We start from the raw sequence: 61,572 nt of genomic DNA, 5'->3' as shown, positions 1-61,572 counted from the left end.
TCGGACGGAAAGAGACTCTTACAAGCATTTTGCACAAAAATAGGGTGAAAAGTCATGTCATTATCATACATGGCCTTCACCAATCAATAAGGTCTAAAACTAGCACAGTTAGTAGTAAATGATTTGAGTTTATAGGTATTCAAACTTTTTTCTTAATTCGTAAGAATCGAACTCAATATCAAGAGATTATAACAATTCATATAACTCAATCAATTGAGTTAAACTCTTTAACGAGGGAATCTAGTATCTTATCCTAGTTATTTTACTTCATGTGTTTAAGAAAATCTTATTTCAGAATAAAGTAAGCATAATTTACTGGAAATTTATAATTTAGTTTAATGCGTCAGATATTTGTATCGACTAGATTATTTTATGCTAACTTGTGTCATTGATTTTCTTTCAATATACAAGTTGTTTTTAAACAATAATGATGCGTCCATGGCATTTGATATTAATATAATGTAGACATTAGCATTGGTTTCTGCTATGAAGCTACATACATGCACGAATATCTACAAAAATGGGTCATGTATTCTTGTACACAATCACATGCACCATTGTCAAGTGTTATTCACTGTGTACTTAAAAAATTAAATAATTAAGAATCTCGTAATGTTCCCATTTGGATCCAAATGAAAGGGGTTCCATATTCACATGATTCTGGATGGAAACGTGTCAGGTATGAAAACCAATAATACTTAAAAGTTGGAGATGCGATGTGCTGATCGTATACAGCAATCAATTCGATCAATCAGTATCCAAATTTTTTAAAAGTACGTTGAGCCATCAGAAAAGCATCATTCTCTAAACATTGAAGTTTTCACTGTTTTGGAAATTAGTTATAATGAGGTGACTTATTGCAGACAAATATACCTGCTTTTACTTCATGCTATTCTATTTGGAAAAAGATTCTTTCAGTTTTTAATTTAAAATAAATGACAGTATTCCGTATAAATTATCTTCATTTTTTTTCTTCTAGAATTATAATAATGGAAGGAGTTAAAAAAGAAAAATAATATATATTCTCGTGTTCAATTTCAGCGTCAACGACGATTATGTTATTGTAATTAAGCCATATTAGTCTGACACGATAAGTTGAAAAATATCCATGACGAAAAATAAAATAAAAGAAAAAGTATGCAGACATCCTTTTTATTTTCAGTCAATGGGTAGACCAATTCAAATTTGATACCGTGAAGGTAAGTTTGTTGACTAAAGTTTGTTGCTAAACTCAACTAGTGAGTAACATTCACGAAATTCATCGTCACAAGGAGATGTGTATTCTGTTCATGCTACGGGAAGTGAATCAAATTATTGATTTATTGGCCAAATCGATAATGCATTCATTTATTCACATTTTTATTTTATGTTGTACCGATTTTCATTCTCAATTCTCTAGTTTTGATTTTTCTTAGAGACACACAAAAAACGTAATGTGAGGTCTTATAATATTTTAGTATAACATATTCATGTCTTTATTTTATTGGTTTTGAGTTTATAATTTATAACTTGTTTATAACTTTATATTATTATACTTAAAATATATGCTAATAAATATGTATATAAATATTTAAAAATAGTTATAAATATTAACGCTTTTAAATAATTTTATATTCATGCATGTTTTATTATTTTTATCCACATATTTTAAATATTACATTTATAAATATATTTACACTTATATATTAATATCATTTTCTATAAAAATAAATATGTTTCCATCATAAAGGAAAAATGACTAACATTAACTATATAAAAGTAAGAAAGATTTGTTTGTTTTGAATTTATAGATTGTAATTAAAAATAATAATGATGAATATTAATAAACGACAATTCTTTTATAATAACTACCATTTTAGTCTGTGATGCATGTTTATTATATATAATTAAAATTTATAATAAATTATATATAAATAAATTATAATAAATAATTTGTATTGTAAATGAAAAATATTTTATTTATTAATAATTGCAAAATTAAATTTATGCATTCAAGAGAAAAATTAAAATCACTTTACATTGAGGACGACATGCGCATATATATCAGATCGAATATTTTTATATTAATCTTTTTTAAAAAGTGGAGACCCGCAAGCGATGCGTATCCACGTTAAATGTCTATACTATATATATAGAAACTAATTTTTCTGCTATCATTTTGTTTAAGAAAACCCTGTTAGGAATCCGAGAACATTGAGAAACATAAACATTAATAAGTCGAAGCCAGCCAAATCTCAACCGAAAACCAAACACGCCCTTACAGAAACATATTTGTGCAAGTGAGTCAAATCATCTGTTACCGTACCCTGCGTTCTCTCTGTGGACTAGGGCTTGCAGTGATGGATATGAGAGGGAGCAATAGTGCCACTCACAATCACAAATAATGAATGTGCTTGTTCAGTGGTTTGAGTCGATACCAGCTGATTATATCAGGGCACATAAGAGGGTTTATCGGATTCTTTCTATTTTCGTTATAGCAACCATGAAATTGACCAAGGGAAGGGAAGGAGGATTCTTCTCATTACTCATACTTGTTACAACAATAATAATGTGTTTGTTTGATTTATCATTTCAAAACTATTTTCAATAAATTTTCATATATTTCAATACATAAATGTTTTTTTTTTTGTCTAATTTGATAAAGACAAATTATTTTAAACATAACTGTTATGCAAACACAACAAAATTTAATTTAATTTTTAATTAATAAGAAACAGACTCATATTTTAAAAGAATGTGATGAGTTTTATTGATGTGAAAATTTTATTAATGAATAATTTATAAATATTTTCTATAAATGTTTATAGAATATTATTGAGACTTGTCCAAACTTTAGTAAATAAAATAAAGTAAACATGACTATAACAATGTATTTTCTTTTATTTAGTTGGAGAAGAAATAAAAAAGAAAATAAATAGATAAATTGACTATATTAAATAAAAAATTTAAATTATCTTTCTTCTCACTTTTCCTTTAATTTAAATTTTAAATCCTTTTCTCTTTCTTTACCTTTTTTCTCTTCGTTCAAAGCATATGACATGTTTAGAAGAGATGAAAACGGAGAAAAAAGAAGAAGAAAAAAATAAAAACAGAAGTAATGACATACATTTTTTTTCTTCTGTTTAATCAGATGAGAAAGTGAAACAAAAATTGACAAAACTGTTTTTCTTTTGACTTTCCTTCAATTTAATAAATTTCAATTTTTTCTTCTTCACTTTTCTTTTTGGACTAAACCGACGTAAAAATAATCTTGTCCTGAAAAATAATTATTAATATCAAAGATGCATTAGAGTCTGGTGACTCTAGTGATTGTAGTTAAAGTTAAAAAAGTATTGCCTTAATATTGAGGCAGAAAATTAAAAATGTGAAGAGAGAAGCATGCATTTGCAGTAATGGAGAAATTAAAAAAAAGAGGGAAAATGAAGGCATATTCTATTGTAGTCATGTCTGTCAGTATATCACATGACCTCTCTCAGTAATGGCTACGTACGGAGACACAAACAGGTTCATTGGTACTGCTGTTCGCAGGCATATTTCAAAACCTCAAAAGAAAACAATAAAAAAAAGTTACGTTTCTTTTCACCGACCTGTATCATGTGTGTCTAAATTTGATGAAGAATCACTGGAACATGTTGTTGGGGAACCAAAAAGTATCGTGTTGAGCGACGTTGACCCTCAACTGTTACATTTTCCTCACATTCATCTAAGCTCAGAGCCATGCATGATGCATCCTTCAACCTATAACATCAATCAATTGGTCCAAAGGTTTGGAGATAGCTCCAACCTCGTAGCAGACACCAGAACCAGATTAAATGAATTGTATTCATGAGAAACAATGATGTATCCATTAAACGCAGACCAGACCCACAACCTTTGCAATTATTATTATTGTAAGAAAAACAATAATAGAGTCATAGACCCACCACTAAAATCAGCGAGGGAAAAAAAACGAACCCGTAGGAGTAGGATGACTTGAGATGAAAATTCCAAAAGTAAAGGCAGGTAAAAGAGTACCTGCTTTGCCATGTTCTTGTCATGGCTAGCTTTTCAATATTTCAGATGTCAGATCAGATTTCAACGTAGGACTCGTCATTTTCTCTTCGTTTTGTTTTGTGCTGCAGGCCAAAGCTTGATTATCAACAACACTCAAAAGTTACTATCATTTCATATATCTGAGGTTAAAGAGAGAAATTATAGGCCACTACTTATCCATCACTACTGCTATTTACATAAGTATTATTATATTTTTTAAATTAAAAAAAACTTTATCTCATGCAATAATTAATGAAATTAACACTTCATAGTTTCCAACAATCTAGCTAGCAATTACCCGGTTAGAGGATTGCGGGCAAAAATGTACATCTAATTAATTAAATAATAATGATAATTAATGAAAATTACGCATGAGTTGTTTGATGATAATATATTATTTAAAGTTATCATGTGGTTTTAAGTTGTTTAAATTTAAAGAATATTACTTAACATATGTGTGTCCGAATAAAAAAGAGAATAAGAAATTGAAAGAATATATATTTGTGAACAAAACAACTTGTTGATAGAAATTTGCACTGGAATTAAAGAATTTGGATAATGTAGTCGTTGGAATGAGTCCACTAAACCGAACCAAGTCGAATCATCTATTTCTAGGTCCAATATTTTTTTTTTGTGAAAATAAAATAAAATAGGTCAATTTAGTCTGATCCAACATATTAGCAAATTGAACCAAAACTACAAAGCAAGTGACCTCTAAAAATATGGATCGTATCATACTAGTTCACATATATGTATAACTCATCCAACTGGGTCAGTTTCCCATCTTATCCTTAAAGGCTTAAAGCCCACAGGTTATATGCCTGTAAGCATGGGCTGTTCGTATGGCCCAACTAAATTTGGGCATGAAGCATTTATTATTTTATTTTTTCTGTTTTTGATGGTACATTTTTTAGGTGGATATTTTGTACAATGTTATTGATTGTAGTTAGTAAACTTATTTAAAAAATATTTTTTCATTAAATATTTTTATTTTTTATTCTGAAAGTACCGCTTTATATGAGACAAATACCCTTACTAATCCCATGCTTTATAAGATGCCGTTTAGAACTAGTTTTCACGTATTAAAAAGTAATTATTAATTTGGCTAAAAGTTTAATTTCTAACTATTTTGTGTGACCTTTTATCTTTACAAGTAAGGCTATGGTACCCACAAAATTGTGTGATGTGGAATGCAGACAGGCAGGCTGGTGAACACGAATATGGTTTTGTTCCCAAATTTTCGGCTAGTAAGATACAATCCAGTGGGTTGAAAATCCAGAACGAAAATTGAGGCCCATAATAAAAAGGGTGTGAAGGATAGAAGAAGTAATGGGAGCGCCAAATTTGGAGTGGGCCACAATTAAGTTTCACCTCACGTTTGATTTGGCAATAAAAGAAACAGGCTGTATCCGCGGAGGCACAGATCGAAGGGGACACGTGTCGCGAGGGAAAAGGAAATGGATGGTGGTGATGCGTTTAGAGGGTGAATGAAAAGCGGTACTTAAAAAAAGTCCTGAGAGGGCGTTGTTTTCCGTTCATCATAAGTTTTGAACCCAAAGAGCGGGCAGCTGAGATCGGAGAACTCTCTCTGTCTTTGAAACGCCATCTCCATCTCCTTCAGGTCACTCTCTCTTCTCTTCTCTTCTCTTCTCTTCTATTCGCCGTTAATTATCTCGCATTATGCTCTTGCCTGCTTCACTGCCTCTGATGATAGTTATTGTTCAATTCTGATTTTCATGTTCTTATTCACACGTGCGTTTATTGAATTCATGCAATCGGTGTTACGATTATGGAATTGGTTGCGTTTTTAATGTTATGCGCAAGTCTCTTTGATGAGATCGAAATCTGAAAGTGTATTTTCGTGTCTGGTTGTGTTTGTATATACGTCTTGTTAAAATCAGATGAACAAAGTGAGCTGCTGAAGCTTCCTGTTCGGTTCAACCGGTTCTATCTTTTTTCTTTTTTTTCCAATGAAATGAAAAATAATCATATAAACAGTTTTTATGAAGAATTTAATATCGATACGCGGTTAATGAAAATGGTTTTAGTGTTCGTAGGTTATGTATGACGTTTAATGCATTTATCATAAGAGTCAAATATCACAATTCAAGATTCTAAACTTTTACAGGATCATCGTATTCAAATTAAATTGAATTCATTTTGAATATTGAAAAAAAGAAGGTTTCTCACATGTATTGTCTGATATGAACAACAATGATTTTGATTTGTGTTTATAACGTTTCATATTATATTTTTTGCATCACGTGAAAATTGTGTTTATCTGTCTTTCAATAGATTTTTCCAAATTTTGACGGTGTTCTATCGGATTGATATATTCTTCACTTACATTTTCAACTTCACGAATCTAATCTTTCAAAAGTTTTTTTTATTAAGTTGAATTATGATTTTTTTTTTCGAAAACTAATCACCATCAGATGTGGAACTGCACTTTATGCAGTTCAATTATCGACTATAGGGGATCCAATTCCTGTTCTATCTATGTAAGGTGAATCTAGATTCTATATAGAGAGAGGACCAAGAATAAGTTTGCTTAGATTTGTTTCATTTAATAAATTAAAAGTTTTTAATGCATTGATTAAGTCTACAAATTTTTAAATAATTTGAAAACTATTTGATATTACATTTCATTAAATAATTTTTAATTTTTTTTTAAATTTGCAAACTTGATCTATGTATTCAGAACATTTAATTCAATGATTGAGTTATTGAGTGACATAAGTTTATGTAAACTTATTTTTAAAGTAGTTAATGAAATGAGGTATTAAATAATTTTTAAATTCTTTTGAAATTTGCAAACTTAGATCTATGTATTAAAAAAAAACATTTAATTCAACAGTTGGATAATTAATATTATTGAGTGAAATAAGTTTAGGTAAACTTATTTTTAGAGTAAGTAAATCCCTTCATATATATATATATATATATATATATATATATATATATATATATATATAAAGAGAGAGAGAGAGAGAGAGAGAGAGAGAGAGAGAGAGAGAGAGAGAGGATTCAAATGATATTGATGTAATCGCTCAATAACTTTCAATTAAATGTAAATTTTGTTGATCCAATTGCTGAATTATAACTTCATATCACCTTGTATCAAATTTTGTTAAAATTGAATAACAATTTGAAGGCAATTAAATTATTGATATTTTAGTATATTTTGAAATGTATATATTATGTCAATTTAATTTTATAAAAATAAGGTATCAAATCAAGGACGGAGCCAAGGGGGGACCTACGGGTGCCACGGCCCCCCCAACAATTTTAATTTTTTTTTATATACATATATATTACTATATGGCACCCCCTATTTTTAATATAAACTCATATGTATAATTAAATGAATAACCCAAATTTATTTTTTTATTCAACTTTTGGACTTCTGGTACGGCCTGCTATGTGGTATCACTTTGGAATTTATTCTCGGCCCCCCAGTATTGAAATCCTGGCTCCGTCCCTGTATCAAATCATCTTTGATTAATGTGAATTTTTGTATATATGATCTAAAAATAAGGAATTTTCAATCTAACGATAAGTTTTTAAAAATTCATATTTAATTAAAGGTTATTGAACCGTGTAATAATTGGTAAAAGTTATACTGATGTCATTTGAACCCTTTTCAAATTTTTTAAACATTTGCAAACTTAATTTATGAATTAAGAATTTTAATTTTAACAATTAGATTGTTGAAATTTAATATAGAACATGAATTATTAAATAGAATAAATTTAGGTAGGCTTATTTATGAAATAAATGGATCTATCCTCGTGTGTATATATATATATATATATATATATATATATATATATATATATATATATATATATATATATATATATATATATACACATATAAAATTGGATGACTGAGGCGAAGTGAAGTTATCAAGGAAAAGAATCATTCCCGTGATTTAGACCTCTTTATATCCTGAATTCTGTTAACATTATGTTGTAGCAGGGATCACTCTAACTGATGTTGCATGTGAAATGTCTTAGTTCTCATTGTGCTGAGAGATTTTTTTTTTATTTTTTATTTTAATTTTTCAGCTCTTTAAATAAAAAAAATGGCAGACGGTGAGGATATTCAACCACTCGTCTGCGATAATGGGACAGGAATGGTTAAGGTATGATATCTGGTTGGTTTTATTTCTAATATTGTTTTGTTTCATAAAGTGATTGACTAGTAATTTTTGCATAAATGTGAATGGTGCCTCTCAATTTCTATTGATTTACTGCGAGTCTACTTTGTTGCAATGTTTAGGCTGGATTCGCTGGGGATGATGCTCCAAGGGCTGTGTTTCCCAGCATTGTTGGTCGTCCCCGTCACACAGGAGTGATGGTTGGCATGGGCCAAAAAGATGCATATGTTGGGGATGAAGCTCAGTCCAAGAGAGGTATATTGACTCTTAAATATCCCATTGAGCATGGAATTGTGAGCAACTGGGATGACATGGAGAAGATCTGGCATCACACCTTCTACAATGAACTCCGTGTTGCACCCGAGGAGCACCCAGTTCTTCTCACTGAAGCACCTCTCAACCCAAAAGCTAATCGTGAGAAAATGACCCAAATTATGTTTGAGACCTTCAATACCCCCGCCATGTATGTTGCCATCCAGGCTGTTCTTTCCTTGTATGCTAGTGGCCGTACAACTGGTTAGTCATTACTTCTTCAAGAATTTTATTCTGTCTCATCTATGCTACATTCTAAAGATGTTGAGCTGGTTCCTAATCTGACTAAGTAGTAGAGCTGATTTCTCTGAGGTTGTCTAACTTTGCTCGTTTCCTTCACTCTTGTTGAATTAATTTGTGCAGGTATCGTTCTTGACTCCGGAGATGGTGTCAGCCATACTGTCCCCATTTATGAGGGTTATGCTCTCCCTCATGCCATCCTCCGTCTTGACTTAGCAGGACGCGATCTCACTGATGCCCTAATGAAAATCCTTACGGAGCGTGGTTATTCATTCACCACCACAGCCGAGCGTGAAATTGTAAGGGATGTAAAGGAAAAGCTGGCTTATATTGCCCTTGATTATGAGCAAGAGCTTGAAACATCGAAAACTAGCTCTTCTGTTGAGAAGAGCTATGAGTTGCCTGATGGACAGGTCATCACCATTGGTGCAGAGCGTTTCCGATGCCCTGAGGTTCTCTTCCAACCATCCATGATCGGAATGGAAGCTGCTGGCATTCACGAGACCACTTACAATTCAATTATGAAGTGTGATGTGGATATTAGGAAGGACTTGTATGGAAACATCGTTCTCAGCGGTGGTTCTACCATGTTCCCTGGTATTGCTGACAGAATGAGCAAGGAAATATCAGCTTTGGCCCCAAGTAGCATGAAGATTAAGGTGGTTGCTCCACCTGAGAGAAAGTACAGTGTCTGGATTGGTGGCTCTATCTTGGCTTCTCTCAGCACCTTCCAACAGGTAGACATTTTGTTGCTATATTCTAATACATCATCATAATGGATTTTAATTCTTGAAATTGAGCAAATGTGTAAAGAAAGTAAAATTAATTAAGATTAGGAGATATTTTAATTGAAATCAACGCGATATATATCCTTACTTTCTCACTTTACACTTTAAAAGAAATAAATATAGTGCGAGTTGCATCATGTGGGGATACTAATATTAGGACTTGGGTGTTTGAAATGCAGATGTGGATTGCAAAGGCCGAGTACGACGAGGCTGGTCCGTCAATTGTACACAGGAAATGCTTCTAAATGCTGCTGCAGGTGGCTTTTTTGAAAGAAAATACGGCGTCCTCGTTTTATATTATAAAATGTGTTGTTATATCAATTAACTGAGTTGATGGCTGAGTAAATTCATTCATTTTTGTTTTATTATTGGCAATCGTTGAACGGTTGATATTTAGTTTTAATTCTAAATCAACGCCTTTCAACTTATAATTGCGTCCCCATCTCTTATTGAATCGGGTCCTGAATACTTAATATCCCATACAGATTTGGGCATGACATTTTATAAGTGTTAAGCGAAATGATAAATATGAAGTTTTATATATATATTTTTTATAATAACGTATGAAATATATATTAATTTTATTGATGACTAATATTTATTTAAGAATTTGATTAGTTATTATGATAAGTTATTAGTACTATTCAAATTAATAATTTATTGGTATGAGTTTTCATAAATGAATATTTTAAAATATAAATATTTATAATATAAAATTAGATTATAATTTATTTAAAAATGACATGTTTAATTATATTAAACAAATAATATAATGTTATATAACAAATCTTAAATTTTTCCTTCAATTTCTATACTATAATTTGTTACAAAGTGTTATATAAGTAACTTTGAGGATTAAAAGTGATATATTTTCAAATTAGAGAAAGCAAAATAGGATAAAGTTTTTAAAGGACTAAATCTAAACTTGAAAAATTTTATAAAAATCAAAAACATATTTTACTCTTTTATGAATATAATACATAAAAAAAACTAATAATAAAAAGATTTTATAATCGTATCATGATTTTACAATCGTATCACAATTTTATATTTAAAAATGAAAAAATAGGTATATAAGTTATAATTTTTTACTAAAATATATTTTTAGTTCATGTATAGTGAGAAAATTTTGATTTTAGTACCTATAAATATATTTTTTGTTTTTTTTCATCCATAAAAATTTGAAATTATACTTTTAGTCCATATTATCATGTGATCATTTTTAACTACTTATGTATTCATTACAAGATTAAATGATCATCTTAAATGATATTATAATTGTATGTGATATTATGTTAGCATATCACATATGTAAAAAAATTATAATTTTTTAAAATAAATGTTATTTATCAACTTTAAAATAAAACATTAGGAACTAAAACAATAAATTTAGATTTTAGAAGATGAAAAATAAAGAAAAATATTTATAAAAACCAAAATCAAAATTTATTCATTTCAATCACAACTATAATTCATCTCTATATCATGTTAATTTTAGGCAATCTGTCATTTTTAAATGACTTACCTATTTTTATTTTTATACAATATATTATTCAACTTTGTATCATTTATAAAAAAAAATATATAACTTTATAAACAATACTTCACAAATCTTACTTCTACATGTAAAAACAAACAAATTTAATGTAAAAGATTAGTTTAGTAAAGCAAGATAGATCTCGCATATGATAGGTTGTAGGTTTGAGTGACTTGTCCTTTTCAAGATAAGCTAAATGTGTACATATTTTTCAATTTTGGAAGTTTTAACTATCATGAGTTGTGATATTATTTCCTTTACCTAATTTTTTATTATGTAGAAAAGACTTATTTGTAGTTCCTAAACTACAATACAATCTTTTATTTATAAAGAAGGACAAATCTCATTATATGATATTTGCCTAATTTTATTTATGATGTCTTATTATAATTAATAAAATTTTATTATAAACATAATTACAAATTTTTATAATGATATTTTCTTAATTATATATATATATATTTTACCATTAAGAAATTTTTGAAGTAATAATAGAGACTTTATTAATATTTATCATTTTTCTTTATCTCATTTGTTAATGAAGCATTTGATTTTGTGAATTTTGGAGTGGAAAGAATAGAAGATATTAAAATTTTAGATCCGTTTGGAGGAGAAAATAGTTTACATGGGATCCACACAAAAATAACAATTCTTCCAAGCATGGACGGTTTGGAGAGCAGAGAATGATTTTTTAAGTATATAAAGTTAAGTCGCCTTTATTTTCTCTCTCTTTTTTTTAAACCAAATAAAAACATAAGTCTACACAAGGTATTGGGTGTATATATTTCATTTTTAAACTTAGTCTGTTTCAATTAACTTTCAATTCTACCAAAATCAATTACAAAATATGGTTAACGCTAAAGTAATAAATAGTCTTAACTCTTCAAATTTCACCATAATTTTTTAAGTTAAAATTGATTCTAGGAGTTATCCAAACTATATTATATTGCAGAATAAATTACATTACTTTTTCATAAGAGAGTATTACACATTTCTTCCTTCCAGTATTAAAATATTTAATTTAATTTATTTAACTTAATGTGATTAAAATAATTACACTCATCTTTTAAATAAATACAAATATTATACTACTATTTATTCATATATTAAAAAGTAATTCAGATTACATTTTTATTTTAAGAGATACATATCTTTCATTTTCTTATTATGTTAAAAATATATAGTTTATATATTTAACTCAATGTAACTAAATTATGGAATATTGTAAGGTTACCTTAAAATGAACGAAAAAAAAAACATTGATGAATGAAAAGGCAAAGGCAAAAGCTAAGGTTGTTTCCTCTGGACCACACAACACAGACACAGAAGAGAAGACAGAAGAAGTGAGACACCACACGGCATTCTAGTCAGTGCAAAAGTCAAGCCTTCCCTTTTTGAGTGAAGAGAAAATGATCACTCAAAATTTTCCATTTCCCACTGCTTCTCACACTTTTCCTTCAACAATGGACGTTTCTCAACCTTCACAACATGCCTTCTAACACCCCACATCATGGCCATGGATGAATATCAATGTGATCAGAACGTCCACGTGGCAGTTGGGAAGTCTATCAAGAAAGCTTCAACTTTGCTTCAATGGTGTTTCACCCATTTCAGCAAAGCACAAATTCGCTTAATTCATGTTTACCAACCTTCTACTAAGATCCCCACACTATGTAAGTCCTGCTCCGGTCTTTCATATTCATCTGTGTACTGTGTGTACTTCTGAATTTGGATTTTTTTTTTTCCTTTAAATTTTGCTGTGCCAATTTAGCTCTATTTCTAGTTTGGTAGGCATAAGGTTGATAATTTATTCATTTAAATATAGTATATTGGTTATTGAGAAATTTTCATCTTATCCCATGAAATGATTCATTTAAAGTTGAAATGTTATGCAGTAGGAAAATTGCCAGCATCCCATGCTAGTCCCGAAGTTGTGTCTGCTTATAGAATAGAGGAAAGAGAAGAGATCAAGAGGCTTATGGAGAAGTACTTGAGCCTTTGCCGTAAAGCTAAGGTATGCATGTATCTCTTTGCGTGTTTATAGTCATGGCAAATAAGAATTTAGAGCTTATCATTTTAATGCTGATGTATGTTTTTTCGTTATGGTTGGTTTTTTCTTAATTTCATTTATGAAGGAAGGAAGAAGTATGTATTAGTCACATTTTTAAGACCCTGTTAGTTATCATTCTGTTTTCAATTTTTCATGTTTTCTTCCTTCAGAATATGTGAATAATTATAACTGAAATTTGTTTTTGTTGAAATTATCACATGATGTACTCTATATAAAGCAATTTGTGGGAACATGGCAATTGTTAATGGTCTTTGTTAAAGTAATTTCTTTTCAGGTTAAGGCATCCAGTGTCATAGGTGAAGCTGATCAAGTCCAGAAAGGGATTGTTGATTTGGTTACTGTGCACAATATCAGGAAGCTTGTTATTGGAGCAATACCAGAAAAGTAAGCAATGCATTGACTGCCTATACATTCTTTTAGTCACAGGGAATTTTTTTTTGATCCTAGGAATGACAATAACTAACAACAAGGTTAGATTTTAAGATCCTGTGCATACTTTCTAAACCTAAATAATTGTTCCCCGTGAAGCCTAGACAAGAGGACACCGCATGAGATGGTTTCACAGGAAACAATTATTTACGCCTTAATAAAGTTGTCTAGTTTGTATACATTCAACTTGGTTTATTCACTCATGTATTCCATTCTAGTTGACAGGTTCTTATGGATCAGAAAATTTGATGTTATTCTGTTATGTATATGTCTGTCTTTTCTATAGAGACAGACATATCAATGCCTTCCTCTGCTCTTATAACTTGAACCATACTATCTACTTCAGTCATTTCCTTTTTAGTTTTGTACCTTTATTTCATAAAAGGGGTGAATAAATCTTTCCTTTTATAAAAACAATGGAAAAATGCAGTTGCATGAAAGTCAAAAGGAATTCCAGCAAAGCAAACTATGCTGCTCAAAATGCTCCTCCATTCTGTGAAATATGGTTTGTCTGTAAAGGCAAGCACATTTGGACAAGAGAAGCTTCTGAAACTCCTCGTTCTTTGTCTTCATGTGCTCAACCTAAGACTACAACTGCAGAGGGTTTGAGCTGTAGATCTTTTCAATATGGCACAAATGAATTACTCCATTCAGAATGTCTTCAATCAAATTCCACAATTATTGCAAGAAATATGGTTCAGAGGGAGATCATTGAAACAGAAGCTACTTTTTCATCCAAATCGTCCGGTTGTAATAGTCATGGTTCTCCCCAACATTCTGCTGGTTGGTATTTAGATACTCATCCAGAGTTTGAGGAAGAAACAATTGATAGTCAACTTATTGAAGCCAAAAGAGAAGCTAATGCGGCAACAGACGAGGCTCTTGCAGAGCTGTTGAAGAGCAAAAGGTTGGAAGTCAAAGCCACTGAAGCCATAAGTAAGGTAAGCATAACATAGTCTAAAAGTTCTGGACTTTTGATAGCACAGAAGCTTATTCACCTTGTTCTTATAATAAGGAAAGCCGCCAGAAAAGTTCTTACTTTCCATGAGGGATCAAGTATACTTTTTACATATCTAAGAAGCATTGATAACTTATTCCATGAAGATTCAAGAGAGAAGCCATCTGCAAGATACTGGGATTCTGTAAATTAATTTTTCTGAAACTTAAATGTTTTCTAGTCAAAATTCAATTTAAAGTGCCAAAATTTTATTGTTGAGGAATTTCAGGGACAGAACGCAATGCGAATTCATTGCATATCTTGAACTTAATGACTAGTGATGATATGTAATGTATAGTCTTTTGCTAATTTTTCTCAAGACTTCTGTTCCAACACAAGTTACATATTCTTTCTTCAGGTCAACTTGTTTGAATATGCCCATGCACAAGAAGTAAAGCTCAGAAAAGAGGCCGAGGATGCACTAAGAGCAACAATACAGGAGCAACAGATGTTCTTGGATGAGAAAGAAGAAATTGATAGTGATCTGGAAAGGATCATGAGAAGTATTTCCCTTCTAGGAAGTTGTGCACATGAAACCAATCATAAGCGAGAAGAAGCTGCAAATGAACTATTACTAATTCAAGCATCCATCTCAAACCTGCGGCATGAAAAACAGCAAATCAGGCGACAGAAAATGGAAGCCCTACACTGGCTTGAGCGGTGGAAAAGTTGCGAACAAGTTGAAGCAGATCACTGCAATGGGGTCATTGGCTTTGCTGAAGAATTCCCTGAGCTTTCTGAATTTTCATTATCAGATCTTCAAAATGCCACATGCAATTTTTCTGAGAGTTTCAAAATTAAGGAGGGTGGATATGGTTCTATTTATAAGGGCGAAATGTTAGGTAGAACAGTTGCTATAAGGAAGCTCCATCCACACAACATGCAAGGATCAACAGAGTTTCATCAAGAGGTCGGTTCTCCCATAACAGTCTTTCTTCTTTTGAAGTAGATGTCTTAAATTCTTTAGAGCTTGAGAGGATCAGTGGCTGAAACATAATTTAGAGGCTTTTGGATTTTTAATTGGTTTCACAGCTAGGACATCCACAATTCATCTCCTATCAATCCTTTAAAGTTAATCAAACTATCTCCCATGCTAGCTTGTCTTACAAACACAAGTAGATCTAAGTCCAATCCTATGAATGTATATCCTTGACATAATTTGGCATGCTCTTGATTTTTATAGATTAAATACCGCCTAGTTAGGTATATCTACAAATACACTCATTGAGGAAGGTGTGCTTTTTCCGAAGCAATTTACACAACCATAAATTTTCTTCAAGATATAGTTAACAATTTGTTCTCGGTATTTTTCTCTTTTTACAATATTAAATGCTTTTATGGAGAAGGACATTAAGCTTTTCTAATGACTGGGTCCTGCAGAAACAGCAAGAAAAGCCTTATCCCACTCGGTGAGGTCGGTTAGATGGATCATAAGATGCTATTAGGCTCAGTTAAAGACTAAATCCTCAAAGATATTATTCATCATAAGATCCCTCTTAACAACTTCCTTTATGTCCCTCTTGGTTTCCTTCTCCCCTTTCTACAAGATTAAAAACCATGCAATCTACTCTCCTCATTGATACTTCTAGTAGCTTTCTATATATGTATTCAAACCACCTTAACCGAATTTCTATCATTTTTTGCTCAATTGATGCCACACCAATATCTCCTTGCATATAATCATATCATTTTTTGTGTAGCCACACATTATCTTAACATTCTCACTTATGCTACTTTCACCTCTTTTTTTTTTTTTTTTTTTTCTCTTTTTGTCCCTTAAAAGTCCAATATTCTCAAATAACTCTAGATATATATATATTTTTTTTCCATTTTATCCATTCTGCTTGTATGACATCCTCATTAATTTCCCATCATTTTTGTAAAATTTATCATAAGAACTCTTCCTATGGTAACATTGCCAATCCAAAGCCTGGGAAAAGGAGGGCTGTGTTAGGCCATGCCAAGAAATTTTGGCTTGCTGTCTGCCCTACTTATATTTTGTTCTATTAATATTACAAGTTTATTTTCAGCCCTTAGTTGATAATTAAGGCTGATTCATGATACAATTGTTAGAAAAGAATAATAACTGCTAATATTATTTATAATATTCAGCCCATATAATAGAAAACAGAATAAAGGCAGATTCCCTGTTTAACATGCCCTTGACAGTCAATGTAAAAGTGGTCAATATATCAAACATGGACTGGATCATGCACACTTCTGAAGCATCAATGAATTCCTCAAGGTTTTTTTTTTTTCAAACTGCAAGAAGCCAAGAATACATTAATAATTGGGAACAAAATACTGATGACTGTCAGAGGTTGCCTCAGCCTTTTCTTTACCTTTAATTTTGGCTACGAGATGTTTGTTTGTCATATATTGATGCTAAGTCTATCCAACAAAACCATCAAAATACTCTTCTTATTTATTTCACCATTTGGAATGGTTATATGAATGAGAACAAAACAAATCAATGGATTGTCCTTCTCTATCACCATTCACCATTATAACGAGTTAAACTGTCCTCATTTTTCACAAGTGGTTTTAGTTACAAAATTACATGAATTCTATGAACTGTGAATAATGCATTTTTGGCTTCACAAGTCATTCTATCCTCTAATTTCCCCCTAGCATACAAACTTTGAGTTTTATCTTTAAATATTTTCTCTTTTTCTTTCTTGGCTTGACTGTCCAGCATATAGACGTTTGTTTGATCCAACTAAAGTTTATGCTTGTGTGCCAGGTTCAAGTTCTTGGTAGTCTCCAGCACCCTCATCTATTAACTTTGCTAGGTGTTTGCCCTGAAGCCTGGTCACTTGTATATGAGTACTTGCCCAATGGAAATCTCCAAGACCACTTATACCAAAAAAGCAGTCTTCTCCCTTTGACTTGGAATATCCGAGCACGGTGGATTGTCGAAATTGCTAAAACTCTCTGCTTCTTACATTCTTCCAAACCACAAACTATTATCCATGGTGGTTTGACACTCGAAACCATCCTTCTTGACTCTTCATTTAGCTGCAAGATATGTGAATTTGGGTTCAGCAGGCTGGTGAAAGAGGAGTCACTTTACCTTCCTAGTTTCTGCTTCAGCACTGAGCCAAAGGGTTCTTTTTCATATACAGATCCCGAGTTTCACAGAACTGGTGTACTAACACCTAAATCTGACATATACTCTTTTGGAATCATCATATTGCAACTCCTCACTGGTAGGACTCCATTTGGATTAGCTGGTGAAGTACGCAGAGCAGTTTCAAGTGGAAAATTGTCCTCAATTTTGGATTCTTCAGCTGGAGAGTGGCATTCCACTGTGGCAACACGATTGGTTGAACTGGGATTGCAATGCTGCCAACTGAATAGTAGAGATAGACCAGAGTTAACACCTTCTCTAGTGAGAGAATTGGAGCAGTTGCATGTTTCAGAAGAGAGACCTGTGCCATCTTTTTTCTTGTGTCCAATCTTTCAGGTAACTGTTCCTTTTTATTGTTATTTATACAACTAGGTTTAGTAGTAATATTAATGTAATGACTTTGAAATAAATACATGATATAGCTGATGAAGTAACCAGTGCGAATAACTGAACTTTAATCATTATGTCAACCTGAAGAGAAGCCAATTTTGTTTTTACAAAATCTTCAGTTATTGTATTTATCTGGCTCATGTTTATTTTGTTGGTTCATTCTTCAGGAAATAATGCATGATCCTCAAGTTGCAGCAGATGGATTTACTTATGAAGGGAAGGCCATAAATGAATGGCTGGAAAATGGGCACGAAACATCTCCTATGACTAATTTAAAATTGAGTCACCTGCATCTCACTCACAATCATGCACTTCGACTTGCTATCCAAGGCTGGCTTTGCAAATCCTGAAGTTTCATTAATTCATTTTTCAATGTTGTAAATATCTACATATCTAATTTTGCATAATTGTATTGCTTTTCATTATTGCTTTCTAGCTCAAATCAATGATCGTTAAGGGTTTAATGGTACAGGGTTAGTTGGTTTCAATTGTTTGTGCATTGCTGAATCAGTCTGATAAGTTGGGATTGGCCTATTGTACATCTAGAATTGCAACCGTAGAGCTAATAGAATTTATGCGAAGATGGATTCAAATACCTTTTGAATTTTGTAGTACAGACTTTGAATTTTGTATCACATGATTTGATGAAATAGTAAAAATGTAAAATCTTAGGAAATTGCTTTAATCTATTGTCTAGAATTTAAACAAACCTTTAGGCTTTAGCAAATAAAATATAAGATACCCATTTCCCATATCAATCAATGATTGTCTATGCACAAACAGGTTATGTGATTGCCGTTAAAGTGGCTAGGGAAGGTTAAATCTCTTCTAGATTAAATATAGAGAAATACAAACCAAAATCTCTCTTCTTTGTTCAGTAACTAACCGTGTGATATTGAGGGGAATTTCTAACGGAAACATAAGGGTCACCCATATACACGAATGAAAAATGCAATATTAGCAAACAACTTGTTGGCTTCATATTTAAATCTTCAAATTATTTCAACACCCTTGTAGTATTCCGTCTCTAGCAGAAAGCAGAGAGGCAGTGGCATGAATTTCTGTTGAATTAAAGGGGTGATCATCTTCTGTTCTGACAAACTTGGAATCCTCTTCACCACAATCCAAAAGTGGTTTGGACTCCCCTTTCAAGTTCCACAGATGGAACTCCTCCTTGCTAGGTTCCATGTTTTCTTTAGAACTTGTTTCAGATTTCTGATGCATTTGATTGGTGCCAAGATCATCCTGGTATCCCTTGCTTTCCACACTACCCAAGGACTTGAAAGTCCCACCTTCAATGCTAGGAGATTTGACAGCTACTTTGTCCTCACCATTGTTTGAACAAAAGGACTGGTTTTCTTGATCTTCATGGTTGCTTAAGTCCGAGTCATATCTCCTAAGTGTGGTTGGCAATGATTTCTCACGTAGTGGTAGAATGGCTTGTGCCGGAGTTGACCGATGAGAGAAACTTCCAAAACCCTCAATCCCTCTAGATAACCTTCTAGCACTTTTTCTCTCTTCCTTGAGAAGAGTTCCTTCTTCCAGCAGTTTCATTATCCTCTCAGATTTCTTTCTGACAGTTAGGCCCCAATTAAACCTGCAAGCACTCAAATACACTCATTGATCAAGAGGAAGAAAATTAATAAGCATGGATTTTTAGGCAAGAGTTGCAAAAATAAGAACATACCCAGTGTCATCAATATACTGAAAACCTATCATCTGACTAATAACATCTTTGTCACTCTTGAATTCCTCAGCAACACTCTCTGGTCCATGAGTCAACAGGTGCTCAAGCACAATCAGGGAATTGTAGGAGACCCTCCAATTCTTCTTTTCAAATTTAAGAAACCTGTTTTAGAATTGTACAAGTCATTCATCCATGATTGGTTGATCCACGATTGGTTGATTAACAGTTTGGGTCCTGCTAACCAGTGCCGTGGTTAAAGAATCAACATGTAAAAAGTTTTTTTATTGAAAACTACAATAAAGTTTTCAATGATAATTTTTTACTTTTGATTCCTTAACCAATGCCCTCCTTAACATTTTCTAACAGTTTAACACAAAAGTGGGAAACATGCTGAGGTAAACAAAAGGGACCTGGAAACACCTTTTATGCAGAATCTCCACAATCCTCCAATAATCATCTAGCTCAAAAGCAGCCCTTGAAATTGATCTGAGGGTTCTGGAATCTGGGGCCCATGGATTTCCACTAGTTGCCTCTTCTGTCATCCTGCAAATAGTAAAACACATCCACACACAGGGCAAAAAATGTAAATATTAGAAACTCTAGGGCTGGTTTTGGTTATGAAACAAATTGAAGGGTGATCAAAACAACAATCAAAATCTCATCTTACAGTTCTGCAGGGGTGACATCTGTTAGAGCCAATCTGGCAGTCTTGATTTTCTCCTTGAGGAAGAAAGAAGCTTGCTTTTTGAATTCATGGAACAAGGGTGTGCTCATCTTGCTGCTGTTAATTTTATTCAACGCTATGGACATCTCTAGACTTATTCCATTTGGGACGGAACAGAAAGAAAAATTGAGAAGAGAAAGTGGTTTTGGTTTGGGTTGAGATAAGTAAATCAAGCTGAGGTCACAAATTACAACTAATCCTTTGATAAGCCAAAAAATCAACACATAAAAATTATCAAATGACGTGACACAGTGGCAATATTGATAGTCTATATGAGGAAAAAAAAATTAAATTTAGACAGTACGTTCGATTTATGAAAACAAAGTGTGGGTGAGTGACTTTAGTGCTTGGACTTTGGCATGGAGAATTTTAATTTGCACATGACGACTTTGTCAAGTTGCAATTACTTTAACTTTTGATTATTTACTCTAGTATTTGAAATTGCAAACGTGTATGTGAATAAGTCAACATCTTGAGGGTCATCACCAGGGAAGGGTGGTTGTATTTGAATTTTGAATTTGATTTTGATTGCTAATTCCAGAGTCAGAGTTTTTCCCTCCTTCCAGAAGGAGTAGGCATGGGGCAATAAGCCCGTGGGTGAAACAGGAATGTCAAAAAAAAAACTTGAAATCATGGACCACGATGCCATGTTATTGTTTATAAATTACAATACCAAAAAAATATCTCTTTTACACTCTCACGAAATAGTTTTATATATTCTATAGTGGACAATGTAAAATTTTTTACACTTTTTTTTGTTGACCAGATATTTTTTTTATTATAGACATTCCTGTTCTGAATAAAATGTAATAGGCAACAAAATTTTCATTTCCGAATATTTAACATAGCATTATCTCTTGCATGTTGACGTGGTTTAGTCATCTTTGATAACATGATATGAGTTTAAGCCCATTAACACGGTACCGTACTTTATGATAAAGGGATTGAAACAAAGTTATGTCCAAAGAAGCATCCTTCATGAGAGTTGAGTATTTTGGACATAGCAGTTGAATAGTGGAAGTCACAGTCAATCAAATATAGTATACTTTATGAGTCTCCGTCAAGCCATTGGAAATTTCGTCGAAATCGATTGAACAATGATTTCCTTAGTGGCAGCATTGTATGACACCTTCCTCTTAACTTTATAAGCCCCAAGTTGTCGAATTAACTAGTATTGGCAAACTAGAGAAATTTCTTGTGAAACCACAAAAACAGCAAACCGTATGTCAGAAGAAAATCTACATTTTGCACTGATAGTATTCAAATAAGATTTTTTTATTAATATAAAAATATTACAACAATAATGAAGAATCCAACTTCTCAATGCATGTAACTTAATTTTTACATCTTGAACAATCTTAATGATTTACATTAAATATAATTTTATTTCTCTAAAATAAGTTAATTTTGTTTTTATTCTTAAAAGTAAAATTATTTTTAGATTTCATATTCAAAATATGAAATTATTGTTTTTATTCATATTATGTGACATTCTAAATTACTTATGTATTTAAATTAAAGTTAAGTCACTATCTCAAATAACACAAATTAGTTTATCTTGCTTAAAATAATCATTGGGGATAAATATAGTTACTTCAAATTTTAGAAAGATAAAAGAAAAAAATAAAAATTTCATAAGAACCAAAATTAAAAATCACTCAAAAAAAGAAATAGTGATTTCAAATTTTAAAAGGATAAAATAATTAGGTTAAATTATACCTTTTATCTTTTTATTTTTATTAATTTATAATTTTGATCTCTTTATTTTAAAATAGAGATATTTTATCTCTTTAATTTTAAAAATATAAAACTTTAATGACATTAACTACCTATTAAATTTTACTATTTACTTATATCTAAGTGATGTAATATACAATAATATGACATTTGAAAATAAAACAAAATTATAAAAAGATATAAATAAGATTTATTAATAAAATATTATGTTACTTAAATAATGACAAATCATTGAACCACATCGAGGTTTAACGATTAATGAATATTAAATTGATGATAGGATCAAAATTTTGTATTTTTTTAAATATGGAGACTAATACCTTTATTATAAAATAAAAAGACTAAAATTGTGAACCGATAAAAATAGAGGGACTAAAATTGCAGCGTACCCAAATTTTTTTTTATAAAGATCAAAATCGAAACTAGTTCATTTTATTGGGGCTAAAAATATATATTAACTTTTATTATTTCTGTAATGTACATTTAAAAAAATATAAATTTCATAAATTACTATTAAAACGACTTTTTTAAAAGTGTGACTCTGTTAAAGGAATTACTATCATTTAATTGCGAATTTATTTAGGTATATAGGTAAAATTTCAATAATTGAGAATATTATAAGAAAAATATGATTAATGATTTTTGGTTTTTTAAGTGATAAATAAATTAAAATACTTAAAGAGACTTATAATATTGAGATGGAAAAGTAGACCAGTGGTTGATGAATTCGAAAATCAGCTCAAAGTACTTAAAGGGTGAATATTTGGGCTGGAAAACAATGCTCTAATTGGGCACACACAACCTATGTGACATGGAACTTTATATTTTCTCTTTTTGGCCACATATGGAACTTTATTGGATAAAAACAAAAGCAAAAAGGACTTTAGTGAATTAATAGCATGACTATCTTCTATGCTTTGGAAACACAACATTTAATGCATATGAGAAGGAATTGGTTGAGATAGTAGGTTTAAATCAAAATAGGAGAGTATGAGTGAATATGAATATCTGACTTGGAATTTAATGATACTTGCAAAGTCACATATTCATTTGATCCTGTTGCTGTGCATTTAATTCTCACTTAAATGGTAGCTAGCAGTTACAAATTTTAATTAATTTCATAGCAGCTACGTGTCATTGCAACGATTACCAATTTTGCTTGCAAATTACAACGACCTATATTAATTTCTTCATAATAAATTTTTTTACATAATAAAGATAGAGAGAAAAATTAATAATGTTTTAAAAAATTAACATCTCTAAGATTACAGATGCTTACGACTTGCAGATTCTTCAGAAGATCCGATAGTTGAAGATCTTCCACTGCGAGTAATATACATTAATTTATATAATAAAATATTATAAAAATTTGTTATAATCTTTGTTAAACTTATATATTTATTTTAAATAAAATTTGATCTAGTTAAAAAAAAAATTATTTTGTATCACGAAAAAATATTTTGCAAACTAGTAAAATAAAATAAAAAAACTCTTAATTTATAATTTAATTTAAAAAATTAAGTTAATACATAAATTATTGATGATAAGTAAAAATGTAAGATTTTTTTGGGACCCATTTAAAATAGAAAGAGAGATATTGGAGACAAGACGTTTAGATTAAAAGGAGTATAAATAAATTATTAATATTTATAAAAATACTTAAATTAAAAAGAGTAAAGTTGAATTATATGTACATGTGGATTTATTTAAGAACTTAAATAAGAGATATTCATTGAAAATGATCTAAATTAAATAGTTGTGTCGATGACAAATTGTTAACAAACTTAGAGAGGTTTTAATTTCTATTATGATCCGGTTAAAAGAATGCACTGACCCTAAAGTCACATTTAATACATTTTTAATTAATAAGTGTATTAATCAAGAAACCCAAAATTCATTTTTAAAATAAATAGAAAATAACTTATATTCTTAAAAATAAATATTTTTAATAAAAAATTAGTAGCTTCAAACTTTTAATCAATCCCCTTGAGTTGTTTATTTATTTATTTATGTGATTGCAGGGGTGAGACGAAGTTTCTGGTCAAAGATAGTTATTCAATAGACTCACGTATGGTGTGAATTGCATAAAATGGACTGATGCTTAAATTAGATGACATAGCTTACTTTCACTTCTATGTTCATTGAACCCTTTCGTATGCCAGATTGCTACTTGTAAGTGTCGTCAACGACTTAACCCATAAAAGCTGGAAAAATTAAATAAGGTCAAAACCTAAAATTCAAAGTTGATTGTGATCAACAGCGTGCTTGATACGAAATTCCACCCATATATAATAAGAGAACAAAAGCATCTGGTTTAATTGGACACACGTAAGAGATGGGGAAAAAAGACCATTTTCCCTCAAGGAATATAAATGCGATATTGCAAATAGTGCTTGATCCACATCAAAATGAACCTAAAGCCATGTTGTTGGCACTTTGGAATATGTAACATTTTTTTATTTTTAATGAAAAAAAAAAAAAAGAAGAAAAAAGATGCTGATGCACAGATGACTAGCCCTGCCATTTGCCAACCAGAGTTGCACAAAGTGATGGAGGGTACTAGTGCTTTCTGCACGACCAATATTTTTTTTAAGGAATGACTTTTTATTACAAAAATTACAATTTTATGTGAGTTATAATCAACAAAATCCAGGTTTTACAACTTTACAATCCTCACCACCCACTTAATTGCACAACTAAACACTCAGAGCTTAGTTGCTATTTTACAAAAGGTGAATAGGGAGGGGGGAAAACAGCAAAAAGGATGCCTCACCCTTCGCCACTATATATATTATATATCTCATATCCTCTTCCTCTTTTTTGTAATATATGGTTTTCAGTATACTTATTTATACACATGATCTCCATATCCTTCCCTCCAAAGATATAACAATGATGGAAACATCATCATGGTAACGGCGCCTATCCCCCTGCGGAATTTCGAGCAATTCGTGAAAGTCCAAACCTGAAAAGGCAAAAACATCAGTTAAAAGGAAGAAGAAGAAAAAAAAAAAGGCACACTAGTTTGTAAAAAGCAATTGTTGGTTGTTAGTATTATTATGAGTACCAGCTTTCTTAGCAGCACGAAACAAGACTTCTTCAACCAAATGCTGAGCAGGGTCTCCCTCAGGTTGCAATGTGATGAAAAGCTCAACTTCAGCCACTGCTTCCTCGTTTGACAAGTACTGATAGAGCCCATCGGAGCATAGAATTAAAAATTTGTCCTTTGGACCTAATCTGTGGTGTTTTAGATATGGTAGACAGCTTATGTAAGGAGAGTTTCCTACGTAGTCTATTCTAAACATCTCCAGAAGCGCGTTGTTCCACTTGGGCTGCAAAACATAATAACCACCACCAATAAGAATTTGCAAAATAGTTTCCATTTAGAGCTTAGAAGATGCTTTGATGATTCATAATTAAGTAATATGGCAATAGTCCAATTTCAATGAAAAGGAAAGAAGTAACTAATCTGTGATTAATTTTTGCACCCTAACCTAACTTGTTACTTCAGTATCACAGCTAATACTAGCAGTAACAAATTTTTCTGCTTCCATATTCCAAGGATTAGGCTAGTTATTGGATTTATTGAAACCCGCGAGAGAGTGTATATATCCTGTTATAGCAAATTTAATAAACCATTCAATTATCCCATACTTTGTTGAATCCCTTGCCAATTGCAATTCATGTTAAAAGCATATAACTAGTGTAAAGTAGAATGGATAAATTTGGATATATCTGTAAACAATAGACACCAACCTGTTTGAGAAATCCAGCACCAAATGCTCGAGTAACCTTGAGAGAACCCTTTACACGGTCATTTACTACAGCACAAGGATCATCCGGATGCTCCTTTTTGATTCTCTGGACTTCCTGAAATAGAAACCAAACATTTCTCAATCAAGACATGCAACAAGACACAAACCTGATGAAAACAGCAATCAAGCTGTGACACAAACAACTTACTTCCTCAACACTGGTACTATGATCCTTAGTGAGCTGAATCGCACTCAAACTCGGAACCAAGTTGGAGGTGTCGACATCCCAAGATTCAAGATCATTCATTGTCTCCTCATTGATCCTCTCCAAGTCCTGTCTGATTTTCCCAAGCCAGTAATCAGGCTCAGCCTTCTGAGCCAACACGGCGCGACTATCCCCCACATTCATCACATAAACATCCTCCCCCTTCATCAACATCACAAGAACACACGAACCCATCAAAGCAAGTTCCGGATTCTCCATCACCATCTTATCAGCAACATCGAGATAAGACTCCTCAGTCTTCCTCAGAGCCCGAGACAGAGCCTCCAACACATCCCCATGATTAATAGAACTCGTTCCACCAGACCCAGATCGACTCAAACTCAATTGCTCCTTCAACCTCCGATCAAGCTCTAACCTTTCCCTATCCCATTCACACTTCCACCTCCGTTGATTCTCCTCCCATTTCTTCGCAGCACCTTTGAACTTGCTCCTCGAATTCCTACCCTTCTTAGTCCTATTGCTATTCTCTTGCTCAACACAGTGAGAACAAGCATCCACATCTGTAACATTAACATCTCCGAACGTGTCCTCTTTTGCCACGGAATTCTCCGGGGCAGAGCCGTCATCCCACAACAACCCTTTGAGCTCCTTGTGCACGGAGTTGTAGAGATTTGAGAGAAGGTAATCAGGTGCATCAGGTCCACTGAAACCATCATAGATCCCCACGAAAACCCAACCGTGTTCCTCAGACACAACAACATGAACACGATCCTCCCCTGCTTTCCCCTGAGCCCATTGAAGATTCTGACTCTCCATGGAATCATCATCCTCCAAACTCCCTTCACTGCTCAAATTGACACTGAGATTCTCATTGTGGTGCTTCTCCGTGGCCGCCGCCGCCGCCGCCGCCACCATCCAGTCGGGCTCCTTGACGACCACCCCCTTGATCGGAGCTACAATCGAGCTCTGCCCCCGAGACAGAGTCTTGGAAATCGCCCTCTGCAGAACGCGAATCCAGCGTCCCTTCCTAGTCCTCACTCTCAACCCTAATCCCAAACCACCGTGTGAGAAGCTTCTCTGAAACTGATCCGATCCGTTTCCATTCGCTTCCCTCTCCATGGGACCCGAAAACAGGGCGCGATCGATGGGCCCGGACATGAACCCGCGCTCGATTGGGCCCGACATGAACCCTCTCTCCAGCGGGCCCGAGCCCGGAAAGGCCGTTCCCAAGTTCCCCGAGAAGGGCCCAGAGTTGGCGTGGTTCCGCGGAATCGGTTGCAGAGGGAGCGAGGCGAACGAGGTTGAACTCTCGAACGCCGCGGCCCTGTCGATGCATCCGTACGAGTAAAGGTCAACGAACGCCGTTGACAACGGCGTCGACGTGTTCGCGCTCACCGACGCCCCCGAGATTGTTCGAAACGTCGTCGTTTCCTCCGAGTGGACCTTGGACGACGAGACCCGTGTCGGGTCGGGTCTCACGTAGCAGAACGAGTGCCCCAAACCCTCGTCTAGAGGCTCCGTTATCAGAATCGATATGTCCTGCTTCCGCCTCCCCCCGCCGTTGTTCCCGGTGAAGCACACCGTTAGCTTCCCTATGCCGTTTCCCATCGGAACACCAAAATAAAAAATAATTAAAAAATTGACGAGGTTTAGGGTTTCTCTTGCTTCTTGCTATTGCTATTGCTATTGCTATTGCTGTTGCTACAACAGGTTGTTATTATTCATGGTGGAGAAGATGAGGAAGCAGAGAGATTTTGAGAGAGAAAGAGAAGTAGCTATGTGAAGAAAGAGAAGTTGAAGTTGAAGTTGAAGTTGAAGTTGAAGTTGAGATGAGAAGAAGAGAGAGAGAGAGCGTTGACTTTGGAATATAGGTTTTTTATTTTTTAAAATAAGAAAACGCAGTTGGTTTTTTTTACTTAATTGTTTAAATGAAAATAATAAAAAAAAGAGTGGGGGGGATTTTTTGGAGTGGGGCGTTGACTATGCGTGAGATAAAGTAAAAGTTTAGGGTTTGGGTGTGGAGCGTGGGGTGCACGCGGTGTGGCAAGTGGATGAGATTCGCGTGGGGATGAATGATTGTGATGTTGAGAGCGTTGTTGTCGTGTTTGTTTGTTGTGTTGTGTTGTGTTGTGTTGCGGGAGAAAAAGGAGGGTGAAATTTAAATGACCCTCATAAATTCTGCTTAAATATCCAAAAGTCAACACGCCCCTAAATTATTTCTTTTTCAGATCTTGGAAAGCGTGCCACCACCGCCGTTCGATTCCATCTCTACAACACATTAAGGTCCACGGACACGTGTCACCCTTTCATTCATTTCCTCCTATTATTTGTCAACTTCAGCCTTCCCGATACTGTTTTATTTCGAAAGTAAATTAATAAAAAAATGTCAAGAATTTCGGCTTTTTGTTTACACTGAAATGAAGAGAGAGAAAAATTGAATGTGTTGGTGGGGTGGTTCGATATTAGTAATACTGCCATCACTGCACAGCCTGAATATTTAGGTAATTTGACTAATGTGGATTTAAATGTAGCCCATTTCTCCATTGACTTTCTTTTCTTATTACACCTTCAATTCAATCTTCACACATTTCGAATGTGTTTCATCACCCATACTTTTTTTTTTTTTTTTTTTTTCTTTATTATATTAATCATGCTTTTATTAATATATCTAAAGTTGCATATTGCAAATAATAATAAATATTATTATTTGCTACAATTTAATTAAAATAGATTAGTAGTATAAACTTTTTTCACATATTAATTAATTATCAATTGACATGTCATTTATGCTCATTTATTTTTGTATATAATAATTATTATTTCATAATTAAACCTCATCATATCTGATAGTGTACTAAATTAAAAGAAAAAACTAAAAAAACAACCTTGCAATGTATATAGCTATGTACATGATCAAGAAAATAAATGTCTGTATGGTTGTTTTACCAGCTAGGTGCTTCCCATCAAGAAATAATTTTATTAACGAAATCTATTAAGTTTTGTGGGGAGAAACAAATACTTTACACTTGACTTTTGTAGTATGCGACAATACAATTGTTGTCACATAATTTATCCTTCTAAGTTACAATCGATTCCTTCATGAGGCGGGTTTTGGAGACATCTTGCACTCCTTTATTTTCCGCGTCTCAATCAAATATTACGCCAATTTTTTTTATATTTTGTTTTATTAAGGACACCATTAATAAATATTTTAAAGATATTGGTTATAAATTATTATAAATTAAAATATTAAAAATTATATAAAAGTATTATCTTAATATTTTTTTAATAAAATTTGATCTCTTTTCATTCTTTAATACTGGTTAACATTTATTTCTTTTATTTAACATCGTTTTTTAATTATTCATGCGAGCAAGACTTGTTCTCGTTTTTCATTATGAAAAGAAAAAAGGTGAAGGGTCTCGAATCGATTATTAGAAGGATATAGTTTTGTTTTGATATTATATCAAAAACCGCGTGTCATGATGACATTTTTCTTTCACATTGCAATATTAACTGTATCAAATTTGAACCTGTGTCCTACTGTAGAAACAAAAACAAATATAATAAAATTATACAATCCCAAACACATATAAGACGAAAATAAAATTATAAAATAAGATTATATATATATAATTCATAACCAAATGGTAGTCACGGGTGCTTCTTTTGAACCTCGATTTTTTTTACGTAATTGGTATTTTCGAGTCAAAAAAATTAAAAATATTATTAAGGTTATTTTTTTTTTAATTCATGGAGTAAAAATTGAATCTTGAACCACATAGTTAAGCAATAAAATAATCTCTAATAGTAAAATTTGTAAGAATGAGGTTTTATATTAAATTTGTTAGATCTGGAACCAAAATAAGAATGAAAAATTGTGCTCCATGTATCTAAACAATGGTGCTTAGCTGTTTAGTTTTGGTATGAATCTATGTTTGAAAAGCATGATGATGAACATGAAAGATGAAGAAAGATTTTATGAAGAATAATTAAATTTAGTGTTGGTTTTAGAATCGGATAATAGATGGGGAAGTGAGAAGAAGGAGTCTGATATGGGTGGTGGAAATCTTCGGAAAATATACGAATTGGGGTGTGGGTGGAACACATGGAACTTATAAAATTCGGACACTTGTCAACTCATTAAAACCACTGTGTCTCATTACCAGACAAACACAAATACATAAATAGTTTTAGGTATGTGATTGCTTCCTAACTCCAAACCCTAATATTTTTTAAATCTACGCTCACAAATTATCGCACGTAACTTATAAGCAACAAACTTATATTCTCTCTCCAGATCAAGACAAAAAATATATATTCTCAGATAATCAATTTTTTTTTTTTTTTAAAAATCCGACTGTTATTAATAAACAGTGGAGAAAGGGATCTAAAAATAATTATATTATCATTTTATTTATTTATATAAAAATAACACGTTGTTTAGGTAATATTTAAAATATAATATAAAGTATAATCAAATTTACATAGTCATATAATTTGCTATTGTTCGTAACACAGAGAGAGAGAGAGAGAGAATTCAATGCCATCATCATTCATTATTTGCAAGTGGAAAGACCTTTCCATGCCACCTTCTCCACAATCCTCCATCTGCATGACCCACCTACCCTTTCTCACTTTTGTCATTTTATTAACAGTTGCACAAACATTGTCCACCCAAGAAAAAAAAAACAAAAACAGCTGCACAAATCCGTCATAATATAGATAATTAATTAGGTGAATGTTAACATTGTGCCTTTGTAGATTGAAAATAAAATTAAAATATGTCTCCCATTTTTTTACATCAAAAATATGTCTTAACAATAGTAAACAACACTATATCTAACATAATTATATAAAATCAACTTATAAAAAAAATTATTCTAAGATTTGATCATATTATAATTAGTTGATGTGAGATTTTTATAACACATATTTTAAATATAATATCGATTTTATCAACGTGAATCTCTAAGCATATGTATGTTTAAGTTAGTATAATATTTAGTATTATTAATAAATTTTATGGTAATTTTATTATAAAACTATTTATCAATTTTTAATTGTATTTTTGAGGTATTGGTTATGCATCCCTACTAGGCGAGTTTAAAAGTTTAGAATTCACTAACTGGTGAAATGGTAGTTCATACTCATTTTGATAATGATATCACAATCCCTATACATGACTATTTAATGTAAATGCCAGATATTATATGCCAAAGAAGAACTCATCAAGTTGCGCATGCAAACTATGTTTGATTGGAAGCACAATAGCAATTGGGTTTTTTTAAAACTTCTCCAGAAGAAACATTATGGGCTAAGACATCGAGTCATCTTGCTTGGTGAAAGGAATGTTAATAATTATAATAATCTAGCTTTGGATCCTTAAACTTGACTTTCATTTAATATTATTATGTACAATTAAAAATGCTTCCACTTGAGAGAATTTCAGACTTCAACCATTGCTGTCATTCTACTTTTTTTTTATTCTTTTTTTTATAGAAAAATAAATAATTAATTAAGCTTAGTGCGATGTCTCTTATTACATCGTGGACCTTTTTGGTTATCTGCCCAAAACAATTTGGTTTGCATCCTAATGCTCTCCACTTCAACCATTATGTCTAATATGGATTGATGCTTAATTATTTTTTACATTACCCTCTTTTTTATTTTTATTTTATTTTATTGCAATGCAAGTCAAGGTTGGCTTTCCTTGCAGCACTAGAATTTGATTTGTCCTTGGTAAAACTCTCAAGTAAATTGAATAATGAATAAGGAAGATCTGGTCAGAACTCACAAGAGATATTTTTAATTTTTCTTACAAATTAAAATGCAATTGATTAATGCGTTGAACTTAATTCGATAATAATAACTTTTTTTTTTAGCAGCTTATCCACTTTTCATTAGTCAATTTATCTTCATTATCACAGCTCCCGTATACTATTGAATTCCTCTCACCATCGATCCATCCATGAATTGGTCAACAGAAGGAATTCTGTTTAGAAGCCTCCAAAAATTATCAATCATGGACATAAATTAGCTATCAAACAATTTTAACATTTTTATTACACACACATATATACGTTTAAAAAAAAATACACTAAAATAAAAAGAAACAACTTTTATAAAGCTGTCCCATTTTTATGGTTTACAATTTTGTTTTCCTCAATTTTAAAGGGCATGAAAACAAATGCCAGAGTTGAATGTCTAAAAATATGAATATCAATGTCTCAAATTGATAGTTAGCTGACTTTTCCCCTTTCCATAACTTAGTCAACAAAATTATTTTAAAAACAAAACATTTTATATCTTTTATTTTACTTCAATTTATATTTATGTACTTCACTTTTGCTTGCCTTTTCAGGTATTTTCAAATTTTTCCCCTCAACGAGTTAAAATCTATAGGCGAGGAGAGCTAATCAAGAGTAAATTAATTAATTTTTTTTTTATCTTTGTTCAAAATCATATATTTTTTTTAATCATGTATCAGTTGGAAATATCCACTATTAAAGACGTACGTGAGCACACCTCTTAAAAATCATATAGTCTGCCATCTGATAATGTAATGTGGTTCACATAATCACATCCAATAAAAGTGTATCTGTAATCATAAGTTTTATTTTATCATTAGTTCATTCCAAAATTTATAAATTACAAAATCGCCATTGGGTTGTCATATTTCATACAATCATAAGTTACAAATAACATTGACGAATCAAAATGAAATTCTATTTTCTCTAATTAAATCTGGCTATTGATCAAGAGGATGCGCATCATTCAGGAAAATTGTCTTTATTTTTTCTTAATGGATTGTTGAATTTCATGTTGTGAACACAGTAGCAAATGGTGTAGAATGGGCAAAGAGAATGTTTGAGTGTAAAGTCAAAAAACCTGTGTGATGTGTGAAAGAAAATGCAAAGGGTAGAAGGAAGGTTAAAAAGAATTGGTAGAAGTGATAATGAGAGATATTTTATAATTAGAATGGGAAGCATTGAGCATACACAGAATCCATGAGATTTGACTATATTAAGAGAATTGATAGGCACTAGCCACCTTAAGCATGAAGGTGCACCACCCTCCCAGCTTTTCACTTGCGCGTTTTCTCTCTATGCCATCAAAAACTTTGACAATTGTGTTCATTGTTTCGCCCATCCTTTCTCATTTTGTCCCATTTTAAAGGTCAAGAAAATAACTACTTTTGGGGGCTACACTAGATAATTCCTCTATTTTTCTCATTCAATGGACCAGATCATTTTTAGATCATATACACTAAAAAATACCATTATCAATGGATTTTACATGAATTGCATAAAATAAATTATATGACCTCACACTTTTTTTTTCCAAGGTATTGCTCAATATACAAGCACGAAAGTCATAATTTTTTACATTGTTAAATTTTAATGCCATGGAATGGTATCCAATATTTTTTTAACATAAATTTATAAAAAAATTTGATAACTTTATGAATTACTTATACAGTTTTCTTCTCGATAATAAAACACTAAAATGAAATTATTCGAAATTCAAATATAATATCTCCCCTAACAAAGAATTGGGATTTTCTAATGGTATGGATTGATCTCTCATGTCTTTTGAGTTTTCCATCTATCTTCTAATCACATATACTCAAAATTTAAATTAAGACCTTACTTAAAAAAAAAAAATGAGTTCCATTTTACCGGAAGCAACAACGTGTTGGTAATCAAAAACTAAATTTGTTTTAACAACTGATGATTTTCACGTAAAATATAAAAATGAACAAAAATATTTGTTGTCAGAAGTATGTAGCTCGGTTGCTATTAGCTGCATTTAACGTTTTCAGATGAACATGATTTATCGAATAAGAGTAAGAATATAATAAATATCTGTTTTATGTATTTTTATATGTATAGTAATGAAATGATGCCTTTATTTGATTTTTTTTCTATGTTTAATTGATTAATAAAAGTAAGTGTATTTAAATCTATATAACTTTATTTTTTTTAATTTAGTCCAGTTTGACGACCCAATCAATTTTTGGATCAGGACGATCTTTTTGTTCAAGATTTAACTTCTTGGGCTTAAAAATAAGGTTGGCCCAACATAGATTTTGGACTTGAATACGTGGATTCGAGTTCGATGGACATGTCGTACGATATTGTCCTTGTTTATTTTGTTTCAAAAATAATATATATATATATATATATATATATATATAACTTACATAAATAAAAATAAATTTACCAAAAAGTCTTTAGTTTTAATAGAATTGGATTTGAATCTCTTAAGTATCATCTCTGTTCAAATCCTGTGAATAAAAAGAATTTAATTAGGAGAGGAAACCTACTAAAAATAATTAGTTAAACTCTTTTGACAAAAATTAATAACAAATAAAATAAAATTGTGAATATACTAAAATAAAAATAACCATTAACGACAGTTTTATGAATTTTAGTTTTCGGGATCTACTTGTAAGAGATTAAAGAAGGAGTTACATTTTAACCTAATTTTATGATAATTTTTAGGGTTATTTTTAAAAGACAGAAAAGGGCCTAAAGCAAAACGCAAACATAGTACCGGTGCAATGATGCGTTTAGTGGGAAGTGGTGTGAGGTATATATACGATCATCTTCTTCAAACCACTGTTGAGTTTAGGGTTTACTTCCAAACGCTGAACAAAATCGCAGTTCCTTCCGTACATTCTCGGAAAACCCTCGACGCCCACTAATCCGCGGATCAAGTATGGACAAGAGCATGTTAGCGGATTTGGACTCGCTTCCCGAGGCAGATAAGCAACGAATGTCTGCCATGATCGATCAGCTCCAAATCCGTGACAGGTGAAATCTTTTTCCTTTAAAGTTCCCACATTTATTACTTTTCCGCTTTGCAAAACTCGCAATTTCGTGTTTACTGTTATGAGCGTGCATGTGTTCACTATTGAGTTTCACCCCCTTTTAGATTTGGGGGCTAGGGCTTCGTGTTAATTTAAGTCATGGGCAGCACTATTGCTTCGAAAATTTTTGTGTGTGTGCTCTTTCTATGAAGCCCATAGTGAAGTTCTCCTTAAAACCAGCGCAACTTGTGGATGTTGTTTCTGGACGTTTTGGGAACAACATTGTTAAATGAGGTTTCTTATCCTGTATTTAGTTGTTGCCTACACTGACTAGGTTTTGCAATAAGTCAGATTAATTTTAGATTGTGGCATTTTCTATGTGAAATGTAGATGTTTGAAGCTTGAACATATAAATGCCTTTGTGTTTTAGTTTAGACCTTGACATGGTACGATGATTAATCACTGTTTGTGCTTGATGAGAGATAATGTATGAAGTCTGAGGGGTTATTTTATTTTGGTGTTGTGTAGTTTTCCTTTTGGTTTGGTATAAGATGGGGATCATGATTAAGATTTATGTTTTGTTGCAGTTTGAGAATGTATAATTCACTGGTTGAGAGGTGCTTTAATGATTGTGTGGACACGTTTAAGCATAAATCTCTGCAAAAGCAAGAGGAAACCTGTGTTCGAAGATGTGCAGAGAAGTTTCTGAAGCACTCTATGCGGGTTGGCATGAGGTTTGCGGAGCTCAACCAAGGAGCTGCAACACAAGATTGATGTTTGTTAGCATGTTCCATTGGAAAACTGTTAATTCAGTATTATTACTTTGATTGCTGTTCGATTACTCACATTTTTGGTCTTGAAAAATGAGATCTTGGAAAGAATACTAATTTGCTATTTTAATACACAATAATCCTTGCTAAATAAATTACTGCTGCTGCAATCACTGTGCTAATCCTGTTGCTTGATTGATTGGGTTTATTTGCTACCTAAAATTGTTTATCCTTTATGGAGATCATCACCGTTGCGAACTACCCCTCTCCTTGTATTAGGTCCATTCCACTCCCAGATATTGCTTCATTCTGTTTTGTGAAAGGAGGCAAATTGAAGCAGAAAGCTTTGATCATCAGCTGATTTGGATTAGTGGTATTCAAATATGGTAGAGTTGTTATACCTTGTAAAATGTGTCCGTTGATCTCCATTTAAAAAGTAATTGGTTTGCAAATCAAACAGATTAATTTGAGCCATAGCATGATTACTGGATGATATGCATTTTTTTTTCTGCATCATTATTTATTATCCGAATACAAATCTGCCAGAGCATATGACAGTTTGTATTTCTTTATCTGGTGAGTTAGCAAATTGGTGGTTGTTGCTTGCTGCAAATATTATTTTCCTTTCCTGTTTAACTTAATCAGCATAATGTTTATATTATTTGTCAAAAGCCTTGTGCTATTTAGGCTAACAACCACTATTCTTGAGCAGGACTCCCATGGTTGTTTTCCGGATATTTATTTGGGCCTATGAAAATATGACGTGCCCAAGGGAATTTTAGAGATTAACAGAGGGTTTAGATTTTTTAAGCCGTTTTATAGCTTAGGGAAGTAAATTTGAGATTTATTTTTAAAAAAAGGTTCTTTCAATTTTATGATGGAATACCTGTTGTAATTTTATGAATAATGTTCCATTCTATTCACCTGGAAAAGGCTTAATTTGGATTTCTTTTTTCATTCCATTACTTAAAAAGTTAAATATGCACCGGTAATTTTTTGTTCACTTCATCCGTCGACCAACGTGCTCTCAGATTAGATTCACTTTTTCTTTTTGCAATGAATCAAATTTGTGCATGTAGAAGCCTTGAACAAACGCTTAACATCTTTTGTTTAAGGTTCATTAGAATGACATCGTTGCAAATTGAACGGTAACATAATTACGGTTTTGGTCAAATTTAGGATGTTGGCTTATTAAATAAAGTCATTTTTAATTGAGAAAAAAAATTAAAATAAGTTGTTATTAAACAATAGAGAGATGCTTTTGCTTCTAAAGAGATTCAGCTTTGAAATTTTGGTGGTTGTTTTTTTTCTAATATACTCTTTTTCATTGTATATTGCAGAAAAAGTATGCTTTGTTATTAAAAATAATTAAATGACATGGTAGTAATAGTTTGATTTATAATGTTTAGCATTAGTCATAATCGTTCATATTACTGGCTTGCTGTATGGTAATAGGTGACAAAAGCATGGTGCTATGTTAAGTACTGAAATAAGAATGCAACTTTGGAAAAGATATTTGTAATTTATTTTTTAAAAAAATCTGATATACATATAATCAGTTTGGTGTTTAATTTTATATTATTTAGTTTATCTATAAACGGCTTACTTTTACCAAGTCAGAAAAATGATGATTCATTGGGTAATTCCTATGTGACTTGTTACTCTAATATGCTTGCCCACGTGGGCATTTCACATTTGTGTCTCTGAACTTTTACAATTAAAAAACTTTTGCTACTTTCCTGGTTTAATTTCCTGTCATAAGATAAGAGAAAGATTAGAGACTAAAATAAATCAATAGATATTTGTATTTTTATCTTATAAAAACTCCCAAATAAGTACCAACCATATTGTTGAGCTGAATTGTTAAGAAAATATAATGGCCAGTTGATTCATCTACTAGGAAAAAAAAAATGCTATCCTGCATTTCCATCCAATTTTGCCGTCTTACAGAGATCCTAAAAAATTTAACAATATTTCAATTGGTAAAATTAAAACAAAAAACTAGTTATCCTGATTACTGGCGATATAAGAATTCGTGAGATCACTTTCAATGTGGTTGATTTAGCGTGAGAAATCCTTAAACAGCCGTTAAACATGTCTCATTTTCTGCTTTGGAAAGAGAGAATTTTCGTTTATATGATTTTGAATGATAATCCAAACAAGCACTATATCTCCACTATCTAAAATGGGAACTAGAAAAAAAAAATATGTAGCTTATCAAACAAATGTTTTTTAGCCTATATATTGGACAAGCTAGATGTTTTTTTTTTCTTCATATAAATAACATTTATACTAAATAAATATTTTTATATTTTAATTTTATAAAAAAAATTAAAACGTGATATAATATCATTTTTAACTATTGCTAACTTAAAACGTGATATAATAAAATTTTTAACTATTGATATATTTTAAATGTTTATTATGCAAGGCTAAAATTGTAAATAAATTATGTATATATATTTAAATATTATATTTGAATATATAGATTAAATTTAAAATTTGAATAAATAGATAATTTTTTATATAAATTATATTTTAGATTTATGGTAAATAATTTATATTGTAGTACAAAATTATTTTTATTTATTGATAATTTATTTTAAAATATTAAAATTTAATTCATAAATAATTATGATAAATAAAAATCAAAATAAATATAAAATTAAAAAAATTAAGAATATTTTCGTCAAATTTTTTTAAAAAGATGCTATCATGTAAGATAATATTTGTGTTTTATATATAATAATTGATTTTAATTTAAAAATAGACATAATAGAGTGTAAATTAGAAGGAGTAGACAGTTGGGAAATAAAATATATAGACAGATAAAATGAAAGTATTTTTTTGATAACAAAAAATGAGAGTAGTTTGAAATGATTGAAAGTTTATTTTTTCAATATGTTGCAAGAGTAATTTGTGAAATACACATCAAATGGAGAAAACAAAAATGATATTATATATATATATATATATATATATATATATTTATCTATAATATTCTAAAATTCTAATTAAGCAATTGGGAAGGGATCAAACTTTATTTAAGAGTGCATGACCTTCAAGCGTTATGAGAAAGATCTTGCTCCTGGCCGCATCATATTAGGTATAGAGGTGCATTTTGGTTTTGTAAGTGTTCATTGGGTCAAGTTGAGAAATTGTATGCTTTCATGATGAGGTGCTTCCAACCTCTGGGAAGTGGTTTGTCGACTATGACGTTAGTAAAGGGATGATTACAAAGTTCATCACTGAGTCGTCTTAGTGGGATTCAAGGAGGGGAATGGCTCTCCTCGCCAAGCTAGGATTCTTGCACAATGTGTGTGTCTTGGGATGATCTAGAAGGAGTGTATTCCTTTATTGTTGAGATGTTAGTTCCTTAGAGAGTGTTGTTATTCTCATGATATAGGGCCTATAGTTCCTACTCATAACTTGTGCGATCGACTTTATAGCACATGTAATTAATCTCATGTTGTTGGTAAAGGGTAACTAGAGTTTTTTTTTATAAACATTTTTACATGACCTTCGTATGTTGTAGTAATTCAGCGTTGGATGGTGAAATATGTGGGTTTATGGTGGTGGTGGTAACCACAAGTTCGACGAGCGGGGTTGTGGTGGCTACCGAGTTAAGAGGCTATTGTTCGGGGATGGAGCCTACATTGTTGTTTGCCATTTTGTTTTTCATCGTTTGATTTTGGATGAAAATCATGTGTGACCGAAAAATAGTTTTACTTCAGTCCCACAATGGGTGCCAAATATTCTTACCATAATTTGCAAGTGTTCTAAGATTGAGATGATGTCTTCATTGCTCTAATATTCGAGGTGATAGGGGCACCTACAAAAACACTCAAACGCTTAAGTAAAAAGAAATTTATATTAAGAATGAGATTACTGTAAAATGATACTCAAACTCCATATATAGGTGTTTAATAATGTTGCATATTTTAGGAGATAATCTAACATGATATTTGCAGTTATGCTCTTATCTTTATGCATGATGCTTAATGAAAGAGATACTACCTCTGAAGTGTTATTCTTTAATGTGTCCTGAAATTCTTGGAGATATGATACAAGGATTATTTTCTAACTAATACCTAGGTGACATTCAAGGTTTATTAAGTCAAGCTTAATTTAGTAGGGTCATGCTCACGTGGAGTTCAACTCGACTCATACGCAATTTGAATTTGTATAAGAACAAATACAAGTATTAATATATTGTATAATTTTATATTTGTAAAAAAAATAGTCGAATTTTAGATATATGTAAATATATTATACTAATATTGTCTCAAAAATATTTTTTTATTTGATTAAATATTAAATACTTATTTTGAATGTTTCTTTCCTTGTTCTTTAAACTAAAAAAAATAAAGAGCCCATGTCTTTTGAAACAAATATAGTTGAGTAGAAAATTAGAAATCACTAGGGTAAGGACAAAGAAGACCTAGCTAGCTGTATCGGCATAGATTTGTGTCTGTTAATCTATATTCTTTGACAACTACTTTTTTCTTTCTTTCTTGAAAATAACCTACTTGTACTGCATTATAATTTGGTTTCTGATTCTTTATTGGAAATAAATAAAGACTCTCTCGGTTGGGACAGCCCATCATGGTTGTAATATTGATGTGATGCATTAGGTGAGTATGGTAAGTATATTATGAGATAAAAACAACAACTTATTTTTAAACAGAGTTGATATATTATTTAAAGGAAGAGGCTTTATCAACAAGTTCATATTTTAATATTTAATTGCGGTGGAAGTTGAATTGAGTCAAATATCTAACATCAACAAAATTGCAAATAGTATATTTGATATTTTACGTGTACGGTAGTTTATCAATAGTAGTGATTAAGAATTAAGCTTTCATTATAGTTGACTTTATTCACTACTTTAAAATATCTTACGAAATGCGTGATAGATTATATATATTTTAGGTTGAATATATTTTTTTTTAATTTACGTATTTTCACTTATTTTAATTTTTAATATCTATAATTTAAAATAAATCTTTTAAATTTTTATTCATTTTTTTTCATTTTTTTAATCTTCATGGTTAGATATATTTTGTTAGGTTCTATATTTAAAGTTTTTTAATTCTTTTCATTTTTATTATTAATTATTTCTTGTAATGTAATTTGTGTTGACATGATAGAAGTTTTTAATTTTGTGAGAATAAAAAAATATATTTCAACAATGAATTTCGCAAGAGTACAAAAATGACATAAAATATCGAGAGGTCTAATTTAGAATAATTATAACAAAAACAAATTTAATATAAGATACAAAGTTATATTAATACTTCTATCATGTCAATATAAAAGAGACAATATTAAAAAATTTAATGATATGGTTTAAAATGATTTAAAAATTATAAGAAAAAGACTTAAGAGATTTATCTTAAATTATAGGGACTAAAGATATTGAAAAATATAAGTGTAGAAACTAAAAATGTCTATTTTAAACTATAGGGATTAAAAAATGAAGTAAATGAAGTTAAAAAAACTAAAAAATTACTTTAAATGCTGACAAAACACTTTCTATCACATCCTTTTAAACACATCCTCTTTCATCGGTTAAAATTTATTGAAAATCACAAAATTTAGTGGGTCCATACCGTATTTAATGACTATCTCTTATGATTTTGTGAATTTTTAATAAATTTTAACCAATAAAAATGTGTGTGTTAAGAGGAGTGTGCTTGAGAATGTTGACAACACTAATATTTTTAAGCTATTATTATTTAAGCTAATGTATATTTTATATATGTGATCAATTGGATGACATCGGGACGAGTTAGAAGTGAATTTTTATCTTTTCATCGTTGTCCTTGTCCCCAATCCAGTAAAAGACAGAGTGAATTCGATTTTAGATTTTAAAGAGGCAAATTTATATCTTTAATCATATCCTCGTTCCTGTCAGAGTGGATTCGATTTTAGAGTTTAAGTAAATCCACAAAGACCCATTACATTTTTTTAAAAATTTTAATCTACATATGCATTTAAATAAATTAAATTATAAGTTAATAATTTTATTATAATATAAATAATATTTAAAAAATAATAAATAAGAGAGAAATTAAAAGAATTAAAATTATATTTAAATTTTTTATATTAATTATTGTTATTTAAATGATCTAATTATTAAAATAATTAATTTGTATTTTAAATACTTATAAATATATATATATATATATATAATATCTTTTTGAGTTACATATCCAAATTTACACTCAAACCCAAATTTTCAAATGAGAAAAGTCCGTATTCAAATGTGGTGAAAATGGATTTTTTTCCCATAAAAATTGAGTTAAAATTGTATAGGTAGTGACAAGTGGTCATCGATTAGAATTGTAAAGCCGACGGGAAATAAATTTAATGGGTTTTGGAAGGCGCAAGAAACTCAGTGTGTTGTATGGTAGTGAAATTAAGAAGAAGATTAATTAGTTAAAATGAGTTAAGCAATAAGCATATAGCATAAGACGACAAGGGGCGGCGTGTGGAACATGACATGAGTTGCGTGAAGTGGCAACAAAGTTAGATGGACCCTATTCACTTACGCCACACAAGAAGAAGAAACTCCCATCACCTTAATTTACATACATACATGATACACCAAAACTTATCTAAGTCTTTTTTTTCTTCTTTTTTTTACAGAGTAACCAACATTTTAAGAATTCAACGGCTAATCATTAAATTTTATTTTTACTCTTTAATTTTGTACAAAATTATTTATTTTGTTTTCACTATATTTTTTATTATTATACTATAACTCTGAAAAATTATTTACTAACTTTGCTTATGATTAATCTTATTTTATTATGATGTTTATAATATTTTTCATTTTAGTCTACTTATTTATGATTTAAAGATATAATCGTCATAACTCATTGATTAATTTTTTAAAGTAGATAATACATTAAATATAACGACCTTATTAATATGAGTAAATATGATATATAAAGTAAATCACTTTCAAGTAACTTGTAAAATTATATTTACTTTTTAATAAGATTTATTTTTAATTAGAGGAGAAATCTATTTACTTTAAAAGTAAGTTTTGATTCATTTGTTTCACTTAATAACTCGTATTTTACATTAAATTTTAACGATTTAACCGTTAAAGTAAAGGTTCTTACTCCAAGAATAAGTCTTGATAGACTTTTTCATTCAATAATTCATGTTTTATATTAAATTAACTCGTATATGTTTTAAAAACTTTTAATTTAATGGTTGAATAATTAAGATTAATGTAAAATATGAGTTATTCAGTGAAATAAATTTATAAAAAACTTTTTTTTAATAAGTAGATTCCCTTCCTTCTATTAATACTCGTTTAAAATTTTACTTAAAGATTTGATTACCAACATAATGTGAATATATTTTACTTTATTTAATAAAGTTAATATTGTTTTGTAACTTAGAACTGTTGAAATTAATTATAACTATAGTTCATGTTAGAAAAGTATGTTTGATGTTTCAAGTCAATTTTTGAAGAAGAGGGGGTTAATCCATACAGTTTCTCTTCTCTTGCTAATACGAAGGTTAACTTGATTTTGTTTTTAGTTGAAGATGCTATACAATGCATCAACAAGAATGGAGGAAGGGAGCGACCAATGAACACTAAGCTAAAAGGGGGTCCATTACTGATTACACCATGGCATGGAATGCCACTTGACTAGCCATACCCACCTTCCTTCGTCTCCATCAACAACACTATCTCAATGTCTTTACTTATCCTTCCAAGCTTTTTTATCTTCTACTCTGGTCAACTTGTTCCTTAACTTTAGATTTTGAATATTCTCCCCTCTCTCTCTCTCTCTAGGGACCACACAGCATACCACAACCACTAATATTAATGCCTTACTTGCATCTCAGTACCCTTGTACCTCCTTCCTTTCTCCTTCTTCCTATATCATATCCACTCACTCAACTTTACGGCAAACAGGTTCTCCTTGGCCTTTTCTTCACCTTTCATCTTTTTATGTGATAATATAATATCTATGTTGTTTTCTTTCCAATTCATGATCATGGTTTCTGCTGGTGCTGGACCTCATATGTATGCCTATGCCTTGCCCTTTTTGTGATCCATAGGCAACAAGGCTCAAGGCTCAAGGCTCAAGGCTCAAGGAACTAGTATAGTTTCTCTCATGGGGGTTTGTTTGAGCTCCCAAAATAAAGCTGGCCGCTTATGTAACACTGGTATTTATATGTTCCAATCTTTTTTCTTTTCTTTGCCTCCACCCTACTTGCTGCTGAACGCAGTTTAGATCCATGTGTTTGTGTTGTTTGATTTTGGTATTCTCCACTTCTATTTCACTCAACTTCTGCTCCTTTTCACCCCCATCGGTTTTAAAAGACCATAGTGAGAATTTTCGTTAGATAAAGTTGGTTTAACTAAGCTTGGCTTCCTTGCCAGTTGCCAGCTCTTCCAGTTGTTTAATGGATTTGGTTTGTCAGCTATACTCTTTTTGTTCTTTTGATGACAAATATCTCGTGTCAATATAATGGAAAGTACTCCTTCAGTGCTTTTGTCTAATTTTAATCATGGGAATTCGAGTGTTTTCTAAATAATATATTAATATGATTTATAACTAAACATCAATTAACATCCATTTTTTCAGCCAAGTGAATGTGTGATATATGACAGGCGGTTTACGAAAATTTAACATTAATTATATTGATACATATCATCTCAGAGTTAAATTCAAAGCATGTGAGTGCCGATGCAAAAGATCCTAGCAGTTCAAGAAGTGAAGTTACAAATGATCTCAGCAGCACAATTGATAAGGTCTCAGAGGTTACAGTGCCTCAGACTCCCCAGAGTGAGGGTGAGATCTTGCAGCCATCCAATCTGAAGAACTTTAGTTTGACAGAACTTACAGCTGCCACAAGAAATTTCCGTACAGACAGTGTGTTAGGAGAAGGTAGTTTTGGATCAGTTTTTAAGGGCTGGATTAATGATCAATCACTGTCTGCTGCCAAACCTGGCACGGGGATTGTTGTTGCTGTGAAAAGAATTGATAAGGATAGCTTCCAAGGTCAACAGGATTGGTTGGTGAGTTCTTAATTTTAACTACTTTTTTAAACCCTTTGCTTTATTCTTGCTAATTTTGAAGCAACACTGCCTCTGTTACATGTTAACTATTAATTTATGTTTGAGAAAAATATTTATTTATAGGCAAGGCATGGTATGACTCATGAAGCTAGTCTCGAGGTGCCTTATCTCATCCATGTTTTTCTTCTAAGTTAAACTCAATATGAATACATTTTAAACAATGCTAATATATGTATCGACAGTGTAAGTTTTTTATAATGTCATCAATTACAAATCACCGTTATGGAAAGTTTGTTGACTTCTTTTTATGAATGATTATTGATTTCTGATCGATTAACAATGTTAGAATCTTTCCACGGATGTGTATTAAATTCATGAATAGTAATGTTATAAATATGTTTTATTTTTGAACATCAAGGTCTCTCAAATATTAGAGTATGTGTATTTTATAAATTATTTTTTTTTTCATTTTATCGATGTGGAACTTGTTTGTATCCTAACAATAGATTTGTCTTGATGTATTTTAATTTTCTTTTTATTTTAGGCTGAAGTTAACTATCTAGGACAGCTTTCTCATCCCCATCTAGTGAAATTAATTGGGTATTGCTTTGAAGATAAAAGCCGTCTTCTGGTGTATGAATTTATGCCTCGTGGTAGCTTGGAGAATCACTTGTTCATGAGTGAGTTCTTCGTGTTCCATCTTTTCACATTGTTGAACTTGTGAAGTGTGCCTAACATTAGCAATATTAATTGTTGTAACAGGAGGCTCATATTTTCAACCTCTTTCTTGGGGCCTCCGTTTGAAAGTGGCACTTGGAGCTGCCAAAGGGCTTGCATTTCTTCACAGTGCCGAAACAAAAGTGATATACCGAGATTTCAAGACTTCAAATGTCTTGCTGGATTCAGTATGTGCCCTTTGCACACACATGGCAATTTGGTTTGATGAATACAGGAAACTCTTAAGATATCATATCTGAAGATTTCCTTGCTGATTTGATACAGAATTATAATGCAAAGCTTGCTGATTTGGAGCTGGCAAAGGATGGGCCAACACGTGACAAAAGTCATGTCTCCACCAGGGTAATGGGAACCTATGGATATGCAGCTCCTGAATATCTAGCCACAGGTATTGTGCTAAATAAATATTCATTTAGTCTCTAAAATTGGCACTACTACTTAATTTGGTTCATGAAAACATACAATATAGGTCAGTATGGCTTTTTACTTCATGAAAAGGCAAAAGGCAAATTCAGCCATTGACTTTTGCAACTATTGTGCACATTAGGGAACATGTTGCATTTTTAATTCGAGTGCATAAATTTATGGGTTTAATAGAGATGACATGCACTTTGAGTGTAAAAGTTTTTACGCCGTAATCCAATCAAAAGTCATCCTTTACATGAAAGTCAACAAACTTACCATTTACAGGAGACTATCAACTGTGATCACATGACAGTGTAAAAAATGTTTAGATGCATATACTAGTATTTCACTAAATTTATACAAGATTCAACTTAATATCATTTTGGTTAATGACTAAAATCTTTGTTGGTGAAGGCCATCTGAGTGCTAAGAGTGATGTCTTCAGTTTTGGAGTTGTGCTGCTGGAAATGTTATCAGGAAGGAGAGCTGTGGACAAGAACAGACCATCAGGACAGCAAAATTTGGTGGAATGGGCAAAGCCATACCTAGCCAACAAGAGAAAGCTTTTGCGTGTGTTGGATAATCGTCTTGAAGGCCAATATGCATTAGATGAGGCCTATAAGGTAGCCACACTCTCTCTGCGATGTCTTGCAACAGAATCCAAGTTGAGACCAAACATGGACGAGGTTGTCACAGATTTGGAGCAGCTTCAGCTTCCCCATGTAAACCAAAATCGTTCTGTGAATGCCTCTTGTGGTCGTAGAAAAAGTGCTGATGATTTCACCCAAGGTAGAACCGCCAAAGTTTCAGTTTCCCCACTCTCACATGACATTGCAAATACACGTGTTTGAAGGCTAGGTGTTTACACATGTTACGTAATAGATTTTACTACAAATCTTAGTATTGCATGTATATATTCAGGCTCTGTTTGTAGTAGTCAAAATAGATGGAACTGCTAGTGCTTTCTTATGTGGCTCTGGTTAGCTCAATTTTGTTTTTAATGTTGGTGTAAAGTTTTCCTACTCTATTTTGTTACACTTGCATTGAGCAGCTTTCACATAGAACTTGTAATAAAACTTGTAACGAAACTTATATAGGTGATTTCTTTCTTGTAAATATAGGCATAATTTTGGACAAAGCGAAAACAATGATAGTTTGAGATATGAATTTATATCCTGGAATGATATTTTTTCCCCCCATCATGATGAAAGGAACTGTAGGGTAGATATTTTGCAATATGAATATAGGATAAGAACTATATGCTTTATCATGTCAAGTCAAAACTAAAAAATATCTAATAAAAAAACTCAAAAATATCTTAAAAATCATAGCCTTGGTTGGAACTACAACGCTGTTTGTCTACTGCAAGTTGCAAAACCATGAGTCATTGGGTATAAAGCAATGAATGTTTATAGAATTAACTTATTTTGGATAAACGAAGAATTTTTACAAATTTATTTATATATAAACTAATTTTAATTTTTTTAATTATTTTATTTTATTTTTCTATGAATGTTTATGGAGAAATATACAATAATTGTCAAGGTTCTTTCCTTCTTTTGTGGCTTGCTAAGGAATTGTAAAAGTTGTGCTTGATTCAAACTATCACAACACAAGTGGGAATAGTGGAAAACTCTTTGCATTCAAATCAAAGTCACTGGGGCCGTTTACTTTGTGACATTGAAAAGCGACTCTTGATGCATGGTTCACGATCGAGTAAATGAGTTTTGGATACGCTCTGGGGGCATTATTCAACTCTGTCTATATCTGACTTTATGATTTTCTTGGTACAACCATCAAGAGGAATCAGTGAACTGGAGTAAATTTATAATTTAGTCCCAACAGATGTAACCTTGTACAGAATTTTCCACTTTTGCAAGTTGTCTATGTTCAAATTAGTCTCAGAAAATATGTTAATTAGAAACTGAAAAATGCTAACCTAAAAGATGCTAGTTATCAAGACCCTAATAAATTAATTCATCCATCAATTAAATGCAAACTTAGTAAATTCTCAACATATTGTATGAAAACTTCCAACTTAGATTTCATTAAAAGAAAATTTATTATATTAAAACATTTCGCGTGTAAACTTCTATTTTAAAATTTTGAAAACGAACAAATGGAAGAACTTGTTAATACTTTTAAATACTACCTTATTAAAATTATATTTATGTTATTTTAAAACGTCAAGATATTTTAATTATCATTTTCTCAATTATAGCCTCATCAAAAAAGAGAAAGAATTTGCCCTTGTATTACTAATAGAACATTTACCCTTTTATAGAAAATTTGATATGAAAAATTTAATTCCAGTTATTACCTAAATATTGATTTTCAAGACTAAATCCGATGTTTAAATTTGAGAAAGCCAAATCATTTAATAAATTATAGATTTCCTCTAAATTAACCTGTACAGAGAATTATTAGTTGATACAAAATTGGGTATATACTATATACCAGCAAGTTAACTGTGCGACTAGCAGGTGAATGTAGGGGAAGATTTTTCATTCCCAGATATACAGGTCACTTATCACCAAGTTCTTACTAGCCCAGGAGCCCAACTTTTCCAATCCAACCTTCCAATAGACTTATTTCTTAAGCTGACCTTGTCTCTCAATTCAAAGACCTTCTTCAGGTAATTGTTCCCATGTTTAGCTGGTTCAGGTTCAGTGTCCTCTACAGACAACTTTTCTTCTTTTTCTTCTCCAGTTGCTACAGCAGCTTGGGGTATGTGTTCATCCTGAGGAACTGTCTCATTAATAATGCATCCAAGAGATTCAACCACCTCACTCATTTTTGGACGGGATTTTGGCTGCTTCATGAGGCACTTGTTTGCTAGGGTTGCAAGTTTATGAGCAGATTTGATGCAATATTGTCCTTCAAGTCGGGGGTCTACAATATGATGGAACTTCCTAGGATCAGAAACATAAGGTCTTACCCACTCCAGAAGCTTTTGTTCATTTCTTGGTAGGTTTCTCTCTACAGCTCTCCTCCCAGTGATAAGCTCATAAAGAACTACACCAAAGCTCCACACATCACTCTTAGAAGTAAGCTTACCGGTCTGAACATACTCTGGTGCAGCATAACCTATGGTGCCAACAACCTTTGTGAAGAGGAAATAAGTCATTTATTTTGCATAAATTACAGTAGAATATCAGGATAAAATATGAAGGTTCAGACTTCAGATCATCATATATTCTTCCACATTGAATATAATGAAATATATTTAATTTACTCAAAATATCCTGCCATAAGGCATGCTATTATGATGTTATCATGAAATATTGTCAATTTTTCACCAATGGTATGTTCAAATGCAGAATATAACCAGTTTTCTCTGGAGGATAGATATTTCCTTACTGCTGTTGAAACATAGCCAAATCCTTCTGAGGGTCCTTGCCTAGCCAATCCAAAATCAGAAAGCTTTGCATTGAAATTCTCATCTAGCAAGATGTTGGATGTCTTAAAATCTCGAAATATTAGCTGCACCAGTTAGAATGAGAATCATAAATGTGTTTCTACAAAAGTCCTCTGTGGATTTTAGCAGAATTGAAATGCTGTAAAACATATCCACAGTACAAACCATCCACTAGAAAAAAAAAGAATTAAGTCATGTCAAAATCACTTGAGACCTATTTTATAAACCAATATTAAAACGTCAAACCCCAAATAGAATGTCTAAGCGGCAAAGTTCTTGATGACTCTTCTATATTTCCAGTTTTCTACTTCAACCTAAAGCATAACAAAGAAAGAAAGAAAAAAAATCAATTCTCAACATTTGCTTTACTAACAAAAGGTTTACAAACAGACAGCACTTAAAAAACTCATTACTTTCTTATCCTGTTTAAGAATTTTCTGCCCAGTTTGGTGATGCATTTGGTACACCCAAATGGAAATTTGCCACCTAACTGTAACTTCACTCGTGTTAAATTCTTGTTTATTACCACATTTAAACCATCTCTCAAACTTGATTCTATGCCTAAACCCATTTGGTATAAAACAACTTGCACTTTCTCCCGGATTCACTTCTAGCATGTTTGGTTACACATTTGTTGATGTGATTTTTTCTATGTTTAACCAGAAACTAATAGTCATGGCTTCCATGATTTTGAACTAAATCGATGGAAGCTATGACTATTAGTTTCCAAACATGCACTTCAACAATTCATGGGAAAAAAACACTACGGATTATGACCTTCCCTAAAGATATCCATCCACACCTACCATAAGGAAAGTGTTGATCAATGCCTTCAGGATACCAATTAAAGAATAAAAATTAGAAAGTTGAAAAGTGTAATAGCACACTTTCCAGAATAATATTAATTCCTTAACCAGAGTCGTTGGCGAGACCTGTACCATAGTCCATAATACAAATTCACTTCTAACCAAAATCAATTTCGTAAAACCAAGACAATAATCCTATACCAATCATACAAATGCCTACCCTCACAATCACATAAACGACCATAATAAACCTAAGAAACTAACTAGTCCATGACAAGGCAAAGTCAAAATCACAATCACTTACCAACAAACAAGTCATTAGTTTGAATGAAACTGGACTCTATCCCTTAAACAAGATAGGGAGACCCATTAACCGTGATCAGTCAGAGGCTAATCATCAACAAACAAGCTAATAGATATTGGCATCAATAACATCATTAGCAGAGTCGATTACAGTGTAATACCTGAAAATCCATTTCTTCATGAAGATACGCCAAACCACGAGCGGCATCCTGCGCAATCTTCAACCTGGTCCCCCAAGGGAGAACCGAGGAAGGAACACGAGCCAAGAGATGATCTTCCAAGCTCTTATTGGGCATAAACTCGTAAACCAGAAGCCTCTGAATCCCTCTCTCGTCATCCTCAGCGCAATACCCAACCAACCTCACCAGATTGGCGTGCTTCACCACTCCCAGCAAATTCACCTCGTTGATCCACTCCTTGTGCCCCTGGTGGCCGTTGCGGTTCAGCTGCTTCACGGCCACGTCGATTTCGCCGAGCACGCCGCGGTAGACGGAGCCGAAGCCGCCCTCGCCGATGAGGAGGGCGCGGCTGAATCCGCGCGTGGCGGACTTGAGGTCGGCGAAGGAGACGACGCGGAGGTCGTTGGCGCGGCGCTGCGCGAGGAAGAGGTGGAAGTCTAGGGTTTCGGTGGAGTCGGAGTCGAATTGGGAGCGGCTGCTGCTGCGCGTGTCCATGAGGCTGAGGGACCGCGCCCACGAGACGCGGGAGCCGCGCGAGCTCGCCTGCGCCGGCGCGGCGGATCCGTCGTCGTCTTCCTCGTTGGAGAAATAGAAACACTTCATTTGCGGATCATTCCACAATGGGAATGCGACTGCGAATGCCCACTCTTTCTTCTTCTTCCTCAAGCTTTCACGCTTAGACTCCCAAACAGAATCAGGAACCAATATTAATATTAATATTAATATCATATAATACTTTTTCTTTTTTAGGTTTTTTATATTATATATATATATATATATAAGCGAGAAGATTAAACCCCTAATAAAATATTTAAAAGCACAATCATTTAAAATGTTGGTAAATAATTTCCTTAAATATTTGGAGGTAAAATCCGAGTCTATTAAAAAAAAGGTGGATTGTGTATGTTATTAAATTATGAAAAGTTACAGAAATATAAATTAATAATAAATGAAGCTAATAATATTGATTTATTTATAAACTGTAAGGACAGGGAGGGTACTGTCTTTGTGAAAGTGGGAAAGAAAATGAAATGACAAGAAAAAGAGTGCATTAGAATTTAGAAGAGAGCATGCCATTCATTTGTCTCTTTCTATCTGTTTTTATTTTTGGACTACCAAGGAATTGGAGCCTTTATTGTTATGTTATTTTACGAGTTTATAATTTAGGATTGTAAGTACTTTTATTTTAATAACTCATTTTGTTTAAAAATATTTATTTAAATTTGTTAAATATAATTTTCATCAATAAGTTAATAATGTTTTATGAAATTAAATATTAAAATGAAGATTTAATAAGATTAAGATTGAAGTGATTAGTACTTCGAATATCATAAAACAAGAGAGTTTATATTAGAAAGGGAAAAAGGCAAAGATAAATGAGATTGAGTTAAATTTAAATTATTTTATCTAAATTTGATTAAATTAATTTATTTTGACTATTTTATGAGAGTTTATTTTATCTAAAAGTGTGTATATTTAAATATAAAAAAATATAATAAATAAAATAAACATTTTTTTTATAAATTTTGTGAGATTACATACCTAGTTCTCCATCTCACAATAAATGTACTTTAAGATATTTTTTTTTGCATATATCAAGGCATTAATAAATGTATCATTTTTTATGAGTATAATTTTATTAAAATAGTTTAATCTATCAACGGATGTATTACTTTAAATTGTAGTGATCAAATAATTTACGAAAAAATAAATTAAAAAATAATAATTAATAATACATTAAAAAAGTGAGATTGAGGGATTATTTATTTTTTAATTTTTTCTATCCTTACACTAATTCTCTTTAATTTGTATGAATAACATAATACTATGAACTCTACAAGGGAACTAGTTGTAAATATTAAAAAAAAAATGAAAGGTTGAAAGTAATTTCAAGACTTTGTGTATGATGTTAGTATAATTTACTTAAAATTATTTTAATAAGATTTCTAGTAGGTATTTATTAATTATAAGTTTGACAATTAAAGTCTTAGGTTAAAACGAACACCAATTATGGGTTTGGCTACCCACAAAAAAAGGTTAGTGATATTTGATATTGGGATCCCTAACATATTGTTGACTTGATACTCAATAGTCATGATACCATCCACCATTTTTAATAGTAAAAAATATTTAAATAAAATTAATTTATGTTTGAAAGTAGTATTTATAATGTAAATTTGATATATTATATTAAAAATAGAAATGTTAAAAAAATTTATATTTTTATATGAATAGAGATAATTCTACTTAATTTCAGTGATTAATTTTTACATGATATATCTTCTTTCAAGTTTGTTTTGTCCGTTCAAAAGACTTAAACTCAAGGACTTATTTAAGAGATTTTAATCCATTGTCACTTAGATTAACAACATTTTGATATTTTGTACTTGAAATATATTTTTAATCCCTTAAACTTGGATAAAATTTGTTTTTTATGCCTCAAATTTAAACTTTATTTTTTTAGTATTTGTAATTTGAAAAAAATTACTTGAATCCCTCTGGACTAACAACAACAATATTGACAATGACAAATTAAATTAATTACATAATATTAATTAAATTTAATATGATATTTTTATTAATAAAGATAATAATACATGAATTTAGTGTGACAAATTTAATAAAAAATTATTTTGAATAGATCCACAAATGACATCTAAGTAAGGAGTCAATATATATTTTTTCCCCTTTCAAATTGTAGGAGAAAAATAACTCAATTTAAAATTTGAAATACAAAATCAAATTTATCTTATATTTAAGTGAAAAAAAACATATTTAAGGAAATATATTTTCTCAATTACTTACTTCTTATTATATTCAAGAAGATAAAAATTTTAAATACAATTATACTTCTGTTTTTATTTACTTTATCTGTTATAATTTTTCTTTGTTTTTTTTCCGAAAGCAATCGATATCTTGGAATTTAAAATTCAATTAATATTTTGTCTCAATTACACTTCTATTTCATTGATATTTTCTCTAACAATCATTTATTTATTTTTACAAAAAAGAAAATAACAAAATAAAGACAATGAAATATTAAATAAAAAGTTTTTAACCTAAGTTTATATTTATTAAATATTTATAATATGTTAATATTGGGTGTGATAATCATGTTTCTTGAAGATGAACACTACAGTGCATATTCCTAATCAGCGTGGATTGTGGTGGGGTGGCTGCTGTTCATGGTGTGACCGCGCAGCAGCCGTCAGATTGAATAATCAATATACTCATCAACGGACACCGTTGTGGGCTCCACCGACTGAGTAGCTGAAATGCTTGTACTTCCCAAACTCATATCTAATCAAAATTCACCACCAATTCTTTTTGCGTAACGCACTTTTTTATTTTTGTTGAAATTGATTAGCAACCCACAAATTTTTTTAAAAATTTTAATAAATATAAAGTATATTAAAAAATGTTGCACTAAACATTTTTTTTCTGTAAATAATATATAGCCAAAACATTTTAAAAATTACTTTGAAAATTAAAGAAAATCAATCGCATGCTAATAAACAAGACTTTTCCATGGCTTGTTTCCCAAAGTAAAATAGAAATAAACAAATATATTGACTTTTGAAATTTGTGACATAATTAAGTGGTCAAGACAGAAGGGCTAATATTATTTTTTGTAGAATTTTTTTTTTAAACTATAAGCCGCCATGCCAAACACAGGAAGGACAAAAGTCTAATCACGTGTTCTCCTGAATATTATTTTTCTTGTGGCATAGCTACATTTTTTTTATGTAGCATGGCACAACAATGTGTAAATATAAAAGTACACCCCTTAATAAAAAAAATTATTAAGATTTTAATGCACATACACACATGGTCACAAATATTCGAAGATTAAAAGAAAGCATTAATTTTCATTCAATATGTCAAGTTAGACTACCACATGCAATGAATGCTACTGAAAATTTTAATTTGGCATTTATTTATTGGAAGAATCAAAGTTATTATGTACGAATTTAACGTAACAATAAGTATGCCTTGTCATTACCATTTAACAGTGACAAATATAATGATGTAAGTATCTTAAACTTCAAGTGTACTACTGCTTCCCCTTCATTTCTACTTATTAATGATCACTTCAGACATAACCTAGTGATCATAACTCATAACTACGCATGCAAGCTGTTCTTGATTAAAATTCCTTCTTTCAAGTAATTATTTGTGTTTATTGTCTGAAATTTTCGTGTTCATATAAATTTTTAGTTTAAAGTTTTTTAGTTGTGTTGCGAAACTATACTTTATTGTGAGTTTTTGCTTTGTCCTTCTTGCATGTCTTAGCTCTTGACCACTTGAACAAACAATAAAGGAATAATTTTCTTCACTTTTTTTTTTTTGGTTAAGACCATTTTTTTTACCATGAGGCCCAAGGGTCAACACCAATTTTCATAATTCAATATTGTATTGCTCTTTGTTTAGTTTATATTTTTGGTCTAGTCTTGTTATGTTTAAATTTCCATGACACTAGGCCTTTTTGTTTTTATTTTTTATTTTGGCGATGATAGATAGTTTGGTTTTGATAAGTTTGTATGGATGCAGCCGCAGCCTATCATTGTCATTTGTCAGGGCCGGGGTTCTGTATGACTTTTTTGGGGGCCATTTGGGATTGAATGCATTAGTTGGGGCCGAAAATTATTTTTATACTATTATCAACTTGCATTATTAATTTATTAACTTAAAAATTATATTTGCTTTCAAAACCATACCTACAGTAATTTCTAATCAATTGACAACGTAAATCTTTAAACTGATTATATGAAAAATTAAATTTTCATAAATATGAAGTTTTGTAGCAACCATATGCTATTTTTTAATATAAAAATGGCTCATTTTGAACATAAATATAAGCAAAAAATAGTTACATTTTTTGAATTTAAATATAAGCAATTTTTAACCAATTCAGCTATATTAATTCAAAAATACACCTAAGACTATAAATGAAAGCACCGTTTATAATAAATGTGATTAAAAATATTTTAGTAAATGTAGTACATATTTATATGAAATTGTGAAAAATTAAATACATTTAACTATTTTTTTAATCTGTGTGAAATTAATTATTTTTTTTACTTATATATATGTGTGTGAGTTCAGATGGAGTAGTATCATTTTTTTTAGAAAGATTAAAAATTATAGTACAATCGCTTTCTAACCCAGAATCAACCTCAACACTTTCAAAAAATGAAAACTGGTTTTATCAAGGTTGTCTTGAGGTTTGAACTTTAATATGGAAACCAAAAACATGTTGGCAAATAAGATTGTTCCATTTTAGTCCCTATACATTCTAGTTTTGGCATTCTAGTCTCCAATATCTATTTTTATAAGAATTAAAGAATAAAATTTACAAGACTTTATAAGACTATAGAAACTACAATAAAACAAAAATACTGTATATAGAAACTAAAGTAAAATATTTTTAATTGTAAGAATTAAGAGATAAAATTGATGATGCGTAATTAAACGGGAAAATAAAAATCAAATGCTGCAAGACAAGTTCTACAGTGGACAAGCGTCGCAAATATTTACCTTTCTTTTCTTTTTTTTGCCCTTAAAGGTTAACTTGTTTTTTAAAAATTAATAATAACCTTTACACCCTTAATATGATGATTCCAGTGGCAGTCTCAACATCCCTTCACTTCCCCAACCTCTTCACAAGTAAGGCCTGAAAAACTGCAATGTTGATCTTCTCTACTGTCCCCACCACACATGTAATGGCATGTCAGTCTCTCATAGTCCCTGCAAGCTCTTTTTGCTAAAGTTGGAAACTTTTGCAGGTTTGTCAAAACTCCAAGAGGGAGAAAGGGAAGGATCCTGAAGAGCTCTTATTATTTTGTCCATCATATACTACTGGACCACCCTAGGCTCAGTCATACTTCAAATCAAAAGTAGCCTAAAATATATGTTTTTAGTCAAATAACAAGATTTATATGCAGCCTTGTGTATGTTACCTCATGATGCACACAAGCTGTTAAAGTTTCACACTTCAGCCAAATTTCACTTTCACTTTTTTATGCTCTTACACAAACTAAGAAATTTCAGTTTTTCAACATCTGTCAGTGGTCAATGTCTCCACAAAACAAAGACCAACAAGAAAATGACAGTCAATAGCATTCCTGCATATTTGATCCATTGGTCAACTCGATTTCGTCTCTCAATTAGCCTCAAAACAGAGTTCGATATCCCAACCGTAATGAGGATGTCCAATGCTTTTGGATGTGCACTCTGCACCAAGATATAAGTCCAAATGAAAATGTAAACAACAATACGATGGGACTAATTAATAAGTATGACTATTGTGAACACTCTTGGTCTTGGGAACTATAACCATCTAGACGACTTTAATAAAAAAGACAGTAAAAACCATTCTGGATGTTAATATAGGCTAAAATAGAAAAGAACACAAAAAAAGTTGCCCTTTCTTTTCAATAAGAGAATAGAAGGTAAATAATTAAAAAATGGAATATGGTCTAGTTTTCGGCTGGAGGCAGAGGGTTGATCGATTCATTCACTTGGGAACCCTCCTTCAAAAGCTGGTTGTCAAGGGAAAATTTTAAATCAAGAGTTAAACTTTATATCAATTAAAAAATTACTGTGAAAATAAGAAATATTAAATTTAAATCTTGGTATATTTATTTTAACCCTCACCGATGGGTGGCCCAGTAATTGTAACTTCCAAGAGGTGACCAGTGACCAAAGTAATTCTAAGAGCTAAATCTGCTTTACCTTTAGAAATTAGAACAAGCATAAAAAAAAAAATTAACAGGACCGATCCTTCGTGTTTCTTGGGAGATGATTTTGCATGAGAAAGAATTGCATAAATGGGTATCCAAGGTTTTTACTTTGAGAGTGATGAGTAGGTATCCAAAGTTGCATTGCTTTGAAGAAAGTAAATTAAGAGGTGGTGGATATATGGCAGTAGTTGCAGCTTGCAAGGTTTCGACTCCACGTACGTGGCTGTTGGTGTTGGATACCATTAACATCAACAATCGTCGATCAACCCCACCCACGTGCATCTTTCATTTAGCCACAACCATGCATGCTATGCTTTGATGTGACATATTCATTGGACTCGTGGGATCCCAACATCAATTGGTTTTGGCTCAAGCTACCATCCAAGGTGGAACAATTGTTTCACACTACTGAATTCAAGAATTTGAAGAGGGAAAAATTAGTCATACTCATTTGGACCACTTTTATTGTGTTGATCGATAACTTGGTTATAGCCTATATCAATAACCTTCCAATACAACTGCATTGCACATACGAAACATTGGATTATTGTTCCAAATTCATTACATGTTGCGATTCTTACAAGATTTGTCTTGAGATGTATTACTAACAGTCACCTCATTTAAGAAACATAAACACAGCTTAATTGAGAATGGTATAAATAAGTAAAAAGGTTGAAGCTATTCCTTTTCTCTAATTTTATATCTTACATAGCATCATATTGGAAAAAAAAAATTGAAATCTCACGTGATAAAACTGAAATAGAATATATGAATAATTTTGTCAATCAACGTTTTGTAAGCTAATTTCGTAGGGAAGTTGGTTCGTTTGGATTTGTAAAGATTTAATTTGAATAGTCATTTCTTGATGAAATCATATATAAGAATCATGATGAAAAACTGAAAATAGAGTAACTTATACTTGAAGCATATGACCCGCATGCAACAACAAAATATAGGATAGAGTTTTTTTTCTTTCTAATATTATAAAGTTTCACATCACTTAGAAATTAAGATTAAAGATAGTTTATAAAAATGTTCATCCATTAATTCATTAAGACATTTTAAAAAAAAAATAAAATCATGATAACTAATAAATATCAAAACAAACAATACTTTGATTGAGGTGATTTTAATGATGTTAATAGACCTATAATCAAAATAATATAAAGGATTTAGATCACTCTTGCCTTTTAAAATCAATTGGGGGTTTGTTATGACATATCGTAACTTCTCACATATTTAAAAGTTAAGATGAAAAGTAGTTTATAAAAACTTTAATCCTTTACTAATGAGTGTCGAAAAAAACTACTTTAAATGGAGTGACAATAATAATATCAACTAATTTATAGTCAAAACACGTAAGTGATACAAATAATTAATTTTAGTAAAAATAACTAATAAATTAATTGAGGACTGAATATTATTAGATTAATTTATTAAACAATTTGATAACTATAAAATGATAAAAAGAAAGATGTTTTTTTTAATCTCAGAAAGATGTGTTTAAATGATTATATATGTATATTACAATGAAAGTATATTTGTAGGTGATTATAATTTTATTTTTAAACTCATTACTTTGTTTTAAAATAAAATACTTGCTCATAAAATAAAGTAAATAGTGTAAATTATGTAATATCAATAGAGACAATAAATGATAAACTTTATTAAAGTATTGAATGTAAGAATAGAAAGAAAAAAAAAGTTATAGTTAGTTAAACAAGGTATGTAAATATTGTAAATCTCTCTTGATGGATTGGTATCAAATAATAAAAAAGTTAAAATTGAGTAAAATAAGTTCATTTGCTAAATAAGCCAATTTTAATTAAACATGATCATAGATGAATTTAATCAATTATAAAATAACTGAAATGATACATGAAAATTGTCAACTTTAGAATTTTAACAATATGGTCATAATCATTGCAAATAGGGAGAGGAGTGGAGCACATGCATTCCCTCATTCAAACTCATATCCACAATGTTGACCCCTATCTTAAAAATTTCGCTCTAGATTGATTGTAAGAAGTTTTTTTCGTTATAAGATCATAAAGGCCAATTTGCTCCACTTCCCTTTTAGTCGAGTAAAGAGACCACTTGAATTTAAGCCTACCCGCTTCAATTATTCAATTCAAACCTTTCATTTATTATTTGTCAAAAAGTTGTTGTGATGGTTATCTTAGTCAATTAGTATTTTATGACAAATATTATAGATTTAAAAATAAAACGCTAACCACATTTAATTTTTTTAGCAATATTATTATTTTCATTTCATTAACAAGTGTTCTTTGGCGGTATCTAATAATGTGTAGTCTTCCTTCTGCTTTGACTATGCCAAATTTGTTCTTCCAAAGACATTTACGTGACCCACCCATCTCCTAGAAAAGGAAAAAATGGAAGAAAAGAGAAATCAACAAAAGCATGTGAATGAAACAAACAAAACACTCAATTTTCAATTGTAGGGTTCTTCGTAAATTGCATTGATTGGTCTTCTTCTGTAATGCAGTCTGACTGACTTCATTTAAAATATAAATTTCATCAAAATTAATTCAATTTAAGTAAATTTTCAATTCAACGTGAATTACTGAAAAATTCTTAATTCTTATTTTTCAACTCTTTTTTTTTTCTTTTTCATGTTAACCAAACTCATTTAACTTTAAACAATCCTAATTTCAAATACTCAAGGGAACGAACAATAGTACACTTAAATTCATAGAGCAAATTGTAACATTAATATATATATATATATATAACACGATGACTATAAAAATACAAATTAGCTGCGGGCTACCATTTTGATTAAGCCACTTCAGCATTCCCTACAGTTTTCACGATTTTCTCCCTTTGGCGTTTCCATTGTTACACCCTTTGATCTACCATACAAATTGAAAATAATGGAAATACAACATCACCCACCCACGCACGAAACCCACCCAATGAGAAAGTAAAACTTAACATCTAGTCACAATTAAAAAGTTGTCACTCACTATCTCACTAGTCAAAAGAGCATCTAGGAATAAGCAAATGGCGGGAACCAAAAAAAAAGAAGAAAAAAGGTTACAATTAAAAATATATAAGTATGTCATTGATGTTGATGACATGTTTGACTAGGGTTCAGACTCGGAAATTTTTTCCGGTGAAGGTTTGACCGAATTGCCAATTGGGCGGAGCAATGTTCCAGGAGGTGGAGGTGCGGCGGTCGCTGCCCGTGACGCGGAAGGACAAGGCCTGGCCCACCAAAACCGCGTTCGATTGCCAATTTTGCCCCCAGTTTCGGCTCATGGGCATCCACCCGGTTCGCGTGCCCTTCACGTAGGTGCGCACGATATCACCCGCACCCGCGACGTTGCTAATGAGCACCAGGTTGAAGTAACGGAATCCGTTGATCGTGAACCTCACCCCTCCGTGCTTTCTGCATGGCACCCTGCGTAAATACCAACCAACCTCGTCAACTTTTTTGACCTTCCAAAACCAACCAACCTACCCCACCAATACCACCACACCCATATAACTAACACAGTTAATAACATTTCTAATTCTAGACACATGGTTGAGTAGACACTACCATCCAATAGGGATGCACGTAATTAATTTTTGCGCTGCGTTGACGTACCAAACACATTAGATTCGAGATTGCCATAACACCGCCGAAAGTGACTATAAAGTTTAAATAATTAAAACAGGACCCCATAAATCCCTTGTACGTGAGCTTAACGAACAAACAACAAGTTCCGTCACACGATTGTCCTAACGGCTGAAGGTTTTGAGTGAAAGAAACCCCAAATTTAGTGACAAAGAGACTACTAATAAAGAACCCTACCCCACATCCATGCCGTGTACTGTATTACATATCACATTGACTAAAGTAACCATCCATATGGGAAATGAATTACTAGTAACTAGTAACTAGTAACTACCTAGGGAAAGGGAAATGTTAAGTTACTGGCTCCTTTCCATGTCACCATCCCAGTCATGCCATTGCCTAGTACTATAACAAGTCAATATAACCCTCTTTTTTGTTTTTTTTCTTATATAAGTAAAAGACTAATTTAGGTCTGTAAAAAAAATAACTTGCACAGTAATAATAAAAAAAATGGATAGTAAAATGAAGTGAAGGGAGGTGTTA

At 31.5% G+C, this 61,572-nt stretch overlaps 8 protein-coding genes across 11 annotated transcripts in view; 4 read left to right on the top strand and 4 right to left on the bottom strand.

The window, feature by feature from the left end:
- Positions 1-5,496: 5,496 nt before the first annotated feature.
- Positions 5,497-9,899, top strand: LOC109798310 (actin). Its single transcript, XM_020358530.3, has 5 exons — positions 5,497-5,653; positions 8,103-8,179; positions 8,317-8,710; positions 8,870-9,483; positions 9,714-9,899. Exons 2-5 carry the CDS (start codon positions 8,120-8,122, stop codon positions 9,777-9,779), a joined length of 1,134 nt encoding a protein of 377 aa, XP_020214119.1. The 5' UTR covers positions 5,497-5,653; positions 8,103-8,119; the 3' UTR covers positions 9,780-9,899.
- Positions 9,900-12,369: 2,470 nt separating this feature from the next.
- Positions 12,370-18,576, top strand: LOC109798636 (U-box domain-containing protein 33). 2 transcript variants are annotated; one of them, XM_083062612.1, is made up of 7 exons: positions 12,370-12,744; positions 12,967-13,085; positions 13,417-13,526; positions 14,002-14,512; positions 14,927-15,478; positions 17,312-18,034; positions 18,256-18,576. In XM_083062612.1, the coding sequence occupies exons 1-7, from the start codon at positions 12,582-12,584 to the stop codon at positions 18,436-18,438; spliced, it is 2,361 nt and encodes a 786-aa protein (XP_082918738.1). In that variant the 5' UTR covers positions 12,370-12,581; the 3' UTR covers positions 18,439-18,576. The 2 variants fall into 2 exon arrangements, with proteins under 2 accessions (XP_082918738.1, XP_082918739.1); XM_083062613.1 differs by lacking the exon at positions 12,370-12,744 and having other exon boundaries at positions 13,403-13,526.
- A 230-nt stretch (positions 18,577-18,806) lies between these two features.
- Positions 18,807-20,861, bottom strand: LOC109798637 (epsin-3). The gene is made up of 4 exons (XM_020358974.3): positions 20,443-20,861; positions 20,196-20,318; positions 19,776-19,937; positions 18,807-19,685 (listed from the first exon to the last, which is right to left on the bottom strand). The coding sequence occupies exons 1-4, from the start codon at positions 20,583-20,585 to the stop codon at positions 19,091-19,093; spliced, it is 1,023 nt and encodes a 340-aa protein (XP_020214563.2). The 5' UTR covers positions 20,586-20,861; the 3' UTR covers positions 18,807-19,090.
- A 3,958-nt stretch (positions 20,862-24,819) lies between these two features.
- Positions 24,820-28,052, bottom strand: LOC109799001 (putative protein phosphatase 2C 4). Of its 2 annotated transcripts, XM_020359468.3 has the most exons (4): positions 26,200-28,045; positions 25,993-26,106; positions 25,304-25,568; positions 24,820-25,201 (listed from the first exon to the last, which is right to left on the bottom strand). In XM_020359468.3, exons 1-4 carry the CDS (start codon positions 27,823-27,825, stop codon positions 25,086-25,088), a joined length of 2,121 nt encoding a protein of 706 aa, XP_020215057.1. In that variant the 5' UTR covers positions 27,826-28,045; the 3' UTR covers positions 24,820-25,085. The 2 variants fall into 2 exon arrangements, with proteins under 2 accessions (XP_020215057.1, XP_082918737.1); XM_083062611.1 differs by lacking the exons at positions 24,820-25,201; positions 25,304-25,568 and adding an exon at positions 25,604-25,849 and having other exon boundaries at positions 26,200-28,052.
- Positions 28,053-34,823: 6,771 nt separating this feature from the next.
- On the top strand, positions 34,824-35,984 carry LOC109798862 (mitochondrial import inner membrane translocase subunit Tim9). Its single transcript, XM_020359276.3, has 2 exons — positions 34,824-35,036; positions 35,620-35,984. Exons 1-2 carry the CDS (start codon positions 34,942-34,944, stop codon positions 35,804-35,806), a joined length of 282 nt encoding a protein of 93 aa, XP_020214865.1. The 5' UTR covers positions 34,824-34,941; the 3' UTR covers positions 35,807-35,984.
- A 7,609-nt stretch (positions 35,985-43,593) lies between these two features.
- On the top strand, positions 43,594-47,113 carry LOC109799050 (putative serine/threonine-protein kinase PBL9). 2 transcript variants are annotated; one of them, XM_020359534.3, is made up of 8 exons: positions 43,594-43,744; positions 43,891-43,998; positions 44,496-44,854; positions 44,978-45,013; positions 45,399-45,534; positions 45,617-45,759; positions 45,857-45,980; positions 46,412-47,113. In XM_020359534.3, the coding sequence occupies exons 2-8, from the start codon at positions 43,947-43,949 to the stop codon at positions 46,846-46,848; spliced, it is 1,287 nt and encodes a 428-aa protein (XP_020215123.1). In that variant the 5' UTR covers positions 43,594-43,744; positions 43,891-43,946; the 3' UTR covers positions 46,849-47,113. The 2 variants fall into 2 exon arrangements, with proteins under 2 accessions (XP_020215123.1, XP_020215124.1); XM_020359535.3 differs by lacking the exons at positions 43,594-43,744; positions 44,978-45,013 and having other exon boundaries at positions 43,751-43,998.
- A 1,257-nt stretch (positions 47,114-48,370) lies between these two features.
- On the bottom strand, positions 48,371-51,406 carry LOC109799051 (Protein kinase superfamily protein). The gene is made up of 3 exons (XM_083062847.1): positions 50,686-51,406; positions 49,358-49,480; positions 48,371-49,100 (listed from the first exon to the last, which is right to left on the bottom strand). Exons 1-3 carry the CDS (start codon positions 51,304-51,306, stop codon positions 48,528-48,530), a joined length of 1,317 nt encoding a protein of 438 aa, XP_082918973.1. The 5' UTR covers positions 51,307-51,406; the 3' UTR covers positions 48,371-48,527.
- An 8,749-nt stretch (positions 51,407-60,155) lies between these two features.
- Positions 60,156-61,572, bottom strand: part of LOC109799114 (expansin-A4) — a 2,088-nt gene continuing 671 nt past the window's right edge. Inside the window, exon 3 of the mRNA XM_020359627.3 lies at positions 60,156-60,870. Within this exon, the coding sequence (XP_020215216.1) occupies positions 60,561-60,870 (310 nt within the window). The 3' untranslated portion in view covers positions 60,156-60,560. The remainder of the gene's footprint in view (positions 60,871-61,572) is intronic.

Source organism: Cajanus cajan, chromosome 8 (assembly GCF_000230855.2).
Source record: "Cajanus cajan strain Asha chromosome 8, NIPB_CcT2T_4, whole genome shotgun sequence".
Taxonomy (NCBI): domain Eukaryota; kingdom Viridiplantae; phylum Streptophyta; class Magnoliopsida; order Fabales; family Fabaceae; genus Cajanus; species Cajanus cajan.
Note: the sequence above shows the minus strand (reverse complement) of the source record. Positions and strands in the feature narration are given on the sequence as shown.

Coding starts and splice junctions, on each gene's coding strand:
- LOC109798636 (XM_083062612.1), top strand. CDS start 12,582: ATGGCCATGGATGAATATCAATGTGATCAGAACGTCCACGTGGCAGTT. Junction 13,527..14,001: donor ATTGGAGCAATACCAGAAAA/GTAAGCAATGCA, acceptor GGAAAAATGCAG/TTGCATGAAAGTCAAAAGGA. Junction 14,513..14,926: donor CCACTGAAGCCATAAGTAAG/GTAAGCATAACA, acceptor TTCTTTCTTCAG/GTCAACTTGTTTGAATATGC.
- LOC109799001 (XM_020359468.3), bottom strand. CDS start 27,825: ATGGGAAACGGCATAGGGAAGCTAACGGTGTGCTTCACCGGGAACAAC. Junction 26,107..26,199: donor ATAGTACCAGTGTTGAGGAA/GTAAGTTGTTTG, acceptor TTTCTATTTCAG/GAAGTCCAGAGAATCAAAAA. Junction 25,569..25,992: donor GTGCTGGATTTCTCAAACAG/GTTGGTGTCTAT, acceptor TATGTTTTGCAG/CCCAAGTGGAACAACGCGCT.
- LOC109799050 (XM_020359534.3), top strand. CDS start 43,947: ATGGGGGTTTGTTTGAGCTCCCAAAATAAAGCTGGCCGCTTATGTAAC. Junction 45,014..45,398: donor CTCATGAAGCTAGTCTCGAG/GTGCCTTATCTC, acceptor TTTTTATTTTAG/GCTGAAGTTAACTATCTAGG. Junction 45,535..45,616: donor GGAGAATCACTTGTTCATGA/GTGAGTTCTTCG, acceptor TTGTTGTAACAG/GAGGCTCATATTTTCAACCT.
- LOC109799051 (XM_083062847.1), bottom strand. CDS start 51,306: ATGAAGTGTTTCTATTTCTCCAACGAGGAAGACGACGACGGATCCGCC. Junction 49,481..50,685: donor ATGAAGAAATGGATTTTCAG/GTATTACACTGT, acceptor TAACTGGTGCAG/CTAATATTTCGAGATTTTAA. Junction 49,101..49,357: donor TTGGCTATGTTTCAACAGCA/GTAAGGAAATAT, acceptor CTCTTCACAAAG/GTTGTTGGCACCATAGGTTA.
- LOC109798310 (XM_020358530.3), top strand. CDS start 8,120: ATGGCAGACGGTGAGGATATTCAACCACTCGTCTGCGATAATGGGACA. Junction 8,180..8,316: donor ATGGGACAGGAATGGTTAAG/GTATGATATCTG, acceptor TGCAATGTTTAG/GCTGGATTCGCTGGGGATGA. Junction 8,711..8,869: donor TGCTAGTGGCCGTACAACTG/GTTAGTCATTAC, acceptor TAATTTGTGCAG/GTATCGTTCTTGACTCCGGA.
- LOC109798862 (XM_020359276.3), top strand. CDS start 34,942: ATGGACAAGAGCATGTTAGCGGATTTGGACTCGCTTCCCGAGGCAGAT. Junction 35,037..35,619: donor CAGCTCCAAATCCGTGACAG/GTGAAATCTTTT, acceptor GTTTTGTTGCAG/TTTGAGAATGTATAATTCAC.
- LOC109798637 (XM_020358974.3), bottom strand. CDS start 20,585: ATGTCCATAGCGTTGAATAAAATTAACAGCAGCAAGATGAGCACACCC. Junction 19,938..20,195: donor GTGGAGATTCTGCATAAAAG/GTGTTTCCAGGT, acceptor ATTCTAAAACAG/GTTTCTTAAATTTGAAAAGA. Junction 19,686..19,775: donor CAGTATATTGATGACACTGG/GTATGTTCTTAT, acceptor GAGTGCTTGCAG/GTTTAATTGGGGCCTAACTG.